At 44.5% G+C, this 68425-nt stretch overlaps 2 protein-coding genes across 2 annotated transcripts; one reads left to right on the plus strand and one right to left on the minus strand.

Annotated features, from left to right (window-relative positions):
* Positions 1-21255: 21255 nt before the first annotated feature.
* On the plus strand, positions 21256-30660 carry PLA2G2F (phospholipase A2 group IIF). The gene is made up of 5 exons (XM_036746975.1): positions 21256-21389; positions 22221-22273; positions 26636-26780; positions 29100-29212; positions 30449-30660. Exons 1-5 carry the CDS (start codon positions 21256-21258, stop codon positions 30658-30660), a joined length of 657 nt encoding a protein of 218 aa, XP_036602870.1.
* A 21826-nt stretch (positions 30661-52486) lies between these two features.
* PLA2G2C (phospholipase A2 group IIC) lies at positions 52487-59874 on the minus strand. Its single transcript, XM_036746976.1, has 4 exons — positions 59841-59874; positions 57504-57648; positions 56072-56181; positions 52487-52666 (listed from the first exon to the last, which is right to left on the minus strand). Exons 1-4 carry the CDS (start codon positions 59872-59874, stop codon positions 52512-52514), a joined length of 444 nt encoding a protein of 147 aa, XP_036602871.1. The 3' UTR covers positions 52487-52511.
* Between the last annotated feature and the right edge of the window lie 8551 nt (positions 59875-68425).

The following is a 68425-nucleotide window of genomic DNA, read 5'->3' on the forward strand; positions in this document are numbered from 1 at the left end:
AGTCTGAATGCAGTCTGAAGCAAACTATTTGCTCTCTCTTTCTTTTTTTTTTTTGTATTGTTTTGTTTCTTCTTTCTCATGGTTCATTCAATTCGTTATAATTCTTCTTTACAACTTGACTATTGTGAAAATAAAGTTTAATGTGAAGGTATATGTAGAACCTATATCAGATTACAAGTCATCTTGGTGGGGAGAGGGAAGGGGAGAAAATTTGGAACTCAAAAACTTGTGGAACTGAGTGTTGTAAACTAAAAATAAAAAATAAATTGAAAAAGAAAATATTTTTAACATGAATGTATATGTATAGCCTATATCAGATTGCATGCCATTTTGGGGAGGGAAGGGGAGAAAATTTAAAACTCAAAATCTTATAGAAGTGAATGTTAAAACCTAAAAATTAATTAATTAATTAGAAAAAAAATTGTAACCCAACAATGATCCAGAATGAGAATAGTTAGTGGTGGAAGCATTATGGAGAGCAGGCACACTAATACATTGTTGGTGGAGCTGTGAATTGGTACAAAAGTTCTGAAAAGCAATTTGAAATTATGCAAATAACCTGGCTAAGATGACCATACCCTTGGACCTCTAGAGTCCATTGCTAGGCATATATCCCAAGTAAATCAATGACAGAAAGAAATTCTTCATAAATACCCAAATACTTCTGACAGCTCTTTTTGTGGTAGGAAAGAAGTGGAAACAAAAACAAAGCTCATTCATCGGGGAATAACTCAACAAGTTATGATATAGGAATGTAACAGAATATTCTTGTGGTGTAAGAAGCCATGAATGTAATGAATAAAGAGAAGCAGGAGAAGACATATATGAAATGATGCAAAATCATGCAAGCAGCATCAGGAAAGCAACATACAGAATGACTATAATAATGTAGACGGGAAGATCAAGAACAAAATCAAAACCCAATGCTAAGAAGTTATAGTGAATAAGCATGACTCCCAAAAAAGTGATATCAGAAAAAGAAAACCTACTTTCACTTTTCGGTAGAGGTGGAGAAGGATGGATGTAGAATGCTGCATAAAATGTCAGACTTTTTCAGTGTAGGTGGGTTTTGCTAAACTTATCCTCCCTCCTCACACCCCAACTCCTGCTTTTTATTCTGCGTTATAAGGGATTCATCTGGGAGGGGACAATTGCAGAATGCAGGTGATGCAAAAATGAAAGATCAATGAATATTTTTTTAAAAAGAAATAGATTGCTGCTATGCTGGAGACCAGACTAGGAAGGGCTACACTGAACTAGCTGGAGAAATAGACAGGAAAGGATAGATACAAGGAATGGAACAAAGAGATCCTATGGGGAATAGGATACATAACTGATGATCATCAATGTTTTTGTAACTTTCAATAAGGGCCAGAGCCTTTTATTAATGATCAACTAGAAGAAGAGCTGAACCCCAGAAGGGGTCCATGGCCATTAAGGGTGAAAACCTGGACCCCAGACACTATCCGGAATAATGTGACTTTTTCTTAACTTCATATTTTATGGGCATATATTATGTGAAGGAATGTTAATGGTAAATTAAACACAGAGATCCTGGGTTGTAATTCCAATTGATACTTTGTCAACTATCTTGACTTATTGTATTTACAACTTATTCCATTAAGGAAAATACTTTTCTTGTATCATGGTTAAACATACACAGGGATCATAAAAGTGAAGTAATGCAGGCATGCTGCATCTGCTAAAAATAATGTATATAAGCTTTCTCATTCTTTTGTGCAGGCAGTCAGATTTTGTCTGGCTCCATACATGCATGTATGTCCGCTAACTTAAGGGAATAAATGAGTAAGTAATGTAAATTTTTCTATCACCTAGCTTGTTTGCCTTCATTAACCAAACTTTCAGGTTAACATAAGCTAGGTGGTACAGTGGATGGAACAAAAGACTTGGAGTTACGAAGACCTGAATTCAAATCTGGATTCAGATACTTACTAGCTGTGTCACTCTGGGCAAGTCACTTAACCCTGTTTGCCTCAATTTCCTTATCTGTAAATTGAACTAGAGAAGGCAATGGCAAGCCATTCCACTGTCTTTGCCAAAAAAAACCCCAAATGGAGCTAGGAAGAGTCAGACCCAACTCAAAGGACCGAACAGTCACAAGGGTTATGGACAATATCTCTCAGCCCGCTTACTCATCTGTAAAACAGGAATGATAATAGCACCTACCTCACTGGTGGTCACCAGGATCAAGTGAGATAGCTTAGGTAAACTGCACTGGCAAACCTTTAAAATGCTGAATAAAAGCTATCTCCTGTCATCCCTACTCCTCCCCTCCCTCACCTGGTTGTGCTCAGGATTAAAGGGGCCAATGTATATACAAGGAAGAACTCATAGAAATGAGAGAGGGAATGAGGATCAGGATCTAAGCTATGGCTTGTCTCTATCCCTAGGGGATTCAGAGCTTAGAGTTAGGGTCCGTTGAGCCAGAACTAGACATTTCCATGTACTGCAGGAAACACGTCTCCAAGTGCTTCTGGGGAAGCGGTCATATTGTGGGGAGGGGGTGGGTAGGAAAGAGTTCACTTGGGCTGAAACTACAGTTTGCCTCCTGGTAGGTTTCTTGGTTGAACTAATTGTTTTTGCTAACTAGGTGCTATCCTCAGGAGTATCTATACTCCTGGAAGACTATGAAAATTGGTCAGCACCTTCTAACTCAGAGAATCTTCACCTTGTTTGTGTCATGGACCACCTTGGGCAGTGTCTGGCAAAACTTAGGGAGCTCTTGGAATCACATATTTTACTCAAATTCATAATTGAAGGAAATGCTAAATTTCAGTTAGAGGTTAGTGAAAATAAAGATGCCATTCCCCTCCCCCTACCCTACTCCACATCTAAGTTCATAGATATCGTGAAAGCTACACAAAAATCCCTGGTTAAGATTCCTGGTCTAAATTTTGGTGCTCCAGTCACCCTGATCTCTTTTTTTAAAAAATAGCATTTTATTTTCCCCCACAATTAAATATCAAGAAAATTTTTAGCATCCACTTTTACAAGGTTTTGAGTTCCAATTTTTTCTCCCTTTCTCCCTGCCCTTCCCTCTTCTGAAAATCATAGGCAGTTTGATATAAGTTACAATATGCTATCATGTAAAACATATTTCCATATTCATCACAGTTGTAGAAGAAGAAACATATCAAAAGAAAAAAAAAACATGAGAAAGAATAAAGTAAGTGAAAAAATATGCTTTAATCTGCATTCAGAGTCCATCAGTTCTTTATCTGGATATGGATAGCATTTTCCTTCGTGAATACTTTGTACTTGTCTTGGATCATTGTGTTGCTGAGAAAAGCTGAGTCATTGATAGTTTACCAGCAGACAATGTTGCTGATATGTGTACAATGTTTTCCTGGTTCTGCTTATTTCACTTTGCATCAGTTTGTACAAGTCTTTCCAGGTTTTTATGAAATCTGCCTGTTCATCATTTATTATTGCACAATAGTATTCCATTACATTAATATGTCACATCTTGTTCAGCTGTTCCCCAATTGATGGGCATCCCCTTAATTTCCAGTATTTTGCCACCACAAATAGGGGGCTGCACATGTAGGTCCTTTCCCCTTTTTTATGATCTCTTTGGAATATAGACCTAGTAGTGGTATTGCTGGATCAAAGGGTATGCACAGTTTGGTCGTCCTTTAGGCATAGTTCCAAATTGCTTTACAGAACAGTTGGATCAGTTCACAACTCCACCAACAGTGCTTTAGTGTCCTAATTTTCCCAATCCTCTCCAACATTTATCATTTTCCTTTTTTATAATATTAGTTAATCTGATTGGTATGAGGTGATATTTCAGAGTTGTTTTAATTTGCATTTCTCTAATCAAAAGTGATTTAGAGTGTTTCTTCACATGCCTATAGATAGCTTTGATTTCTTCATCTGAAAACTGCCCGTTCATATCCTTTGACCATTTATCAATTGGAGAATGGCTTTTATTCTCAGAAATTTGACTCAGTTCTCTATATATTTGAGAAAGGAGGCCTTATCAGAGACATTTGCTATAAAGATCGTTTCCCAACTTTCTGCTTTCCTTGTAATTTTGGTTGCATTGGTTTTGTTTGTACAAAAGCTTTTCAATTTAATATGATCAGAACTGTCTGTTCTACATTTTGTAATGCTCTCTAGCTCTTGTTTGATATGAATTCTTCCCCTCCCCATAGATCTGACAGGTAGACTGTTCCTTGCTCTTCTAATTTGATTGCTTCATTGTCTATGGTACCTTTTAGTAAGATGTAGTTTCCTTCCTTATCCCTTTTAATTAGGTCACCCTACCCTCTTTATCCTTTGGATGGTCTGTATCCTTGTTCCTGGACCAGTTGCAGACTGAGAAACAGCTTGTGAACTAAAAAGTCAGATTCTTCTCGCTAACCTTCTGTAGGTGGACTAGTCAAAGGATTTCAATCACCCTGATTCATTTAGGCAGCTAAAAGGTGCATTGGATAGAGCACTGGCTTTTGAGTTAGGAACGACTGAGCTCAAATTGTGCCACAGATGCTTAATATCTGTGTGACTCTGGGCAAGTCACATAACCACTGTTTCCTCATCTGAAAAATGGAAATAAGAATAGCTCCCAAGGTTTTTGTGAGGCTAAAATGAGATAATATTTCTAAAGTGCTTTGTAAACCTTAAAGCACTATATAAATGTTCACTACTATTAATCTTCATGAGGCTAAACCATGCCTAACTGGTTTTTCCCCTTCTGAACTGACTTAATTAAATAAGCCAACATGGTACCTTGGCAAGGGCATGTGATTTGGTGTAAGAAGAACTGGACTCAAACCCCCATTCTGTGGCTTTCTTAGCTGTGTGACCTTATACAAGTCATTTTCCTTTTTTTGCAAAATGAGAGTAATAACACTTATATCACCTCCTTCATAGGGTTCTTGTAAGGAAAGCGGGGGTTACTTTTGCTTGAAATCATGAACAATATAAAAATGCCAGGCTAAAATATGCTTCATACTATGGTTTGCTGACAGATCTGGCTGAGGGAGGGTCAAAGACCAGAAGATCTTTTCCCCTTGAGGACTCTGAGAATCTGCTGGGGTTTTTTTTTTTTTTTCTGACATAGACTTAGTCACACTAACTTTAGTGGGGTTTCCAGCTTTGGGTCTTACATTTTTTCCATTATGGCACCATCCCAGGCTAAGGGCTGGAGGAAGCACATTTCAAATGTCAGCACCAGAAAATCCCCTATATTAATAGGGCTCTAATTTTGCTCTGGTCTCTGCCTGGGCAGTGCCTTTCCCAGGTCAAGACTTGACTACATCCATTCTGTGTGACTCAAAGATCCCTTTGGAGCTTCATTATAAAATAATACAGAACCGACCCAATGAGACTAATCATGCCAAGACTGTGAGGTCCACGAGAGCAAAGATCAAGGCTTTGAATCAATTTCGTGTCTTCACCAACACCAAGCACAGCTATCTGTGTACCAAAGTACTTAATATTTGAGACATTAAGTATGAAAGTCCTCCTGAACTGTATCAAGGAGAAAAGAATGATTAACAGTGTCAAAGGCAACAGAGAGGCCAAAAAGGATGAGGATTAAGAAAAGACCATTAGATTTAGCAATTAAGAGGTCAATGGTAACTTTGGAGAGGGAAGTTTTGGTTCAACGATGAGGTCAAAAGTCAGATTGTAGAGATTTAAGAAGAGAGTGAGAAGACAAAAGAAGGTAGTACTCATTACAGATGGCTTTCTCAAGGACTTTAGCCACAAAAAGCAGAAGAGATATGGGATAAAAGTTAGCAGGGATAAGAGAATCTAGTAAAGGCTTTTTTGAAGATGGGGGAGACATAGGCATGCTTGTAGGCAGTAGGGAAGCAGCTGGTAGATATGGAGAGACTTCAGGTAAGTAGGAAAGTAGGGATGAGACAGGGGGTGATTTGTTGGAGAAGATGGGATGGAATGAGGTCATGTATGCAGGTAGATGAATCAGCCTTGGCCAGGAAAAGGACCACCTCTTTATGTGAGATGGGAGAAGGAGGAGATAGTGGCAGAAGATGTTTGTGATATGAGTGAGAAGAGGTGAGAAGGGGAGAAAAGGTAGCTCACAGTGGAATGTCCTCAATTTTTTTTTTTCTGTAAGATATAAGGTAAGGTTCTTATCTAAGAGAATCAGGGTAGGGGAAGCCATGGAAGTTTGAGCAGGGATTAAAAGGTTTGGAAGAGCATCTATGGAGAGTGGAATACTGAGTTGATAAAGGAGGTACAGTAGGATTGCCTAGCAGCAGTGAGGGCCGAGCTGAGGTTGTATAACATAAAGTTGTAGTGGCTCCAGAACAGTTGAGTAATTTTCTTCATCTTTATTAAGCAGCACTGGATCAAAGGTGGAAAGTTGTGGGAGTGACCCAAGGTTGAAGGATGGCAGGGCCAGACCAGTGATAAGATAAGATGGCCAGATACTCTAGAGAAGAACTAGGTAATTGCCTGAGGCTCAGGAAGTTCAGAGACTTGTCCAGGGTCACATGGTCACATGATTAGTGAGAGTTTGGATCTGGATCCACATCTACCAAGCCTTGCATTCCAATCCCAAGTCCTTGGAAGTACATGCAGGATATTATCATACAAGACAAGATGAAAAAGGAAATGAGGGAAAAACAGCATGCTAGAGTAGAAAGAGTGCTGGATTTGGAACCTGGCACTGCTATTTGATGCTTCTGTGACCTTAAGCAAGTCCTTCACCTCTCTGGGCCTCAGTTTCCTCATATGAAAAATGAGGGGGTCAAGCTAACTGTCCTCTGTAGTCACTTCCAGCTCTGAATCCACGGTCCTACTATCCAATGAGATCAATCAGTTAAGGATTTATTGAGCAGCTACATAGGCCTAGTGTTGGGGATACAAAGACAAGAATGGCACCCTCTCTGTGCTTATATCCTATTGGAGGAAATAATATGTATATGCAAAGATGTATTTCCATGAGCCACATAAGAAAATCTTCTTCTTCATCATCTTCCTCACCATCTTTACCTTCTCTTTGTCTTTATCTCTTTTGCTGTCTCTTTCTCTCCTACCTCTCATCAGTGTAGTGGAAACTTCACTTGGTTCCTGCAGACCTGAGCTTAAAGCCTAGTCGTCTCTAAGAATTAGTCTCTTCACCTACAAAAAAAGGATGATAAGACTTCCCTGACCCACATCACAGGGTGCTGTAAAAATCAAATGAGATCACATGCATAAAGCATTTTGTAACTGTAGAGTACCACATAATCATTAGCTATTATTTGCATGTGGGAAGCAGGATAATCTCTGTGTGACCCATGAATGAGTCATGGGAACAGGACAGTACACACAGAGCCATCCTACTCCCTGGTAAGGGATGTGACGTCCTGCCCAATTCAATTCAGTCAGCATTTTAAAAGTGCCTGGTATGTGCCAAATACTATGATGGCAATACAAAGACAAAAACCACATAGTCTCTACCTTCAGGGAGCTTATATCCGCCAAGAAGGAAACATGTACGCTGACAAATAAATAAATTATATATACACACACATACATATGCATTTACACATACATGCATATATACACATACATACACATATGTGTGTATGTATGTATATATATGTATGCATAATATACACACATACAAAGTAGATGCAAATTTCAGGTCAGGGAGTTGTAACAACTGTGGTAATCAGGAAGGGCCAGGCAGGAGATGAGACTTGTGCTGAATCTTGAAGGAAGCTCTTGGAAAAGAGGTGAGGGTAAAGATGGAAAACATTCCAGACATGGGGGACCAGATGGCATGAATATCTAAGCAAGAGTTTGGCTGGACTATTTTAACCACCCACCATCCATCACAGATGGGCCCCACCCACCTGCTGACAAAGGTGCCTGGTTCAAATTGCATCCAGATTAATGTATTCAGTTCTGGGCCCACATTTTAGGAAGGACGCTGGCAAGCTGGCGGTCATCCAGAAGAGGATGATCATCTTTACCCACCTAGTTAATAAGACTACTAGAGATGATGCCACATCAATCAATAAATCGATAACTTGTTTCCTATGTGCCAGATGCTGTGCTAGGTTTATGAATACAAAAATAGAACAGTCTTTGTCTTCAAAGAGTTTGCATTCTATCAGGAGATAGTATATATTTTATAAAATATTATATGTAATGCATTTATATTATATATAATATTATACTTATTACATAAAATATTGGGAGGTAATTTTGAGGAAGAGTCTCTAGCAGGGGAACGATAAAAGAAAAATTTCATGTAGAAGGTGATGTTTGAGCTAAGCTTTGAAAGAGCTTGGGATTCTAAAAGGTGGAGGTGAGGAAGGAGTATGGTTGTGTCCTAGAGGACACATGTTCAAAGTTGTGGACATGGACAATGGAATATCATGTGTGAGGACTTACAAGAAGACCCATTTAGTTGGACCATGGAATGCATGAAAGGGAGAAAAGTAAAATTAGCTTAGAAAGACAGGTTGGAGTTAAGTTGTGGCAGGCCCTCAAAGCCAAACAGAAATTTGTATTTGATCATATAGGTAACAGGGAGCTACCTTATCTTCTCACTGATCTTGCCCTAACAAGCCTCAATGTTGGATCACTCACACCATTCTCCACCTTAGCTCCTACACAGTGCTGTTGATTGAAGGTAGAGAAAATTATGCAACTGTTTATTGATCAGAGGAGTGACCTAGACAAACTTTTACTATAGAAAAGTCACTTTGGTAGTTGTACAGAGGACAGACTGGAGAGAGGAGAGATTTGGGGCAGGAAAACCAACTAAGAGGATATTATGATAGTCCAGGCAACAAGGGAGAAGAGTTCTGACAAGAGTTGAGAGATGGAAACTTTAGAGAGATGTTATGTGTGTGTGTGGGGGGGGGGGGAGTGAAATTAACAAGACCCTGCAACTGATTAGATGTGGGAGTGGGTGAGTCAAATATGACTTCAAAAATGCAAACCTGGGTGACTGGGAGGGTAGCCAAACCCTCCTTGGAGGGAAGCTCAGAAGAGAACTGGCTTTGGGGTAATAAGACAGATTTCAGTTTGGGATGTGTTGAGTTTGATGTGTCTACGGGGATATCCTGTTCAAAACATCCAGCAGGCAGTTATTGATGCAAGACTGGAGAGACACTGTGTCTGGATACATAAATTTGGAAATCATCAAGATAGAGATGATCATGAAACTCATGGGAGCTGGTGTGGTTAGTGGGAGAGCATATAAATATCACTTGAAAGAAATGGGCCATTTAGGCTTGAGAAGAACAAGGTCTTCAATTTTTGCAAAGCAATATCTCTTTGTATAGAAGAGGTATTCGATTTATTCTGCTTGGACCCAGAGGGCAGAAGCAGGAACAATGTATAGAAGTGTAGTACAGGAAGTAGATGTAGGTCCCATATCAGAAAAACAACAGCCACCACCTTCTTAATAAGAAGGACTGTCCCAGAATGGAATGTGTGGCTTGTAGGTACGAACTTAGGCCTAAAGGCTACCGAGTTTGAAGGCTGGACGCCTACTTCTTGGGATTCTTGGTAAGGTTGGTGTGTATTAGATCTTCTCTGTGGTCTTTTACAACTCCTAAAATCTGTGATTCTGTAATATACTTATTGGTGGAATAGAGCTTTTGTCATGTAAGAGGTAAGAGGTTCTCCCGAGATGGAGAACATCTGTCCTAGGGGTACTGGCACCTCAGGGATAGTCAGACTCCAATGTGGGAGAACCTCACCAAGCAATGACAGGTCAAGATCCTGGACGCTTTCCTCTGATTCAGAGAAGTTCCAGGTGGGGTTCCAGGGAAAAGAAGAAACTACCTACAGCAAAGGGAGACCTTGCTCAAAATATCCAGCCTCAGGTTTACTTGGCCCCTTCAGTTCCTATAGTCGGTGTTCCTTGTTTGGAAGCTGGAGAATAGGAAAGTTAGGAGAGGAAACCAGCCAGGTATGCTTTCAAATTGCAACATCTTCTCTGTAACATGGTGTTGTAGAGAGAGTGTGGAACTTGGAAAGAATAGTATTTAGAGCTGGAAGGGACCCAGAGGCCCTCCAATTCCCTCATTTTACATGCATGGAAATTGATATCTAAAGGCATTAGATTTTATGAGGTCACAGAGACAGTAAGGACAAGATCTGGAATTTAAACCTAAGCCCTTGATCTTCAAATTCAGCACTCTTTCCTTTCAGTTTGAATGCCTCTTCAAAAGAGCTTGGTTCAAATCCTCCCTTTGCCACTTATTACCAGTAAAATATTGGGGAGTTTCTTCATCTCTGAGAGACTCTGTTCTCTTCTATTAAAGCAGCCAGGTGGTACAATGGATAGAGCATGGGACCTGGAGTCATGAAGACTTGAGGTCGAATCCAGTCTCAACCATTTACCAGTTCTGTGACCCTGGGAAAGTAATTTCATCTCTGCCTCATTTTCCTCAACTATAAAATGGAAATCGTAGCCTCTGCCTCATAGGGTTGTTTTGATGATCAAATGAGATAATATCTGTAAAATGCTTAGCACAGTGCCTTTCACATAGTAAATGCACATATGTACACACATACATGTATATATCTGTATATACACACATGTATGTATATATCTGTACATATATACATACACATGCATAGATATACATATGCATACACACATATATGTGTATATATGTATACTGTATAAACGCTTATTCCTTTCTACTCTCCCTCTCCCTAAGTAAATGGCCTGGATAAAATAATCTCCAAGATCCATTCCAGTTCTGATAGCCACTGAAGCTTTGACTCCCTTTGCTATCTAGTCTATGAATTCCTGATAGCCAAGGCCCAGACTTTGAAATTTGAGACAGGAATGAAGAATGAAGGTTCTTTTCCTCCTCCAACATTAGCCCTTTCTCTTCAGCCCAGGACTCTGATCACAAAAATGCCTCCGCTCCCTTCTCGTTCTGACCAGAGGACCTGGGTCAAAATCTTGCTTCTTATATTTACTACGTGTGACCTTGGGTAAGTCTCTTAATGTCCCTGGGCCTCCTTTTCATCAAGAGCTTGCTGGAATTTCTAGGGTTAATTACCTCCTAGATGGGGGAGAGACCTTAATTCAATTAGCATATACTGCATCAAGTTCCTCCAATGTGCCTGGCACAGTGTCAGGTGCTTTGTAAAATAATAGAGTTGAATTAGATGACTTCTACGGTCCCTCCAGTTCTGTCTTGTGATCCTGGGGTCCATTCTCAGCACTGTATCCTTAGGGAGCTTTCCAAGGTGATGAATGTGGTGATTCCTGGTGCCAGGGGTATTATTGGGGAGATTACTAGGTGGCTAGGTGGTGCAGTGGACCTAATTTCAAATCCTGTCTCAGATACTTATTAACTGTGTGAGATTGGGCAAGTCACTTAACCCCTGTCTGTTTTTGTTTTCTCAAGTGTAGAATGGTGATAATGACAGTACCTACCTTCCAGAGTTGTTGTGAGGATAAAATGAGACAATATTTGTAAAGTACTTTGTAAACCTTAAAATGCTTTATCGCCACCACCACCACTATCATTATTAACACCATCATTAATTAATATTCTAGTTCCAGCTCTGTTGTGTGACTTTGGGTGACCTCTCTGGGTCTCAGCTTCCTTATTTGTCAGATGAGGAGTTTGGACTGCATGATCACAATTCAGACTGAATATCCTAAGATTCTAAGATTGGGCCCCAGGGCCCCCCAACATAGAGGAACGTACCATGTTGCTCCTAGAACATTCTGGATTTAGGGCTGAGGGTCATTGTGATGAGGGGAATGGGAAGGGAAGAGATCCCTATGTTTTCTTTTTCTATGTGGGAAGATAGAGGCAGTATAGTGTGAAGGAGCATTTGGCTTGAAGTTAGACTTCATGTGGATTCAAATTCCAACTCCATTACTTATTACTGCCATGACTATGGGAACTTTCATGAATACATACTCTGCCTTGTGGTGAAGTAGAATTAAGCTTGGAATTGGATGATCTGACCTTAGATCTGAGCTCTGAAGCTTATTAGCTGAGCGTTGACCAACAAGTCCCTTAACTCTTTGGAGCCTTGATGGCCTTATCTATAGGTCTAGAAGCACTGGGAGATACAGAGAAATAAGACCCTGCGCTCATAAAGCTTACAGTCTTGCTAAATGTAACAATGATGTGGCTAGCAGCAGCTGTGTCTGTGTAAGGCCAACAACACCAGCACACAGAAGGGCTTCCAGCACAGGTTCTTTGATCTGCTTTTCTAAGGAAAACAACTTTAAGGGGCTAAAAATCTCACTTTAATGAAACATACATATATCATTCTCTTAGTGCGGGGGGAAAAGTCAGCATCCTGAACTTCAGAGCAAATACAAACAAATTACAAGCATACATTATATAAACAGAGCAAATAACACAAACGAATCTATCCATAGCAATACATAGTTACCAGAGAAGCGCCGACATCTGGGTTTTTTCAAAGGTGGAGGGTGGGGGCTCCTTAATGGCTGCTTAGAGTCTCCACACCAACACTTTTCCAGTGAATGAGCTCCAAACAAAGTGCTAGCCTCTGAGTTTACATACCCTTCTTAGGGCCCCAAGGCTTCACATCTCATCAGCAAAAGGGTGTGGGCCTGGGGCTTAGCACCTAGCAAGACTTAATCAAAGGCACTTGATTACTTTAGCATTCTAAAAGAGGAAAAAGTTTTTAAAAATTCCCACCTTAATTACCAATACACTAAAGCAACAAGAAACTTGCATAAAAAGGTGATTAAATAATATCAGACAGTATCTGTGCCTCAGTGGCTCTTCTGCTTTCTCCTACCCCCACCTCACTCCTAAACAGAGACACAGGTTGATGGTGGAGAAGAGGGTGAGGTGGTAGAGCTGTAGGAGGGAGTATTGGAATGTCTCTGAGGCTGAGCTGAGGTTTCTCTTACTTTTTGAGTCTGGCTACCCTCCTTCCCAGACTTATGTGACTTGGGGCAAATGGCTTCCCAGCCTCAGTTTCCACCTCCATGAAATAGCAATAATAATAGCTGATGCCTACTTCCCCTAGAATAACAACTTAATGATTGGGAAATGTTTGGGAAAACAGACCAGCCCTGGTGAAGGAGTCAGAAGACCTTGCTGGAATTTCTAGGGTTAAGTACTTCCTAGATATGGGAGAGACCTTACTTCAATTAGCATGTACTGCATCAAGTTCCTCCAATGTGGCAGGCACAGTGCTAGGTGCTTTGGGTACAAACATAAAAATGAAACAGTCCTTGCCCTCTAGGAGCTTACGTTTTATTGAGAGGAAAATGACATGGACAGAGATAAATAAATATAAAATGAATAGAAAGTGATTTCCAGCAGGATGGGGAGAGCATTGTGGGTTCAGGAAGGCATCATATAGGAGAAAACACTGGACCTGAGCCTTGGAGGAAGCTGGGAATTTGAAGAGACAGCAGCCAAGAGGAAGAGTATTCCAGGAATGAGTAACAGCATAAGGGGAGGTAGGATGTCAGGTCATGGAATGGGAGGGAAACCACAAATGGGCCACTTTAGCTAGGAGACAGAGGGCATGAGGAGGAGTATAGGAAATCTGCTTGGAAGGATCGGCTAGAACATGATTCCACAGAGTTTTAAATGCCAAATAGAGGCAAAGGGGAGCTGCTAGGACCCCTTGGTCAGACCCATTTGAGGATCATCACTTTGCTTTGGAGACTGGATACAAGAAGACTAACTTGGAGGCTGTAGTCATAGTTGAGGCTGAACTAGAATATGAGCCACCATGCTATTAGAGAGTCATGCAAGAGTCAGTCAGTCAGTCAACAAACATTTATTAAGCACCTACTGTGTGCTAGGCACCGTACTAAGCAGCAAATGCTGTGAAGGTAAAATTGATGAGACTTCACAAGTAATTGGATGTGGGGGTGAATGTGAATGAAAAGATGGAGATCACTCTGAAATTAGGAACTTTGGTTCCCCTAGTTCTGATGACTAGAAAGTCATCAGATCCTGAGAAAATCTAGGGAAGTTAGGATGAAGAGTGGGTTTAGGAAGGAAGAAGATTAGTTTTGCTTCTAGATTTATTGAGTTTGAAGTGCTTAGTGAACATCCTGGTGGAGTGGCTGGCCAGTGGGAGGTTAGAGATATCAGACCGGATCACAGGAGAGATGAGGGCTGGGATCACACACATCTGTGTAGAGAAGATGATCAAACCCATGGAACTGATGAGAGAGAGGAAGTGTATAGAGAGAAGAGGAGAGCACCCCGCTTAAAGGCTTTGGATGCACCTTACTCTTGTTAGATCAGCAGTGTGAGCACTTACACCAGGAACAGGCAAATGCTACAAGTCAGGGCTTGATTTATTGTTTTGTTGGTCATCTAGACATAGATAGGAAAAGAATCAGCAGTGTCATGAAAACTCAGAGAGGAGAGAGCATGCAAGAGAAAGGAGGGCAAAAGGAACAATTATCGTGAAAAGCCCATTGGATTCAGTGATAGCTGGTAACCCAGGAGAAGTTTTAGTAGTGCTAGAGTCTGAAATAAAATTGCAAACTGTTAAGGACTGCGGTGGGGTGGGGCAAAGTGCAGGCATAGAGGGTAGTTGGTTGGGATTTTTCCCTTCCCTTCCCTTCCCTCCCCTGGGAGGGTCCTTAGGACAGAGATTATCAGAACCGGGAGGGCCCTTAGAACACAGGGTGTCACAGCTGGGAGAGCCCTTAGAACACGAAATGTTAGAGCCAGGAGGGGCCTTAGAACAAAGAAAATCAAAGCTGGGAGGGACCTTAGATCATCAAATGTCTGAGCTATGGGGAACCTTGAAACACAGAATGTCAGAGCTGGGAGGGACCTTAGAACATGAGCTGCCAGAACTGGAAGGGCTTAGGTGGGGCAGGTAGGTGGCACAGTGGATAGAGTGCCAGTCCTGGAATCAGGAGGACCTGAATTCAACTCCATCCTCAGATACTTCCTAGCTGTGTGACCCTGGGCAAGTCGCTTAGCTCTGTTTGCCTCAGTTTCCTCATCTGTAAAATGAGCTGGGGAAGGAAATGCCAAACCACTCCAGTATCTCTGCCAAGAAAACCTCAAATAGGGTCACGAAGAATCAGACACAACTGACTCAACACCAACAATTCACTTCAGTTAAAGAAGGACCTGGGTTCAATTCTGTCTCCGAGACTCGCTGTCTGTGTGACCTTGGGCAAATCATTTGAACTTCCTGGGGCTCAGTTTCTTTCTTTATCTATTAAGTAAAAGGACTGAATTGGATGAACTCCAAGGTCTTTTCTAGATCTAAATTTGTTGTAAATGAGCCTCCTGTTGACACCCACCAGTCAGACAAGCATTCATTAGGCACATCCTATGTACCAGGTTCTGTGCTAAGTGCTGAGGTTTCAAAGAAAGGCAAAAACACAGTCCCTGCCCTCAGTGAACTCAAAGACTAAGGTGGAGACAGGATGCATATGGATGGATAACATGTGCAACCCAGGCAGAGTTGGTGGAAGCTGATCTCAGAGGCGGACTGAGAAAGGCCTCCTGCAGAAGACGCCATTAGAAATGATTCTTAGAGGAATGCAGGGGATCTCCAAGGCGCTGATGAGGGGGAGGGAGAGAATTCCAGACAAGGGGAACAGGGAGTGGAAAGGCCTCAGGTCTGGAGATGGACATTGTTATAAAGATTGATGGCATTGCATTGTAGGGTATTTAAAGGAGACTTTAAGAAGACGGGAAAGGAAGGAGGGGGCCAAGTTGCAATGGGCTTTAAAAGACAAACAGAATTTTATATTTGATCCTGGAGGCAATAGAGAGTCACTGGAGTGGATTGATTAAGAGGGTGGGGTGACATAGTCAGGCCCTTGCTTTAGGAAACCCACAACAGCTGAGTGGAGGATGAACTCCAGTGGGGAAAGACTTGAGGCAGGGAGATCCCCATTAGACTGTTTCAGTGGTCCAGAGGTGTGGCGATAGGGCGATTCGAGTGGAGAGCAGGGGACATAGATGAAAGAAGTTGACAAGACTTGGCAACAGATTGTGAGGTGTGTGCATGAGAAGTTGTGGGTGACAGCTACATTTTGAACCCAGGTGATGGGAGGATGGTGGTGATCTCAACAGTAACATGAAATTTAGGAAGAGTCAGATCATAGGGGGAAAGACAATGAATTCTGTTTTGGACATGTTTAGTTTAAGGTGCCTACAGGAATCCATTTTGAGACAGTGGATTGCTAAAATTTAGATAGTGCCTACTATGTGCCAAGTACTCTGCCAACTGCTATGTAAATATTATCTCATTTGATCTTCACAGCAATCCGGGAAGGTAGGTGCTATTTCTATCCCATTTTACAGATCAGGAAACTGAGGCACAAGTTAAGTTTCTCACTGAGGGTCACAAGCTAGTGTCAGAGACTGGATTTGAACTCAGTCCTGACTCCACGCCTGACACTCTATCCACTGCACCACAGAATCAAAAGGTGGTTGGTGATGTGAGACTGGCACTCAGGAGAGAGGTTAGGGTTGGTTAAATAGATCTGAAAATCTTCCTCATAGAGATAATGACTAAAGCCCGTGGGAGCTGGTGAGATCTAGGGGCATTTTGTTTGTTTATTTTTCCTCAAGTTTGTGACAGCTGGAGGAGAAGCAAGATGTTTGCCGAGGGATAACCTCACCAGCAAACTTCACACCCCACTGACAGACACCTGGCTTCTCTACTAGTGAATCTGGACTGGAAGGTACAATTGCCTCTCCGATCTCCTTGCATATGGCAGTATTTCTCCCCTACATCCAGGGAAGTGCTCAAAGGCATTCCTGTTCAGGTATAGGTTAGAGCAGATGGCCACTGAGGTCCCTTCCAGCTCTGAAACTGTGGGATGCTAGGATCCTGGGAGGAGCCTGATTTGGCTAGACTCCAGCCCTCTTAATCAGGCCCCTGAATAATAATGGCAGATTGGACTTCTCCCTTCCCCCATCCTCATCTCCTACCCTTAAGCAGTGAGGCTGGAGAAATGGGACAGGAACTCCTGGCTTCTTTATCCTTACTTGTTTGTTCTAGAACCCCAGTGGCTGATTGCTCATTTCCTGTTTGCTATTGAAAGGGCACTGGGATCCAGCCCTCCTCCTTATCCCTCCCCCATCAGACTAGCAGATCAGCCAGAGGGCTAAGGTAGGGCTGTTGGGACAAATAGTTTGAGGACCTTCAAATTCCTCCTCCTTTTCTGGCTTGGAGAGGTTTGCTTTAATCTCTTTTGATACTTCCATGTACCTGTGATCATATCAATGTGGACAGTTCCCTCCATCAGTGCAGATCAGGTCTGAGGTACACCATCTCATCCTGTGTGACTTATCCACATCCTTCCGGAAAATAATGATAGCTAGCATTGATGAAGTGTCTACTATGTGCCAAGCACTTTATAAATATTATCTCAGTTGAATCTCGCAACAACCCCAAGAGGTAGGTCCCCATCTTACAGTTGAGGAAACTGAGGCAAATAGAGGATAAGTGACTTGCCCAGAGGGACACAGCTAGTAAGTTTCTGAGGCTGGATTTGAGCTCAGTTCTTCTTGACTCCAAGCCCTGTGCTCTATCTACTGCACCTCCCAGGTGTCTTATGGGAAGGTAGATTTAGAACCAGAAGCAACCTCAGATCCCCAATCCCCCTCCCCTCATTTTACAGATGAGAAAGTAGAGTCCCAGGGAAGGGAAGCAAGTTGTCTAAAGTACCACGGGTAGTAAGAGACATAGAGACGCAATGTAATACAGTGGAAAGAATGCCGGCTCTGGGTCAGATGACCTAGGTTCAAATCTTACTGCTAATATAATCTCTGTATGACCTTATTCAAGTCATTCGACACCCCTGAGTCTCAGTTTCTTCATTCATAAAATGAGAAGGGGTGAATGAAATCATCTCTAAGTTTCCTTCCAGCTTTAAATCTATGATCCTAGGCTTAATGGGTGGCCTCTGAGGCCCCTTCATGTTCTAGATCTAGGCCAAATCTTCTATGGGGGCGGGGTTCACCCAACTGGTTGGAGCCCTTCCTCATGCCCTCACGACAGGTTGAACAGGCTTCCTGGATATTCAGGGATCATGTGACCTCTTCACTGGTCACTCTTCCCACGTGACTAGCCCCCTAGTTATATACATCTTCAGTTATATCAGCATATATCTTCAGAGCAGTGGGAAGAACGATGAATTTTAGCTCAGGAGACCTTGGTTCAGATCCTGACTCTGAGACTTAAGACTTTCACACAATCTTGGACAGGTGACTTAACCTCTCTGGGCCCTGTGTCCTCACCTGCAAATTGAGCGATTGGGCTAGATGGCCACTAAAGTTCCTTCTAGCTAGCTCTAGACCTCTGCTCCTGGATCAGTCTCTCCAATGACCCTGGAACACCTCTGATCCTTATTATATTTGTATGATGATAATCACAGAAACTCAGAATTCAGATGGGCTTCAGAGTGGCTTCAGAGGACATCCAGTCCAAGTCATTCCTGAGCAGCAACTCCCCCTACAAAATCCTTGACTAATTGAAGAACTCTGGTGTCTTCAAATTTGGGAGGACTCGCTCCTCCCAAAATAATCTATTTAGCTTTTAGACAACCCTGAGTGTAAGGCAGTTTTTCTCCCTTTTCAGACCCAAGCTTAAATGTCCCCTTTATAACTTTGGTCCACTGCTCCTCACTCTGCCCTCTGGGGCTAAGGAGACTGAGTCTCATCCCTCTTCCAATGAGACAGCCTTTTGAATACTTGAAGAAAGCTATCAGAACTGCCCCCCATTCCCTTCATCTTTCCTTCTCGGGGCTAAAGATTCCTAATTCCTTCAGCTCATCTTTGTAGGGCATAGTCTCCAGACTCCTCCCAATTCATAACCCCCAAGTAATTGCAGAGTGCTTAAATTCTAAGTTAGTAACCTTGTATTAGAGCTCCCTGGGTGAGTGTCTTATTCCTCCTACATTAGAATTTGAGCTATTTGAAGACAGTAACTAGATTTCATCCATTTTAAATCAAGTTGACATTGATAGGTTAGTTTCCAGTTAGCAAAGGACAATGTCTCATCTGATCCTGCAAGGAAGGTGCTAGAGGGTACTGTTACTGTGATTATTATTGGTGGTGGTGCTGGTGGTGCTGTTGGTGCTGGTGTTTCTATTTTGCAGATCTGAACCCTGGGGCTTAGAAAGGACATGTGACTTGCTCTGGGTCCCCCAGCTGGTAAGCGTCAAAGGTGGGATCCCACCTGTCTCCAGGGACACTGGCCACTTCACTTGGAGTTCTTTACTTTCTGTGTGTCAGTCATGGACCCTTGCTTTGCCAGTCAGTCTGACGAAGCCTAGGAACCCCTTCTCAGATAAGAAGAATGTTTTCAAATGCACAAAATAAAATACACAAGATTTACAAAGGAAACCAATGATACCAAAATAATTATCAAAGCATTTTTAAAAAGTTTGTGGACTCTAGGTTAAGAACCTCTGTGTTGAACCAATCAGTCAACCAATCAAAGCATATATTAAGCCCTTGCTATTTGCCAGGCACTGTGTTTCAGTGATACCATAAAGACAAAAACACCAGCCTGGTCCTAAGGGAATTTATATTCTAATGGGAAAGAGGCAATATAAAAATTATCAGGTATGTGCAAGCTCAGGGTAGAGTAGATGGGAGGTAATCTCAGAGAAGAAGGGACAAACAGCTGGTAGACCTGGAAAGGCCTCCTGTGAAAGGTGGGATCAGAGCTAAGGCCTGAAGGAAGCCAGGGACACTCAAAGGCTTGGGATGCATTCTCTCCTTCCTCACCTCTGACTCTGTTTCCTTGGCTTCCTTCAAGACCTTCTAAAGGAGGCCCTTCCCTGTTCCACCCTCTCCACCAACCTTCTACCCACTCTGTATGGATCATCTATGTACCTTTCTACATACATGTTCTCTCCGCCATTAGAATCTAAACTTCTTGGGGCAAGGACTAGTTTTTGCTTTTTTTTCTGTTTCTCCAGTCTTTAGCACAGTGCCTGGCACATAGTTAGAGCTTGTGCAAAACATTTTCAATTTTACATAATCAAAATGATCTATTTTCCCTCCTGGAAACTGTCTCTTTTTTGGTCATGAACCCCTCCCTTATCCGTAGATCTGATTGGTAATTTTTTCCGTGCTCCACCAATCTGCGTATCACCCTTTCTGTCTGCATCCCGCACCCATTTTGAGCTTATCTTGATGTACAGTGTGAGTTGTTGGTCTGCCTCTAGTTTCTGTCAGACTACTTTCCAGTCTTTCCAACAGTCTGTGGAACAGTTCTTGCTCCAGTCGTTGGGATCTTGGGGTTTATCCAAGTGTCAGAATACCAGGCTATTCTAGGTAGGGCTTAAGAAATGCTTCTTGCTTCATTCTAATGCAATTGACTACAATTAGCTAGGGGAGCCAGGAGGCAGAGGTGAGAAGAGAGAGCTTTCTAGGAATGAGGAGCAGCCCATGCAAAAAGCCCATGCTGGCCTATGGTAGCCAGCACAACTAGACATGAAGACTGGGAAGGTCATAAGGGAACAGGTTATGGAGAGCTTTAAATGCCAAATAGGTGGCTTTATATTTGATCCTGGAGATACCTAGCAATAAAGCCTTGCACATAGTAGGTGACCAATCAATGCTTAGACTAGAAACTAGGCTTGGTTGTCCTATTAGCTAGTTGTGGGTTACTTCTCCTCTCCAAGCCTCTGTTTCTGTCTCTGTAAAATAGACCAGATGGTTTCTAAGGTCCTTTCTAGCTCCAGAACCCTGTGCATACTCTATATTCCCAGACTTGTTGTCTCTCCCACTAGATGTACCCAGAGACACTGCCAGATGCCAGGGTAGAATGTTCAGGCCCAGATCTGTCCCTGAGAAGTGCGGTCACTGACCAGAGTGTTCAGGGGTTCAGAGCCACTGTCCAGAGGGACAAACAACATTTCTCCCTTCCCCTACCCCATCTCTTTGAACTTCCTGGGGAATATGGCAGACTCACTCAAAGGCTTCTTGAATCCTTTCTAGCCCTAGAACTATGATCCTATTACCCATTAACATTGAAGGGGTTCCGACCACTCCAGACACGGGGGAGTACATACCTGCTAGATGGGCACCATCACTTAGCCAGACGTGGGTGGGGATTCCCTAGCCAGGTGTGGGTGGTGCTTCTCCTTCCCTGAGAGGAGGAGGAGGAAGAACAGGGCGTGTGTCACCCTATTCCTTTGGGCACTGGGTCATTGCTCTAGGACTGTCTCTCATCAGTGTGAGAGAGAGAGTGAAGCTGGGGCCTGTTCCCTGGAGCCTTCCCTGTGCTTTGTGGTCAGAGCAAACCCTATGTTGTTGGCCCCCCAGACCCCAGAAGATGGAAGATGGGGCTCAGGCCAACCCCAAAGAGTTCAGGAAGAAGGGGCTGGGTAGACCCCTATCCTGGAAGACGTCAGTGGAGCAGACTGGGATACTCTTCCCCCGGGTCGCCTCTTTTTTGAATGCCACCAGGTAAGCACCAGCCCCTCCCAGGGGAGAGAAGGAGATCCAATCTTATGGGCATCCTTAGAGAAGCAGGGTGGGCTTTTTCTAGATATTAGTGTGTTTCAGAGAAGGGGGATTAGAGGGAATCCTAGTCTGAGAAATTCCCTAGACTCATAGAAATGTTAGAGACTGTCTTATCTAATACTGCTCCCACCAGTCTGATTTCATGGATGGGAAAACTAAGTCCCTGAAAGGTTGGGTTCAAGGTTAAAGTCAAGGCCATAGGAGAGCTGATCTCCTGACCCATGCCATATTAATTCCCACACTCAACATCCCCAGATTTGGAGTCAGAATCTTTGGGCTCTGCCCCTTTATAGTTGTATGACCTTGGCCAAGTACTTTCATTAATCTGGGCCTCAGTTTCCTCCATTGTAACATGAAGGGCTTGGACTGGAACATTCCTACATGTCCATTCCAACTCTGAATGCAATGATTTTCCTCCCCCTTTTTAGACTCCTCTCCAGTTCTCCATAGGCCTCCCTCCCCCAACTGTTATTCCTGAGTTCTTATTGGATCTTTGGCCAGAGCCTCCCTCCCCTCAACAGCAAGAATTCCTTCTGCCTCAAAAGCACGGGGGGTAGGGGGGGAACAGTGAAAGAGTTATGGCGTTTGCTACCTTCTACCTGCTGCCAGGGATTAACAGATATTGGTGGGGACTGAGGGGAGGGAACTGGGACAGCCACATCATCTAACAGGTGTTTATAAGAACCTGAAACTAGCACTCAACAGGTTGTAGCAGGCCTAGGCATGTGGCATGAAGGGAACCTGATGAGGGATGTTGGTTTTTCTGTCTGCCAGGTCCATCCCCGGCATCAGGAAGTTATTCACAATCACTATTCTAGCAGGCAGTGGTGAGTAAGGGCTCATTCCCCGGGGTCTCCTGGAACTCTCTGGTTTGTCCTCAAGTGACCTCTTATCATCCGTGGGTACTGTTCCCAGTTCAGCTTCCTGCTTTCTTCCAGGCTTGTTTAACCCCAGGCTGCCTGTGTACAACACCGGGAACCCGTCATCTGGTATTTATGAGGTCTGAGCCTGCCAAGGCCCCAGAGTTAAGCAAGCCTCATTAAAAGGCGTCTCCTGTCCCCGTGCACTCCCTGGCTACCCTCAAGTTGTTGGGGACCAAGTAATGGCCCCAGCAGAGCTTGGGGAGGGGCTGGAGGCAGAGCAGAGGGGAGCTTCTGAGATAGAAAAGGGGGAAAAGGAGGTTAAGTGACATACCCAAAGTCACCGCGGCAAAAGTACCTTGCGTCCTGTATGAGGAGCAGATGGTTGTGTGGGGAGGACATGCCCAAATGGAAGGGGTTGGCCATGAGCCTTGGGACTGGACTAGGAGGAGGAGGAGTATGGTGTATTGGGAAAGAGTATTGACATCAGAGTCAGAGGACCTGGGTTCAAATCCTGATTCTGCTACTTACTATCTTAACCTCTCTGGGCCTAAATTTCCACACCTGCAAAGTGAGTCGGAGGAGGAAGTGGCAAACCTCTCCAAGAAAACTCCAAACAGGGTCACGGAGAGTCAGACACAACTGAACAACCACAGTAGTAAATAATGGAGACCCTCTAACTACAGAGTAACTGCTTTCCACTAATACTATGCTGCTTCCTGCATTACCGAGATGCAGTGAGTATTTGTGTGGCCCTGTGTGTGTGCACACATGCATGTGCGAGCGTGTGTGTGCATAAATTGTCCCCTGCCCACAAGCATGTGTAATCTCTTTGGAATATTTAAGCTGATGTCCACCATATTAAATTTAGCAGAAAGGGAACTGAGATCAGGAGATGAGAAGCTATACAACAGACTAGAATGAACAGTAATTTTTTTTAACCAATAATGATGCTAGAGATTGATAACGAAGCAAACCTCTGTCCTCTCCATTGAGTGGTGGGGGCCTGCTTGGCAGAATGTTGCATACATCAGCAGAAGCAGTCATTGTATTCGTTGCTTTTCCTTAACTGTTTTTCTTTGTTGTAAGGGAGGTGTCAGTTCCTGGGAGGAGGATGGAATGGGCATGAGGCATATTGGATTTTTTTTCTTTTAAGAAAAAAAGAGAGTATTGGTAGTGGCTGAGAAGATCTGGGTTTGAATCCTGATTCTATTATTTGAAGGAGACTTAATTTCTTAGGGACTCAGTTTCCTCACATCTGTCACTAAGGAGAGGAAGTACAAGCTCTAATTACTATAGACCTTTAGCTTTGACTCCTGGTTGCTTTGTTTACCTCTCAAGGCCCCAGTTCCTTCTTTTGTAAAGTAAGAAAGCTGGACAAGGTGATGGTTCTAAGTTTTTTTCCAGCTCTGAGAGCACGTGGATCCAATTTAGTTTCTTGTTGTGGTTTAGTCCTTTTGCAGTCATATCTGACTCCCTGTGACCCCGTTTGGGGCTTTCTTGGCAAAGATACTGAAGAGGTTTGCTATTTCCTTCTGCAGCTCATTTTACAGGTGAGGCAACTGAGGCAAACAGGGTGAAATGACTCACCCAGGGTCATGAAGTTAAGTAAGTATCTGAGACTGGATTTGAATTCGGATCTTCTTGACTCTAGGCCCAAAACTCTATCCACTGAGCCACCTAGCCTGCCCCATGAGTGCTGGGCTATTCAAAGAAAGGCAAAAGGCATGATTCATGAAATCACAGATCAAGAGATAGAAGAGAGCTTCATCAAGTCCAGTGCCTCATTTTATAGATGAGGAAGCCCAGGCCAGAGAAGTAGTTTGCTTATAGTCGCACCGGCAGTGAGTGGCCAGGCTGGGATTTAAAGCCAGCTTTGGCTACAAGTCCTTTGCTTTCTCTATGGCGTCACCGGCCTTCCTCAAAGGTTTGTTCAGGTATAGGATGGGCAATCTGGCCTCTTAGGTTCTTTCCAACACTGAGAATTTGTGATTCTCTGAATATAGTCAAGAACTAAGAGATCCCCAGGAACAGATTTTAAGGAGATAAAGGATTAAGAACTCATAAGTCTGGAATCAAGAAGATTTTATTAATTGGGGCAAAATTTTGTGCCAGACAGCTTTGCTTCCTCTTAGGGAAGAAGTCAATCTCAGGGCCTGGGTAGCAGAATCCATAGGGAAGGTACATGGGTGCAGCTTGATGGATGGGTCCCTTCCAATGCAAACCCAAGACAACATTTTATGAGACCCTTTACCATAGCTTTTGGTGTTGAGCTTTGCACGTAATAGCTACTTAATAAAAATTTATTGAATTGGTTTTGGAAAGGGGAGGGAATGCAGAGAAAGCCAGATCCTGATAGGCTTCCCCTCCCCCTGTTTTTTTCCAAGAGCAATAAAGTACTTTTGAACTTAGAAAATAATATCACCATCAAGAACCTAGGAGTTGGGCCCTGGGGAGAGTGGAGAGAAGAGAGAGAAAGGGGAAAGGTTTCTATTCAGAAGAAAATTGGAACTGGTTAGAGTAGAAGCTTCCAAAGTAACTAGAGAGGGAAGCTCAGTCCTAAATGAGAGAATACTGACTTCTCAGGAAACAATCAGTCAGTCAATAAATCAGCAAGCATTAACCTGGGCTTCTCCATGGAAGCAGGCTAACTATGGGATTTCCTAATAACTTGTAGGCCTGACCAAGGTCATAATGCTTTTGTGCTGGAGAATGTGGTCTAGAGAGGTGAGCCTCTGAAGTTTTGGTAGTTAAAAAAATTTTGAATATGCAACTTTATTATGGTATATTTACTTATTTATGAATTATATACTCATACAATTATATTAATAATTATCAATAGTATAAATCCCAAAATAGAAATTTTAAAAGGTTAAGATCAAGATGAAATAACATAATAATGATGATACATGACATCTATATAGCACGATGTGCCAGGCACTTCACAATTATTATCACATTTGGTCCTCCTAACAACCCTGGGAGACAGGTACTACTATTATCCCCATTTTACAGATGAGGAATCAGGTTGGCAGAGGTTAAGTGACTTGTTAAAGGTCAAGTGTGTAAGGCAAGATTTGAATTCAGGTGCTCCAGACTCCAGGCACAATGTTCTATCCATTGTGCCAGTTTTGATCCTTTGGTCAACAGGAATCTCTACTAGAGTCAAAGAAAGTCAATAAATGTTAATTAACCACTGATTATGTACCGGGTGCTATGCTGATCAAAAAGAAAGACCATTCTTCTAACGGGGGAAGGGAATACAAAACAGGGAACTGAAAGTGGGAGGGGGAGAGGAGAATCACTCACACGTAGCAGAGAAAGAAGCTCAGAGTGTCAAGAGAGGGATCAAGAGAGAAACGAAGGGGTGAAGGTGACCGGACAGTGAACCCTTTCTTAAAATGGAAATTTTGGGAGGAGATGACCAATCAGAGGAAGGGGCTGAAGGGGTGGAGGGATCTTCCAGAGTGACAAGGCTCCTGCAGCATGATGGAGAAAAAAGTCCAGAGAGTTAGGTGTGGGTCCAGAGAGGAAGGAAGATTATTGAATAGGAGAGTATGATGGAAGGATTAGGGAGGAGAAAGACCAATTAGCAGTGATTGCAATAGCCCAGGTCAGAGTTATATTCTCTGGAGCTGGGGTAGCGGCTGTGTGAGATGTGAGTGATGTGAGATATGAGCAGTGAGATGCAACAAGATTTGGTAGCTGATTGGATCCATTGGTGTGAGGGGAGTCCTAAATCTGACTGGATAATCTCGAGTTGGAAAGGATCTTAGAGGCCATCCAAGCCAACCCCCTTATTCTGTAGAGGTAGAAATAGAAACTCAGAAGGTAACGCAGCTAGTAAGTGTCTGAGGTGGGATTTGAAGTCAGGACCTCTCACTTCAGATCCTGTGCTCTTTTCACTGTCTCTGGTTTCTTTTCTGCCTTCAGATCTCTAGTAAAACCATTTCTGCTGCCCTCAGGAAGCCTGATCTATGTGAGCAGCTGGGCAGGTGGCCTATTAGGTGGAAAAGAACAGAAAATCAGATAATTTGGCTCACATGCCCAGGACAGAACTCAGAGCTCTAGTGATGGCACCCAATGGGGGAGGGGAGGAAGACAACTAACTCACTGGCTGCCAGAACACTGTACCCAGTGATGCTGCAAGATGACATTTGGGGTACCCTGGTCTTCTTTGTCTGTCTGTCTCTCTCAGCTTTGTAAATACTGCTTTTTTAAAAAAATGTTTTATTGATTCTCTTTTCTTATTTTTATAATCTGTCATTTCCCGATGACTGCTTTTCACCCCCACACCCCAGTAGAGTTCTCCTTTGGCCTTTTTTTCAGTCTTGCCCATGGTCCATGGAGGTCTGCTGAACTTGAAGTCGATGGTAGAAACCATCACAGGGAGAAGTGCCATCCTCTCCTTCGTGGGCTATGGCTGCTACTGTGGGCTAGGTGGCCGGGGTCAGCCCATGGATGAAGTGGACTGGTAAGTTCCCCCTGCTGCCCAGGGTTCAAGATCCATTCTACTGGCACACACTGGGAATCCAGCCAAGCTCCTGATTTTTCTTGGGTATACTCAGGACCTCTTCCAGGGTTCTGCGCAGGATAAATGATGACTGTCTTGTCTAAATGCAACCCAGGCTCCTCCGTCATGCTGTTAATATTACAAATGGTCCTTGCTTGAACCCTGATCTCCCCTCTCTTGCCTTTATATCAGGATATAAACCATATCTTAAGGGAGAGGGATGGAGATCCAGGGTTGGGAAGAGGTGGGGAAAGAATGAAGAAGCTAAAGGAGTTTGAGAAAAGGTGGCTAGAAGATAATCCATTGAACTAGGAGAGAGATGTGGGTTCAGGACCTAGCTCTGAGATAGACTGATTAATTCAAATATTTATCAAAGGCCTGTTCTGTGTAGAGGGCAGCAAGGTGGCTCAGTGGATACAGTGAGAGATTCATCTTCCTGAGTTCAAATCCAGCCTCAGATACTTATTAGCTGTGTGATTCTGGGTAAGGCACTTAACCCTGTTTGCCTCAGTTTCCACATTTGCAAAATGAGCTGGAGAAGGAAATGATGAACCACTCCAATATCCTGGCCAATAAAACCTCAAAAGGGGTCATGAAGGGCCAGACATGACTGAAAAATGACTAAACAGAATTCTGTGTATAGTCCCATACTGGGTGCTAGAGACAGGGTTTGAACCCTAGACTTCCTCACTCCATGTCCAAGTGCGATGGAGAAGGAGACAGAGTGGAGCAGCAGATTTGAACCTGGGTTCAAATCTCAGCTCTGTCACTTATTCTTGTGACCAGGGACTAGGCCTCTACAGGCCTCAGGTTACCTTCCTTTGAAATGGGCAGAAGAACTTCTAGACCACCGAGGTCTCAGATGGAGAGCCAGAACAGGCCTCAGAAACCACTGAATCCTCCCTCCCTCCTTCTGTCATTTCAATTTTTTATTGTTGTTTCATAAGTGACAAATGCCACCAAGGACAAGAATTTCCATCTGCACAAAGGAACAGAAGAAGAGAATGAGACGGAAAGTCTGTTACATCCAGAGACATTTTTGAAAGAAGATTGTCCTTCTGTTCTGTCCTGGGCATTTTGTTTTAAAAGTGCTACAATAATGCTTGTTTCTTTTCTTTTCCTTTTTTTTGCACCCCCATTTCTAGTCTCTCCCTCCCAAATCCTCTCCCTTTGCCCCATTAAAACAAAGCAAAACAAAAACCTTTACCTTATAACCAAAAAAATTGCCAAACCAAACATATTCACACACTGGCCACCTCTGAACCCATACCTCCCATTCAGCTCCAGGAGGCCCCCACCTCTCTGTCAGATGACGTTGAACATCGTCCATCATTGGTCATCTCCAACTCTTCCGTTTCACACAGAGAAAATCGAGGCTAAATGACTTGCCCGAGGTCTCACAGGGAGTGTCAGAGGCAGGATTTGAATGCGGGTCTTCAGACTCCAGAGCCCCTACTCCTTCCACTCTACTTGTGTTGCTTCCTAATGGTGTTAATTGACTTTGAATGTCACAGCCCCTCTTTGGGCCTCAGTTTCCTCATTCATGAAATGGGAGACTTGAACTAGGTTATGAAGGCCTCTTCCTGCTCTATAGCTGCGATTCCATGAGGCTAAAACTGCTTTAGGGCAGCTAGGAGGTGCCATAGTGCACAGAGAGCAAGACCTGGAGTCAAGAAGAACCAAATTCAAGTCCAGCCTCACTTACTAGCTGTGTGACCCTGGGCAAGTCACCTAATCCTATTTGCCTCATCTGTAAAATAAGCTGGAGAAGGAAATGGCAAACCACTCCAGTATCTTTGCCAAGATGTGACCCTACTGGGATCACAAAGAGTCGGACAGAACTGGAAAAAGATTCAACAACAACCATCTTGATGTGGCCAGGGGAGAGGACTGGGGAGGGGGAGGATTCATGGAGAGCTCTACGGATGAGGGTGACCTTCCAGGCGGTCTCTGAGGAAAAGAATAGTCCCTTAGGATGATGCCATTCAAAGAATTGTCATCTATGCTCTCATTCCAGCTACTTATGCGGGGCCATGGAAAGGGCACTGATTCCGTAATCAGAGGACGCAGCTCTGTTGTTTATTATCTTGGTCAAGTCACTTAACCTTTGTGCCTCACTTTCCCCATCTGTAAAATGGGAGAACTAGGCTTAATGGTCTCTAATGCCTCAAAGGCTCCTTCCAGCTCTAAATCTATGAACTTCAGATTCAGGCAGGAACTGAAGAGGTCTTGTTCCAGTCACTCTGTTCTTTCGTCCACCTCCTTGCTCCCCAACCCCAGGTGCTGCCATGCCCATGACTGCTGCTACCAGAAGCTGTTTGACCAGGGGTGCCACCCCTTTCTTGATCGATACGAATTCTCCATCGACAACAAGACCCAGACCATCACGTGCAGTGAGTACAGCTTGGTCTGGAGGGTGGGCGTGGGGCAGCTACCTCCTGCTGGCCTGATCGTTGGATCTGGGGGCTCACCTGGCTCAGACAGGGCAGAATAGTAATGGCAGTGACAACGACGGCGATGGTAGCCACCATTTAGAGAGCCCTTCAAGGTCTGCAAAGCGCTTTACAAACGTTATGTCATTTATTCCTCACAACACCCTGAACAGGCACATACCATTATTACCCTCACTTTATAAATGGGGAAACATGTGGTTAAGAGACTCCTCCAGGATCACACAACTATCAGCTGTCTGAGGTAGGATTCGAACCTGGGTTCCTGACTCCAAGTCCAGCACTTTACCCACTCTATTCACCTGCTCCCTCCCCGTCCTATACCCAGACCCCAAACCCCCCAGAGGTCAGTCTACAACGAGTCAATTCAACGAAGACAAAGAGTTATTAAGGGCATATCGTGGTGAAGGTGAGACATCATGGCCAGTGCAGCCTGGGAGTCAGGAACACCCAGGTTCTCCTGGCTGTGTCACCCTGGGCAAGTCACTTAAGCTCTCAATGTCCTGGGTAACTCCCCGAGACTATAACTACAGCGAGTTGCTGATCTGTTCTGACGGAGAGACTCTCGACACAACCATCTGTCAAATGGCTTTTATGAGCCTGGAACTTTGTAAGGCACTGCAGATGCAAAGACTGAAAGGGCAGTTACTACCTTCAAGGAGGGGGAGATGGGGAGATGCAAATAAGTTCTGGCTTCAGGCACCTGCTCTGTCACTTCCTGGCTAAGGGGACTCTTTCCCTGGGCCTCAGTTTCCTCTCATGTAAGATGAAGGATCTATCTAGATGACCTTTACAATACCTCCCAGCTCTGACATTCTGTGTTCTAAGGGCCCTCCCAGCACTGACATTCTGTGTTTTAAGGTCCCTCCCCACTCTAGCATCCTGTGTTCTAAGGACCCTCAGAGCTCTGATGTTCTGGGTTCTAAGGGCCCTCCCTACTCTGACATTCTGTGTTCTAAGGGCCCTCCCAGCTCTGACATTCTGTGTTCTAAGGGCCCTCCCAGCTCTGACATCCTGGGTTTTAAGGGCCCTCCTAGCTCTGACATTCTGTGTTCTAAGGGCCCTCCCAGCTCTGATATTCTGGGTTCTAAGGCCCTCCCAGCTCTGGCCGTCTATGATTCTCAGGTTCCCACACACCCCCAGGTGTCAGCCCCAAGACTGTTGCTTTTGCCCCTACAGGTGAGAAGAACGAGACGGCGTGTGACAAGCAGACCTGTGAATGTGACAAGAATGTTGTCTTGTGCCTCAACAACCAAACCTACCATGAGGAGTACCGCAATTACCTCAACATTTACTGCAAGGGAAACACTCCATCCTGTAGCATCTATGATCCTCCGCCGGTGGAGATTGAGTGTAGACACATCCCTAAGATGCCACCTCCACCTACCTAAGCTATGCTCCCTCCCCTGAGCCCCAGGGAGAAAGCTAGGGCTGGGGAGGGCCCTGATCCTCATTCCTGGGGCCTTCCTGGCACACTGGGCCTGGGTGTGTGAGTTGAGACGGAGTGTGTCAGGGTAAAGTGGGCCCAGCAGGAGAGGTTGGAGAAGAAATAGAGGCGCGTCCTGAGGTGCCTTTGTGCCGGGCCCCTGGGAGGGCTCTCCATGACATAGACCCTTGGGGCTCAAAGGCCACAAGACAAGTTCAAGGACAAATGGAACAGGTTTGATTCCTTCCTGGACCAGTAAATCTTACATAGGTTCACTTGATTGGGGAGGACTTCAGCTGCCACTTTTCTGGCCACCTTTTGGCCCCTGCTCATGGTCCCTTGATATCCTATGTCTTTAGGGCCTTTGGGCTCTTGGCTGCTTCTAGGGGCTCTCAAGGACAGTACCTCCTGACACTGATCCTGCCCTAGCTGCTCAGGATCTCAGTCACCATCCCACTGACCTCTGGCCCTTGCTCACACAGTTTAGGCACATGCCCCATCAGACTTATTACATATGTTTTCTTATGGCCCTGTGCAAACACCTCCAGTTTTTCTCCTTTCCTCTGAACCCTGTCCCTCAGCACCCTTCCCCTAGCCCACATGTCAACACGCTCACTGACGTACTCATCAATCTACACAGTGACATGCTCACCCAAACATTGATTCTCTCCCTTCCCTCCTTCCCCTCCTAACACAATGACACATTGAAAAGAGCATTGGGTTTGGAGTGAAAGAACTTGGGTCTAAATCTCACCCCTCTGGCTTACTGCTATGTGATATTGGAGAAATCAGTGAACTTCTCCGGGCCACATCTGTAAAATGGGAAAGGTGGACTTGGTGACTTCCAAGGACCCTTTGACCTCTAAATCTATGATCCTATGACCCAGTTTCCCTATCTGTCAAAGGAAGGGGTTGGACAAGATGGGACCTAAGGTCTATGATTCCTCCATATGTCCAATACAGGCTCTTCATGGCACCCGCTCGGTGACACTCACCCACCTGTATGTGTCTGCCCCATATACAGACACACTCAATGCCTCCCACATATGCGGACACTTCTTACCAATCAATCTTTTAATCAGCAAATACCGAGTGCCTCTTCCATGCCCAGTCCAGAGGTAGGCACCCATTCTCACTGACACACACACCCAATTATACATTGGTTCCTGCCTACACACTATGCTGGCACCCACCCAACATAGGCATGGGCATTCACTTAGATACATATGTTACTATATAGACTCTCTCCCAGGTACATACAGGTTGCTGCTTCCTCTAATGCCCAGATCCATTCACTGGGACCCACTCTCAGTGCCATGAAACTCCAGACACACATCCCAACTCACTCATATTGACGTCCCTCCTGGGGCCCTTGACGCTTTGGCCCCAGGCTCAAACACACAGACACATGTGCCTCTGCACTCCTTGGGGCACATGTGGTGAACCAGCACTTGGTATCTATTCCTGACCCTATTGGCATAGACAGACCCTGGCCCTGATCCCAACAATGAGGCAGAGAATTTTAGCTACTGGAGCTGGAATGGATGGTAGTCCAGGGAATTGGAAAGAGAAATTGGCAAGGTAACCCTGAGGTCTATTCCCCTTCAACAACATCCCTCTTGGACCTCCCCTGCCCCACCAAGCAACCTGGGAGAAGCCATGGAAACTGAGACCTCTTGAGTATGAGACTGAGTGCCCTATGGGGGGCTCCCAGAGGCTTCATGTGGAAAGGAGGAGGGAGGAAGAAGGAGGAAAGAGGGGGAGTGGGGAAATGAGAGGCATAGGGAGACAGAAAGAAAGGAAAGGGGCAGTGAGGAGGGATTGGGCCAGAAACAAGAGGAGGGATGATGAGAAAAGGAGGAGAGGGGAACAGGAAGAATGGGAGGGACTGGGGCAAAAACGAGGGGAGGGATATTGAGGATGGGAGGAGGGAGGGGAACAGAAAGAGTGGGAAAGGGCAGCGGGGAGGGAACGAGGATAAAAAAGAAAAAATGGGTTAATGGGGAGGGGAAGAAAAGAAAACAGGGAAGGGGCAATGGGGAGAAGGAGATAGAAAGGAGAGAAGGAAACAGTGTGGAGGGGGAGAGGCAAAGACAAAGCAGGGAGCAGGTCTCCTGGAGCTTTGAATTGAGGTGAGTCAAGAATATGTAGGTGCAGAGTGGTGAGAAGAGAGCTTGAGGTTCAGACCAGATCTCTGATTTTTCTTGACCCTCATGCCAGCACTTACCATTCCTTCATATGACAGCCTCAGTCTTCCAAACATGTGAAGTCTAGCTCTTCTTCCCCTTCCATTAATCTTGTAAGGCCAGGCCTGCTCCTTCTCTTGTGTGTCCAGCACAGGGCCTGAAGAAGGATCTGAAGAGGTGAACAGGCCCAGCCTCCTGCCTTCAGCCAGAAGAAAATGTGAACCCTCCAGGACAGGTGGGGTCTGGGCCTCCCTGAGCAGTCAGAATGGCCCTAGGAGAAAGGCCAATGTCTGCTCTCCCATCCTCCTCTTGGAGAGGGTGAAACCTAGAAATGGGATCAGCCAGAACAATTGCTCAATGGCAGAAGCCTCTAAGAAGTAAGCCATATAACCAGGAGGACTGAGCCAGACCCTGAACAGAGAGATCCACCTTGAGCTCTTTGGGAGAAGACAGACACCTTCACTCAAGCTCCAGTGCATGGATTGGTGATGTGGAACCAGAATGGGAGGGGGCAGTAAGGGATTCTGGCCTCCGCAGTTCTGGGGACAGGGCCCAAAAAGACCAGAAATGCCAATGTCACACTCTGTCTGGTTAAGATGATGAAGGACAGTTTGTGGCTGTTTTTCCCTAACTCCACAGTTCTCTGGTAAGCTAGCCAAGAGGTTTCTGAGTTTAGATAGCATGAGAAATGGCCCCATCTCCTCTAGAATGACCACACAGTGGGGGCCTGGGCGGGGAGATTGGGCAGGGGTGGAGGGGTTTGAGGGGGTGGTCTACAGGAGTAGCACTGCCATCCTGATGGAACTAATATCATCCCTTTGCTCTCCAAGAACCACCCAAAGCAAGAGTGAAGAACTATCATGTGCTAGGCATCTTGAAGATAAAGAATCTGCCAAGCCCTACGAGGAGACTGACTCAGAGACCAGCAGTGCCTGCCACTACGAACTCACACAATGGCTTGTCTCTTCCTTGGCCAGATGCCTGATCCCTCCCTAGACATCCTGCTGAGGATGCTGCTGAGCAAATGCTGGGAGATGATGGGAGAGGAGATGCCAGCAGACAGGATCTCTGGCCATCTCTGAATCCCACCCTCTCCCCTTTTTCACCCCAATCTCTTCAGAATCAGCCAGCATTTCTGACCACACTCTCCCACATCATCCTCCCCCCATCCCAATAAAACCATCCTGTCCTTCAGCCTCACTGAGGCCTGACTGGCCTCTGTGTCACCTTTCTACCCAGAACACAGTATTTCAAATGTCCATCTCCCTACCCATCAGCCTCTCTGTTAAACCCAAGTTAGGCTGGGATAGGGGATAGTTCATTGGGAACAGGTGGTCTCAAGAGAAAGGGAAGGAGGAAATAGAGGGATGGGAAGGAGCAACAAAGGAGGGGGAGGGGAGAGACAAAAGAAAGGGAAGAGACAGTGGGGAGGGAGAGACAGAAGGAAGGAGTACTAATAGGCATTATTTATATAGTGTTTTAAGGATAGCTAATGTTTTATAACTATTATCTTATTTAGATGGTAGTGGAGAAAGAAGGGAGAATGTAAAGAAGGGACAGGGAGAGTGAAAAAGAAAGACAGAAAAGGCAAAGGGAACAGGTATGGAAATCAATCCAATTCAACACTTATTACATGTCTATTATGTATGATGCACTGTGCTAGACTCTAGGGGTAAAGTGTGTTTGTGCCCATGTAAGATCATGTTGAGGTTTAGGGGTGCTGGGACCCCGAAATAGCGACACAAGGGTTCTTCCCAAATGAATTTGACTCAAGCCTTCTTTCAGCCAAAGAAAAACAGTTTATTAAAGATCCACCATATTGGCTAGATTCTTAAGGCATCTGAGCCTTTGTAATGCTAATGTGAACAGGCCAAATTGAATCTGAGCACCTTCATAGAAACAAGATGGATCTTAATCTAGGGTTGGCCAAGTAGTCTGGGGTGGTAGGAGTGGCCAGTAGGCTGGGTTAACTAGAGGTCAGAGGCCAGGAACCAAGAGAATGGGATTAAGGGTGGCAAGTAGCTGAAGGCTATCTGGAGATGCCAGACAGGGCTAGGCTAGTTTAAGGGTAACCAAGATTTGGGCATAATGAAAGGCTTATAGCCTCAGGCAAAGGCCAGATCAAGTGGGAAGATTCAAGGAGAGTTCAAGGGGGTTCCCAGAGACTATACCTGTCAAGATAGACACATATGTCTACACGGGAAGTCTAAATGTGGCTCATGGGAGGCGCTGATAGACTCAATCTGAAGTCTTGGACCACCCCTGAGGAAATGAGGAAAGTCACCATGACAGCTGAGGAAGAAGAAGGCAAGCCCCGGAGCACCACCAGGCTGGACAGGCTTTACTACAGTCTCTGAGGGCATACCAGACTAGAATTGTATCTATCTGTCCCCCTAAATTTTGCTGATCTAAGGTTACAACAGCTTCAAAACAAAACCCACTTTCTTTATTGTTGTTAAAGTGGAACACTAACCCCAAGCTTACACCCAGAGGCTTAACTCTTTCTCATAAAATGGTAGTTATACAAAAGACCATCACAAATAGTCCACTTCGATAAATATTCATTAAGCGCCTACTATGTGCCAGGCATTGTGCAAAGAGCTGGGGATACAAAAAGAGGCTAAAGAAAGTCCCTGTATTCATGGAGTTTACACTCTAACATGAGAGACAACATGTAAACAAATATATACACAGCAAGTTATATGCAGGATAAATAGGAAATGATTAATGGAGGAAAGGAACTGGAATTAGGAGGAGTTGGCTTCCTGTAGGAGGTGGGATTTTAGCTGGGACTTAAAAGAAGCCAGAGGTCAGTAGTTGGAATGGGGGAGGAAGAACATTCCAGGTATGGGGGCAGCCAGAGAGAATGTCTGGAGCCGAGAGATGGAGGGTCTTGGTGGAATAGCCCAGAGGCCTGTGCCTATGGAAGAGTATATATATCTAGAATAAGGTGTAAGAAGACTGAGACAGTAGGAGGGGACTGGATTAGGAAGGACTTTGAATGCCAAACAGAACATTTGCTCCTGGAGGCCACAGGAAGCTACTGGAATTTATTGAGTAGGAGGGTGGCACGATCAGACTTGAGCTTTAGGAAAATCCCTTAAATAAACTCATTTATTCCAATAAGCAGAAATTGGAGAAGTTATATAGATCAGTGCTTCTTAAACTGTGGGTTTCAACCCCATATGGGGTCATGTAACTAAACATGGGTTTCAACCGCATATAGGGTCATGTAACTAAATGTGGGGGTCGTGAACAATCTGGCAACAGTAAAAGGTTTCTGAACGTGCAATGACCAAAAATTACTTCAAAATTAAGAGTAATGAATCTGAGGTGTTTCCGGCAGTTGCTCGCCTGTGTTGTATCACACAACTTCAGCACAGCCTTGGTTCTGAACACAACATTAACGATGACAAAATCAAAATATTGATCAACTCTGAAAAACATTAAGATGCTCTACATCCTGCAGTATCAAATATTCCTTCAAGATTTAATTCTTCATGTAAAAATAAACAAGCACACCTATCTCATTAGTATGCAAATTTGCTTTTGTCTCTAATAAAGGGGAAAATCATATGTATACCAAAGAATTGTTTGAAAATAAATTTTTTTTGATTTATTATCAGTAAATATTTGATTTGTATACGTATTTTACATACCTATATACCCAGGTATAAACTTCTCCAGTGAAAAGTGGTCATGAGTGGAAAAAGTTTAAGAAGTCCTGATAATAGATTTTACTAGAAAATATACAAGAGTGAATGTGCTTGTAGGTGAGGACAAGGATGAGATCTCATTCCAGGGGCAATTTCCCTTAGTTTTTAGGGGGCAAGATGTAAATCAGGTACACAATCAGGAAATGGCTTCCCTTACACGTGGTGTTGTTGTTGAGTCATTTCAATCATGTCTGACTCTTTGTGACCCCATTTGGGGTTTTCTTGGCAGAGATGCTGGAGTGGTTTGCTGTTTTCTTCTCTGGCCCATTTTACAGATAAGGAAACTGAGGCAATCAGGGTGAAGTGACTAACCTAGTGTCACACAACTAGGAAGTATCTAAGGTTGGATTCGAACTCAGAAAGAGGAGCCGTTTTGACTTCAGACCCAGCACTCTATCCACTGCACCCCCTAGCTGCCCACACTTTTACATGTGTGCAAGCTTCCACAGCCTGCCTGTCTGTCTGTTTATCCATACGTATAGAGCTGATCTAAAGACAATTCAGGGAACCTTGCATGTCTTCTCTCAAAGAATGAAGAATAATGTCTCCGTCTACTACCTATCCCACACTTCAAGAAGAAATGTAGCCTTGTGTCAGCGTTTTCTCTGAAGTTTAGGAGAGTCTCCTCTAAATTGCTCCCAGGCTTGGCTGGAAACCCAGGTTACAAAGAGAAAAAACAAAATAATCTCTGCCCCACCTTGCATTCCACAGGGAAATACCACAGATAAGGAGACCAGAAAATGGAGCAACTGGAAACTCACCCTAATTTTCAGTCAGTTCTCCTTGAGGAAACTTCAGATTCAAGCTACTATGTGAATGGTTCACCCAACCAAAACTCATGAGCCCCCATGGATATATTGGACCTTTTCTATTCAGCCAGAGAGGATAAATCACTCAAAAGAAAAGCATTTAATGAAGAATCATGGTTTAAAAAAAGAGCAGAGATGAAACATTTCCTCCATCAATTTGGGGTGCACAAGCACACACTCCATCAGGGGACACACAGTGCCCAGAGCATGCTCATGAATGACTAGCTCATGCTGCTGATGTCTTCTGGTGATGTCACCAGATCTGCTTTTCAATGATATGAATGGTGGGCAGTCTCCACCGGGGGATGGTGCCAGCTAGAGAATACTCCCTGCTGGTCTTGCATGAATGCTAGGTGCTGCTTTTCCTGTCTTGTCACCTTCCAGGTCTGGGAGACTTTTCTAGGCTATGGAGTAACTTCTAGCTTCTCTGCTTCTAGCTTCAGCCAGAGTCTTTCTGTACCTGGAATGCTAACTCTCCCTCAAAGGAGCAGAAGACTCTGTCTGGGTTCTTTCAATATAAAGCTCTAAGCCTTTCTTTCTTTCTTTCTTTCTTTCTTTCTTTCTTTCTTTCTTTCTTTCTTTCTTTCTTTCTTTCTTTCTCTCTTTCTCTCTTTCCCTCCCTCCCCCTTCTCAGTCTCTCTCTCTCTCTCTCTCTGTCTCTCTCTCTCTCTCTTTCTCTCTCTCTCTCTCTCCCTTCCTCCCCTCCTTCCCTCCTTTTCCTTGTCTTCCTCCTCCTCCTCCTCCTCCTGTCCCTTCTTCTTCTTCTTCTTCTTCTTCTTCTTCTTCTTCTTCTTCTTCTTCTTCTTCTTCTTCTTCTCTCTCTCTCTCTCTCTCTCTCTCTCTCTTCCTCTCTCCCCCCCTCATAAATGGGGAGAATTTCATATCTGTGACACTAAGGAGAAATTTCAGATAATTTTGGAAGCGGGAAGGACTTTGCAGGCCTTCATAGCACCAGGGTGAAAAGACATCCTGATATAGGAAGGCTACTCCAAAGCAAGGCTGTCCAAGCTTTCCAGCACATGGCTACCACCTAGTGGCCAGCCTGGGTCACAGCCTGGTCTCTTTCCCATCCAGGTGACGTCATTCTCCCTCACTTCAGGCTGTCTCCAGTCAGAGGCCCAGTAGGGGCTGTGTGGAGGAAGTTTAAAGGGTCACTGTGTCCAAGAGCCCATAGGAGCTTTAAACAGGTCTCTTCATAGCCCTGCCCTAGGCAGTATGGTGCTGCAGGTGGGGAAGAGAGGCCACGGGAGCTTTGCTGTGAGTTAGGGGCCTGAGGAGGCTGGTTCTGTAAACAAGAGGAGCTTGGGCTAAGTTAGGGATCCTTAACCTTTTTGGTGTCGGGCGCCTTTCAGCAGTCTAATGAAGCCCAGGGACCCTTCCTCAGAATAATGTTTTTAAATGTGTAAAATAAAGTACAAAGGATTATAATTATATTGAGATAGAGTTCTATTATTAATTACAATATTAATCACAATATTGAAAACAAAACAAGCAGGTGGCCACCCCAGGTGTCTGCTCTTCCCACGGTTCTCAGAAGGCCAGAGGCTTTCTTGGTGTGGCTCATCAGAACCAGTCCCTTAGGCCTTCAGCTTTGAAGAATCAGTCTCCTGATAAAATGTCAGATCCTTAAAAGCAGGGACTATTGCACTTTTTTTTGGTCTGAACACTAGGGCCAAGCACTGGGCCTGCCTATTGACCGATTGATCGATTGAAGCTCATAGGGCAAGTACTGTGAGGAAGGTCTTGAATGAAGGGAAGGGCAAAGACCTGGTAGCTAGAAGACAGGAGATCTTCTCAGCCAACCCAGATGATAGAGCCTGGGGTCAGGGAACAGGTCATCCTGAGGCCCACTGGGGCAGACAGAGGGCAGGCTCACTCAGCCTCTTCAGTAACAAGGTTTGCAAAGCATTTTACAAATATCTCGTTTGATCCTCCTCACAATAACCCTGGGAGGTAGGTTAGTGCCTTAGAAATGATAAATAATAAGAAATTACCATTACTCCCAATTTTTGCAGATGAAGAAACCGAAGCAGAGACGGTAAAGTGACTTGCCTAGGGTCACACACCTAGTGAAGTGTCTGAGGCCAGATTGAAGCACAGGTCTTCCTGATTCCATTTCCAGCAATGTCTCCACTAGATCCTCTTTAGGTTTTCCTGTCTCTTCTGCTTTATGGCTTAGTCTTTCAGATGGCTCAGGGCAAGAGTGGGGCACCTGCAGTCTCGAGGCCACCTGTGGCCCTGTAGGTCCTCAAGTGTGGCCCTTTGACTGAATCTAGGCCCAGTGGTTGGGAAACTGGACTTGATCTCAGGAAAGCCTGAGTTCAAATCCTGCCTCAAACATTGACCATGGCCATCTGATCCTGGCCAAGACTCAGTTTCCTCATCTGTAAGAAGAGGAGATTGGACGCAATGACCTTTAGGGCCCCTTCTTGCTCTTCATCTATGATCCTTGGCTCTTCCCTCCTCAGTGGGCCTTTTTTCAGTAACTTGGTTGTTTCCCAAAGAAGGTGAGTAAGTCTAGAGGAAAAAGCAAAAGGAGTCAGAAAATCTGGGTTCAAAAATGACCTCTGTGATTTTAGTCAAATCACTTCTTTCCAGGCATCAGTTTCTCCCTTTTGAAGATAAAGGTGTTGGACTAGAACCAGGGGTGGGGAATCTGCAGCCTTGAGGACACCTGTGGCCCTGTACGTCCTCAAGTATGGCCCTTTGACTGAATCCAGCTTCAACTTCAGATTCTGTCAAAGGGCTGCACTTGAGGACCTAGAGGGCCACCTGTGTCCTCGAGGCCTCAGGTTCCCCAGCCCTGAGTTAGATTGTGTCAAAGGGACCTTCCAGCTTTAAATTCTGGGATCCTAAGAACATTTGACCCAGAATGGGAATCACCTGGTGACTTTTTTTTCAGCCCAGGGAGGAGGAGGAGGAGGCATGACACCTGTTACCTTGGGCCTCCCTATACCTGTTACTCAAACCCGGGCAGGTGGCCAGCTCTAACAGATGGCTCTCCGCTCCCCTCTGCTCCCTCGAAGTCAGGATGGCCTCTGTGCAGCTACTTCCAGAGGCTTATGGTTAGACTCTAAATGCAGAAGACGGCTGTGCTTTTTAGCAGCAGCAAAATTGGCACCAAAAAACTGTCACTTTCCCCAGTTGTGGGTGTCTAACAAGCAGCTGACTTCCCCAACTGTGACAACAAGCAGCATGCTCAAGGGAAACATGGAACAGGTTTCCAGAACTCAGATACAGGGATATGACAAGAAGCAACTTGGTGTCTTAAAAAGAGTCACTGATTTGGGGTCAGGAGACCTGGGTTCAAATCTCAACCGTACTCCTTGTCCATGTAACCCTGAACAATCCTACCTACCCTCTCTGGGACTCAGTTTCCTTACCTGTAAAATAAGAAGATTGGACTAGATGATTTTGAGGATCTCTCCAGCCCTAAATTTCTCTTCTTCTGATCCTTGGGACATAGGGTATCAGAGCAAGCCTGTCCCCCACCCCCAACCCCCATATGACTACCAGTCTGGAATAGGTCTGAGGGAGAATCATTCTTAGGGGAGAAAGTTCCCCTTGGAAAATGTGGCAACAAACTTGCACATGTATACACTGTCAGGGAGAAGAGGGAGAGCACCCCTAGGATTGGAGCCCTGAAAGAATTCCAGGGTAGAGGGAGAAAAAACTGCTGGGTCTGAATGAGGGCCCCCCAGCAAGGAGGCAGATGAAGACTGAATTCAACTGGGGAAGACAAGGAGTTAGCAGAGGTTTTGTTTTCCCATTAAAATGCTGCCTCCATGCCTCCGCCTTCAGTTAAGACATCTCTTTGAAAGACAAGGCCCTGCTCTAGGCAAGAGGACCCCATGTGATCCCACAATATTATCTCAGCTTTGAATTTCCACTAGCCAGCTCAGTGTCTAACTCTGCACACAAATAAGTACCTGCTGAACTGAATTGGATGAAACATTCATAGCTTATGGACTTAGACGATAAGCATTTATTAAGCACCTACTATGTGCCAGGCACTGCACTAAGCCCTGGGGACACAAAGAAAGACCTGCCCTCATGGAGCTTATAGTCTAATATAGGAAACAACACACAAACAATTATGTACAAACCAGATACATGGGGAAATAAAAGAGGGAAGGCACTGGTATGAAGAGGGATTATTCCAACTCTCTCATTTTATAGATGCGGAAATGGAAGCCCAGAGAAATTAAGTGACTTAATTTACCAAGGTCACCCAGGTAGTAAATAGCAGGGCTGGGATTTGAACCCAGAAACTTCTGATTCTAAATCAGGCCTTCATTCTGTTGTACCATTTTTAGTGCAGGTAGCCATCCTTCCAGGCACAGTGAATAGAGCACAGGGCCTGAATCAGGAAGACCTGAGTTCAAATCTGACTTCAAACACTTACAAGCTCTGTGACCCTGGGCAAGTCACTTAACTTTGTTTGCCTGAGTTACCTCATCTGTAAAATGAATTGGAGAAGGAAATGGCAAACCACTCCAATATTTTTTTAACCAAGAAAACCCCAAAAGAGGATACAAAGAGTCAGATATGCCTGAAAAAAACCCATCCATCCATAAGCTTAGCACATGATCTATACCTCCATCCCCCAAGCATCCCAAGTGGTGTTCACTTGGGTCAGCCTCTCTGTTTCTCCAGCCTAGAATTCTGACTCTGCAGGAGTGACATTAGTCTCAAAGTATGCTAGGGGGTGGGGGACCGCATAGGGAGCATCCTCTAAATATGAGCTTCTCTAAACAGTTTTATCTGGGTCTGAACTGGACAGCACTCTCCTTGAATACAGAATCACGGTGTGTTGGTTTTGTGTTTGGCTTTCCTCAATTCAATCAATTTATTGCATTTGTATATAGAATAAGGACCCTGTCCCTGGTGCTAGGTGATACAAGGATGAAAAGAAACCCAGTCCTAACCTCGAGGAGCTTACACTCTAATAGGCAGGGATAAGAAAGGGCTAAAAATAATCAGAATGTCATGTAATGTGTGGTTCTTTACAGAAGCTCTGAGCTCAATTAGACATTTATTAGCAGTTTCACTTTAAGGTTTCCAGGGTGCTTTTCATATGTGCTCATTTGAATATAGAATAGGATTCCTATTTAAGTGGCAAAAGGACTTGCATCCGAGCCCATTAACAGTCAAAACACTTCTCTCCCTTGTGGGCCTCCAGATTTCTAGCACTATCTCCCCTAAAAGGACAACACTCAAGGCTGCTAGAAAATCAAGCAATACCCCCTTGTCCAAGGGGGTCTCCACCATCCCCACGTGCCAATGCAGGCTTCCCAACTTACAGTGCTACCCCGGATTCCACTCCCAGTAAGACCCTTATCCTTCAAGGGCTTAAACACCTGTCTTGGACTTAGGCTGCCATAATGAGACATCCCCCTTCTCCAATCAGGGAAAGAACCTCGGGTCACTAGACAGTTAGCTCTCTTCTTCCCCCTCTAGACCTATGTATTTCATATTTTTTTGTTGTTGTTGTTCAGTTGTGTCCAACTCTCGGTGACCCCATTCGGGGTTTTCTTGGGAAAGTTAATAGAGTGGTTTGCCACTTCCTTCTTCAGCTCATTTTACAGATGAGGAAACTGAGGCAAATAGGGTGAAGTGATTTGCCCAGGGTCACACAGCTAGTAAGTGTCTGAGGCCACATTTGAACTCAGGTCTTCCTGACTTTGGCTGATATTTTACCCATGAGGCCATATAATGCCGAATAATTCAATTCAAATCAGCAAACATTTATTAAGTACCTACTATGTTCCAGGCATTGTGCTAAACACTGAGGATACAAAAAGAGGTAAAAGACCATCTATGCAAACAAATTTATACAAAGCAAGCTATATATAAGACCATGATGAAAACAAGCAAACCTGCATCTTGCCCTCCATTACTATAATAGCCTGCTAGTGGGTTTCTTGTTTTGAACCAGGTCTTTGCCTTGGCCCAAGAACTCCTCCATCACTGCCCCCATTATGGGCCTTTTTTCCCCCAGGAAACTGAGTCTATGTTTGTACATGGCCTTTCCCTCCTTTCTGTCTGACCCCTCCAGTTCTCCTACCTCCTGGAATCCACATTGTCTTCTTCTAAAGGCTAAGTCTGTGGCTATAGCTCAGGTGAATTAGCTAGTCATGGGTTGCATCATCGATGTGACATCAACAAGATACAAGTGGCTTTGGCAAGACGAGTTCACGCCTTGTGAAAGAACCAACCTTGTCTCATGAGTTTCGTGCCTTGTTAAGGAGCTGGGAGAGGGAGGAGCGACTTTTACTGGGGCGTAACTGGGCACGCTGGCTCCAACGAGTTGGCATGTTGTAAATGCATGGAGGAAGCTAAAGAAAAGGAGAGATTCATGATGTAGGGATCACCTCCAGTGGGATAAGGGAAAATGTCAGAGGTGAGATGGCACCTGGACTGAGCCCTGAAGGAAGATAAGGGTCTCCTGGCAGAGAGGAGGAGGCATTAGGGATAGCCTCAGTGAAGGTGAAAATTCAGGAGGAGGCAGGACAAAATTAGGGAAAAGCTAACAGCAACATTTGGCTAGAAGGTAGAATACACAGAGTTAGACTGAAATGTCTAGAAAAGTAGGCAGAAGTCCAATTGTGTAGGGCATTGAATGCCGAGCTAAAGAGTTAGTACTCTTTTATCCTATAGGGAGTAAGGATCTGCTGAAAGTCTTTGAACAGGACAGCCATTTGGTCAGAACTGTACCTCAGGAAGAGCCTCTTGGTAGCTTTGAGGAGGATGAACTGGAGAAGGGGGATAATGGAAGCAGGGGGACCAGTCAGGAAATGTATTGGGGTAGTTCATGGAAGAGGTTATAAGAGACTAGACAGCTAGAGGGCACCATAGTGGATAGAACACTGAACCTGGAGTCAGAAAGACTCATCTTCCAAAGTTCAAGTCCAGTCTCAGACACTTACCAGCTATGTGGCCCTGGGAAACTCACTTAACCCTGTTTGCCTCAGTTTCCTCATCTGTAAAATGAGCTACAGAGGAGAATGGTAAGCCATTCCAGTATGCTTGCCAAGAAAACACCCAAAATGGGGTCACAAAGAATCAGACATGACTGAACGATAAGAGACGTAATAAAATAGCAGCTGTAGGAAGAGTGTAGGAAGGGTGAGGAAGGCACAGATACAAGATAGAACTAACCCGAATTCAATTCAGCAAACATGTATTAAATGCCTGCTGTATGCCAGACAGCCAGGGAAAGAAAACAAAAACCAGCCCCTGTCCTCAAAGAACTTGATTCTACTGGAGGAATAGAACATGGATCTAGCTAGCAGATGATTGGGTATGGAGTGTGAGGAAGGGGGAAGAGCCAAAGAGAAATCTGTTCATCTACAAATCTCTAAGTCTGCTGCTTGTGACGTGAAGAAGGGCAGCCCTTTAATTTATTCCACATTTAGGTCTTCCAAGCTTTGATAAGGGTCCTCTTTCTTGTGTCCCCTTCTCCACAATTCTATAGATTTGATTAAGTCCCCTCTGATGCCTCCCTTTCTTTGTCCTCCTAACAGTCTCTTGGCTGTTCCAAACTGTGACCAATTACACATACCACTCTGAGATCGAGCCAGGGAAAGGAAGGGTACCCAGGGAGGCTAGACAGCCTATACCTGTGGGGATTTGAACTCATGACCCCAGCCTCACTGTTGCTGGACCCCAAACTCCTGAGCCACTCAAGCCAGACACCCTGCTTGGACACTACAAGCCCAATCATTCTGCCTCACACACAGCTGAGTGGTGCCAACACCCCCCCTTTCCCTTTGCAATACACCCACACCAATACACACGTACCATAGCACCATCACATTCACATACATCTGTTACTCCTCCACTTGGTAGCTTTCACACATTCTAAGACAACTTGGTATATGAAAATGGAGGAAAAGTGTTCCTTCCCTCTTTCTACCTCCGTTCCTTCAGCCCCAAACACATATATACTCTGGGCTTGGATATCAGTACCAACTCTTCCTGAAAGAAGCCCTAGGGATGAATAAGCTCCACTCATCCATCCATCCATCCATTCATCCAGCACTTATGAAGCACCTACTGTATGCGGAGTAGTATGCTAGACACTGTTGTTGTTATCTCATTTCAGTCTGATGTCATTTGGGGTTTTCTTGGCAAAGACACTGGAGTAGTTTGCCACTTCCTTCTTCAGCTCATTTTACAGATGTAGAAATTGAGGCAAATACAGTGAAACGACTTGCCCAGGGTCACACAGCTAGTATGTATCTGTGAATGGATTTAAATTCAGATCTTACTGACTCATGGCCTGGCACTCTATTCACTGTGCCACCTAGCTGCCCCGTCTAGGCACTGAGGGAGACACAAAGTTTAAGTAAGATTCAGTTGGGGCTTTCTAGAGCTTTTAGAAGAAGAAGACACTAATATAGATAGCTTAAATGCACAGCATGTGGGTCATTAAAATGACCAAGCTTGGCACCAGAGAAGAGTTCAGAAAATGTATATCCCTCCCTTCTCTATAGAAGTGGGGCACTATGGGCATGGATTATTGCATGTATTATCAGACACTGTTGATATGTTGGCTTATGTGTTGAACTCATTTTTTCTTTCTTTTTTGATCTTTGTTACAGCGGATGACATACTTGGTATGGAAGTAAGGTGAGGGATAAAGTCTGAAATTAAGGTGATATAAAAACAAAATAGGGATGTCACTGATACAGAGAAGTCCCGGGTGAGGAGACTTCCTCTACCAAAGGAAGTTGGCAGCTTCTCTGCAGTTTATAATCTCTGAGAGTTATCTAGAGCACTAAGAGGTTAATTAGTGCTGTTTTCTTCTAAAGTCATCCCCCTCGGAAGGCTGCCCACACCTAGAAACTCAACTATCGTTCAGAAGAGTTTAAGACTCTCTCTTGGAGATTGCCTTTAGAGCCCATAGACAATTCCCTGAAGAAATGGAGGCTAATTCCTTTTAAAATTCGACAGACACTTATTAAGCCTTCACTGCATGCAAGGCCCTGTTTGCTCTGGGTTTAGCTGAAGAAGGCACACTTATTCCCCTCTAGGAGTTTATAATCTAGTTGGGGAGGTTTTACACACAGGAAACTAGAATAAATGGATTATCATAAGGGCCAAAGAGAGAGATGATCCTATGAGGAAAATCCTTGCAAGAATTTGGGGAAGGGAAGATTATTTGCAGCTAGGAAAGGGCAGTAACTGATTTGAGCTTTAAAGCATGGGAAGATTCCAACAGGTTGATATTGCGGGGGTATAAAATGGAGTTCATTCCAGGCATAGGGGAGATCATGAACAAAGGCAGGTGTGCACTGAAAAGAGAAATTGAAGGTAACAAAAGTTCATGGCTTCAAAAGCTCTCTTCTCCCTGTTCTTTATACATTAGAGTTTTTTTGACAGTGGCTAAACTCATAATCAGGATAGGGACTGGAGCTTTGATTTAATTGGTATAGGGTGCTCCTAATATATCAACTTTTTCCATGGATGCAAGTTAGTATCTTTTCCATTTATGGTCTTATGGAGTCGCCGGAAGGCTGCTAAGTGGCGCCATAGTGCAAAGAATGTCAGTCCTGCAGTCAGGAAGATGTGGATTGAAATTTGACCTCAGATATTTAATAGTTGTGTGACCCTAGGTAAATCACTGAACCTCTTTCTCAGGCCAAGTTTCTCCATCTATGAAATGGAGATAATAATAGCACGTACCTCACAGGGTTGTTCTGAAGATCAAATGAGATAATTTGTGTGGAGCATATTGTAAACCTTAGGCACTATATAAATGTTAGCTATAATAATAATAATTACATATTTTAAAGGTCTGAATAGAAGAGAGGGCGGGACAAGAATGACAGAATGGCAAATATCCAGTTTGGTTAGAACACAGACTACACAGCAGGGAGTAGGGTGAGAGACAGCATAATAGAGTAGAAAGCGTGTCTGACTGGGAGTCAGAAGAAGTGGGTTCAAATCCCAGCTCTGCTATTTCCTACCTTGGGTGGGACACTTAACCTCTACCAGCCTGAGTTTCCTCATCTGTAAAATCAGGGGTTGAAATAAATGATCTTTAGGTGGCTTCTCCCTCTAAATCTAGGATCCCATGGGATCAGATCAGAAAGGTTAGAGTCAAATTGTGTAAAGCAATAGGGAGCCACTGAGGTTTTTGAGCAAGGGAGTGATGTTGATAGCTATGTGCAAGTTAGTTTGAAAATGGTAGAGACTAGAAATTGGGAAACGAGTTAAGAAGTTAATGGTATCTGTTTTTAAGACCTGAATGATAGCAGTGGCAGGAGGAGGTTGTTCTATCACCTCAGTGGCATTAAACTGACCCAAAGGACAGTCTGCACCTCCATTTGACAAGAATGACGTAACAGGGATAACCAGGGAATCTACACCATCCTCCACCCCACACCTACTCTCCTAATCTGCTGGGCTGGAGCATTTCCCATGGAGCTGGGCACATAATCTGGTCCCTCTCTGTAGGACATGTAAATTGGCCCCTTTCTTAAAGACACAAGTTAACCAACAACTAATTCCTTATTGATTCCTGTGACTTGGATGGTGTTGTAGATGACAGGCATTTGAGGCAGGAGGAATCTCCACACTCAGGTGGCTATAAGAGCTGGGTCCTATTTCCCCTTCTTTTCAGAGGGTTGCTTTGGGATTCTGCCACTTCTCCCTTGGTCTAGGGATGGGGATGGAGGGGCTTAGGGGATTTCTCTCCCTTCCTCATGCATATTCCCCCAGAGACAATGTTGGCTACAAGCACATGTGAGAATATGGTAGCCTAAGACTGGGCCTCCCATCCCTGGCTGCCTTGTCTGCTTTGTGTTTCTTTCCCAGAGCACACCTCAAAATTGCCATCCTGAGAAATGGGTGTTTCTAACCTTGGTGGCTACTTCTCAAAGTCGTGTTCCTGTGTGCCTAAGTTGGTTCCAGCTGCCAAGCAGGAGGAGGTTCCTGCAACTATACCACTTTTTGCTGGAGGAGAAAAGAACCAAAAAGATGATTCCGAACTCAAAAGGAGCCAGCAGATCTGTGCCTTTTCAGTCATTTAGACAGCACAGACTTGAGACGAAAGTGAAATGGCTATTCAGTAATCCTTCAAAATGCCTTTACCTTTTGGGAAAGTATTATAGGTGTGATGGTTTATTGTTTTATGCTTTAAGTGTTTGCTTAATGTGCTCTTATGAAACCTTGGGATTTTAAGTATTTATTTCATGGTGGAGGAAATATATAGCTATCCTATACCAGTTAGGTATAGAACATACACATTTAGCCCATAAAACTATATTCTATATACCTATATATGTATGAAATAAGTATAGGATATCCCTATCTCCTCTCTGTGTCTTTGTTTCTCTGTCTCTGTATTTGTCTATTTCTCTCTATGAATATAGATAGATGTATACATACATACACATATGCATACATGTCAGTCTGTCTGTCTATCTGTCTATCTACCTACCTATTGTAGACTCCTTCTCAAAGGATTTTGAACCCCCAAGACCTGAGAAAGGCCTAAAACATGGATTGGCCAATCAAGGGAGACATTTGGCTCCACTTTGGGCTTAACATACCATAAAGCTTTGCATGTTCTGGCATAAGAGACATGCTTTGCTCTCTGAATAAACCCAAAATGCCCCTTCCTGTGTCAGCAGCTATGAGGCCCAGATGAAGCTGACTGGGAGCATTCTTCTATTTATGACTACCAAGAACAAAGCGCCTTGAACCAGACACTATCTTGAACAATGGGACTTTTCTTATTTTTTTTATGTTATGTCATGTTAATGGCAAAAGAAACACAGACATCCTGGGTGTATAATTTTAATTGACATCTTGACATTCTCCTATCTTACTGTATTTATAACCTATCCAATGAAGAAATTCCTTTCTCATATCATGGTTAACACATCTGGAGACTATAATTTTGGCTGACATAGGCATCCTGAGCCAGGAAGGGAGGAAGGGGTGAGAGGGAATTGCTCTGAAGATAGAAGGTCTCTTTTGTCTGTCCATCCTTGGGTTCATTGTCTATGATGAGCTCCCATGCATATCTCCATATGCATGTTCTGCAAAGTTTGAGAAAAATACTCATATGTAGCCTAATTTTCTTTGTCTTTCTAAGAATGAACTTAGTAATAGTTGACACTATCTATCTATTTCATTCATTTGAGTACCTTTTCTAGAAGGGACCCTGATAGCCCAGTCATGGGGAAATCCCAGACATGAGCCATACACCTAAGCTTCATTTTAGAGATTTTCCCCAGAGGTTTACTCCAAAGTGGGGGCATAATGATCCAAGGAGTTAGAGAAAAACCTGATCTCTACTCTTTGGGGTCTGGTTACCACCAGGATTGATCTGGGTCCACTGCTGTGCAGCATCAGAACTCTCTCTAGGAGGTGGTGGGGGTCCCCTGGACCACAGGTTACAATGACATGGAACAAATGCATCTTTGGCCTCTGATTTAAGGACCAGGAACCACAGAGGGGAGATGATAGCTGGCCTCTATCCTTACCTAAAATCCTTACTACTTCCCTTAAGGGAGAGATAACTTTTTTGAGTTGGGTCAGGGGAGACCAGGAGGTACTAATTTACCATCTGGAATATCAGAGACTAGAAGAGGGCCCAGAAGCCTAGGTTCCAAGTTCCATCACTATCCTTCCTAGGATGCTCTCTGGGCACTGGACAATTCAGGCAAATTCCTCATTCCGTGGCTATCCTTCTTTGTGGTGGATCTTTTCCTGGCTCCCTCTTTCCATCTCTCCCTGTATTTCTACCTCTCATTCTATGTTTCCCTTTGCCTCCAGCTAAACTTGGCTTCTCTCCACCAACAGTCAATAGCAGTTACTTCCCCTCCCAGGACACCTCTTCTTCCTGCCACCTTTTCTCTTCTTAGTTATTGACATTGTCACGGTGTTTTTCCTGTCACCCTGGAGGTAAGAGAGAAGCTCACTTGTTTTTCTCTTTGTTCCCTCCCCCACCCTCCTTGTTGTGGGTTTCTGTGGAAAACAAAACTCAAGCAGATGAAAAGGAAATTCTATGTTTGTGCTTCTCAGGGGCTTAAGACACATAGCAACAACCTCTAAATCCTGATTTTGTGTTCTGCACCCAACCCTTCCAGGGCATTGCCTGCCCCCATGGGCATGGTCCTGGTGTCTTCCATCAATCCTGTTTTGGGAGAGGCGATTACATCGTGCATTGGAAAAAAAACCACTAGATTTGGAATCAAAATCCTTGCTCATATCATTTATATGGGCAAGCCATTTCTATTTTCTGAGTTTTATCTGCAAGTTTTTTTATCTACAGTTTTATCTGCAAAATGACAAAGTTGGAACAGATGACATTGAAGGTCTCTTTTGGCTTTGTATCTTATATCGAGTGACCAGTGGACCTGTTTTTCCTCCTTTCGACCTCTAAGTGAAGTCTGAGTAACCTGTTTTAACCCCTAGAAGCCCTACATTTAGGTTTAAGTTTTAGGGTGGAGGGGACTCCACCCTATTGGTGGACATAAAGCTGAAGGGGTAGGATGGGAAAGTCTGGCAGATGATAGTAAAAGATTTTTCTGCTTTTTATCATCCATGAATGCTTCAATGAATCATGAAAACTCTTAGGTGATAAGGTCCTCTTCAGGAGACATTTTTACATCTTCCTACAGCGGGAAGCTAGTAGTCAGGAGACCTGGATATAAGTCTTAGCTTTACCCCTGATTTTACTATTGTAGCTTTGACAAGTCGTTTCATTATCCTGGATGTCAGCTTCGTGAGCTACATTATAACACAAAATACAATAGCACTTTTGTAACCAGGAGACATTGTAACAAAGGCAGCAGCGTGAAGCATGGCGGACACTATGGACCTGCTCCTGTCAAATAAACGTTCTTGTCTATAGCTTCCTTTGCATGTGAATCAAAGAGTAAAAGGCCCTCATTACTCATGCTCTCCATACAACTCCAGTGGATTTTTTGGCAGCCGCAGAGCAGAATTTCCAAAATGAGTTAGGGGGATATAGACTACAATCAAGGATTTAACAGACATGAAAAGAAAATTTCTCACTCTAAATCAGTTAGTTTCTGGGATCAAGTAACCTGAGTTTATACTAGGAGAAAAAAAAACATGAGAATAAATTTAATCTGGGGCATGCTGCTGACTTTTGTTGGCTGCCTACATGGATCTGATGGTTCATAACTTTGAAATTATACATTCAAGAGCTGTAGCTTTTCCTGACAGTAAGAGGTTTTTTAGTCATAGCACCTCAGTAAACGTCAACAGATGTTCCTGAAGAGATACAATATCTAAGGCCCAGCAGACAGTATCAGAGAGTGGCTCAGCAACCAAGAGACCAGGGGAGATACCCAGTGGAGGTAATCCAACAAAACGTAGCAATCATTACAATGCCCAGCAGAAACATGGTGATTGAGAGAAGGGATTTGATACCCAGCCTGATCACATCACCAGTGGAGGTTAGCAATTCTGCACATTGCAGGTGTGAATTATCCCTGCCACATGTCCTTATGAGTGTGCCTTCCACATATATTCCCTGGTCTCATGTGCTCTCTGCATGCATGCCCACCCCATTAGTACTGTCGGTCATTTGTAGGTGAGAGGAGTGTACCTGTTCGTGTTTTGAGGATGTTTTCTTTTCACTTTATTTGCAATATTCTTTGTTGCAGCGTTTTTTGCTTTGTATCAATCTATCCTCTGTTTGTCTGGCAGAAGTAAACACACCAATGGGGACGTATGACCTATGGTTACAATGGGGTGCTGACCCACAATGCCTCAAACATAAATCTTCCTGTAACATCGGGTAATCAATAAGGTCCTTTTTAGCTCCAACATTCTATGTTCTAAAGGCCCTTTCTATTTTCATCTTCTGTGCTCTAAGGTCCCTCCCAGCTCTGAACTTCTATTTTCTGAGGTCCTTCTCAGCTCCAACATTCTAGGTTCTATGGGCCCTTCTAGCTCTAACACTCTATGGCCACATTCAAAGCTCTAATAATCTGTGGGTCTGTGGATCTGAGTGTGCTGGTAGGTTTTCCTGGAGGTGAGTTTTGTGCAGAGTTTTAAGAGAAGGAAGAGTCTCCGGTCTGTTGTGTGGGGAAGGACTGTGTCCTGGCCTCCTCCTTAGCACATAACCTTATTCACACCACACCGGGATTGACTATAGAACTGATAATTCTTCTTATAGGTGGGAAGGCTCTCTTTGAAGCAGTGAACAGATCTCTTGTCACACTCACAGGTTAGTGACCCACAGAGGCTCCCGCTGCTCCCGCCACCACCTATGAGGGGAGAGAAAATACCGCAAAGGTGAGGTTGGGGTGACGTGATGTCTGGATCCCAGCCAGGCTCTACATAAGGATAATCATGATGGCTCCCATTTCAGTAATATTTTAAAGCTAACAGAGTACTTCCCTCCCCATCCCTCCCACAACAACCCTGTGAAGTAGATGCTGAAATTGCCCAATTTACGGAGGAGAAAGGGAAACACTGAAGGTGGAGGACTGTAGTTTTTTTTCCTCCCCCAAGCTTCTACCCTGACCTTTGGCAAGTATACTGGAGAGGGGATTTTTAATCATGTGTGGGTGGGACTAAATGGCCCTTGAAAGTCATTCTCATCTCTGAGATTCTGTGATCCTAAGACAACAGCTATCTCCTAAGTCCAAGACTTCCCTTCTTCTGGGGTAGGTAAGTCTTCCATCTCAAAGGGGATCATATTTGTAAAAGCACATAGTATATGCTATGTACAAACTCTTATTACCCTCCCTTCCTCCCCCACCTTGGAGCTTGTGTTTTGGACACCTTCTACCACTAGTGTGATATTTCATCAGAGAGGAGGAGTCTGAGGTAAGGCTTTTTGGGGGGCTAAGTGCTTTGTTTTTATGGGTAATTATGTATCATTGTATTGGGGGTGTCATGGGATAGATAGTAGACATATATGTAATATATACATAAATAAACACACATTATAGGTATACATATATAAGTATGTGTACATACACCTATTCATACCAACATCATGGAAGATAATGAAATAGAATTGCAAGAACACTAGACCTAGAGTTAGGAGAGATCCACATTCAAAGTGACAGCCTCTCTGTGTCTCAACTTTCTCATCTATAGAATGGGGATAATAATAGCTACAGAACTGGCCTCTCTGGACAGTTGTGAAGGTCAGATAAGGTAACTAACTGTCTTACAGACCTTTGCAAACCATAAAGTGCTCTAGACAAGTCAGCTGTTTTTAAAAGGAATCTTTCTGCCTCACCCTCCCACGTACTGAGCATCTCGGACAAACTGGGCACTCAGTTGCTAAGTTATTATCATTAAAAGCCTGGCTGGGGACAGGGCCAGGACCTTAGAGGATCTGAAAAATTATCTAAGCTTGGTCCCCCATGCTGCCCCACCCCCAGCACAGTGTCAAGTGAGGAGACTCGGGCTCAAAAACCAGTTCTGCCATCTATTTGCTACGTGAAGTTGGATGAATCCCTGAGGCTCAGTTTCCTCGTTCATAAAATGGGTACATTGCACTACCTGCCACATAAGATTGGGGTGAGAAAAATTTTATAAACCCTATGGAATGGTGCAAATGGGAGCTGTCAACAATAGGCAGCTTTATCTAAACTTTGTACTACTCCCAGTACCTGTCACAGTGTACTGCAAGCAGCAGGTGCTTAATTAAGTGTTTATTTCATGGAATTTGTTGAATTTTAGGAAATGGCTCTTAAAAAAAGAGTCATTGTGACATCGTCGCCCACCCGCACTCCCATTCCCTGACTACTGAGTGAGATGAAGTGCAGTATTGGAGCATCATTATTCCAGGGACCTGGGATTGGAGGAGGCTGCCTCTGCTGCCCATATAACTTCTAGCATTTCACTTCTCTCTGGGACTCAGTTGTTTAAGGTCAGGGTTGGCTTCATTGCCAAATCTGGTGGCCTTTCCTCACTTCTCATTTTGATCTACCACTTTGTAGTATTTGATTCCAGAACTCTGTTTCCTCACCTGTTTAAAGAATGTGTTGACCCCTTCTAGAGTTAACATTCTATTTTCTAACATTCTGCATCTGAAGTTTCCCTCCAGCACTAATGATCTATGAGCCATAAGCAGTTATATAAATGGCCCCCACACTGAGAGACAATAGCTTTCTACTCCATCCCATGATGCAGCCCTCATCATGGAGACTGGCTTTGGAGGGCAGGTTATGGTCCTTTATTTACATAGATTACCCAATGACATTTAGAAATGTGGACAGATGAGGAACTGTTCTTCTCTTTTGCGCTCCACTGCATCCCTGGGCTCTGCTGGTTGCTAAGCAACCAGGGGCAGGATAAAACTGGACCAAGGGGATGTTGGCAGCTGGGTACTGGGTGCAGGATCTCAAGGATCAGCAGGGTTGCTTTTTGAGGAAAACACTTCACCCCCAATGGAGACTAGAGTTATAAGGGGATCAGTGTTTTGGAAAGCCTGTGGAGTCAGTGAACCAGATCCCAAGAGGGTGAATCTGGGTAGCCATAAGGGTATAGGGCAAATGGCTCTGGACTGGGAGTCCTGGGTGCAAGTCCTGACTGCCACTAATTCATATGACCACAGGCAGGTCAGTTCCCTCTCTGACCCTTAGTTTCTTTTGTATAAAATGAGAGGAGTAAATTAGACGATCTTTAAAGTGTCTTCTCATCCCTTCCAGTTCTACATTCCGAAGGCCCTTCTTTCATAGACATTCTGTACCCTGAATTCTCTTCTAGTTCTGACTTTGGATGCTCTAAGCTCCCTTCTCACTTTGACTGTCTATGTTCTTTTAGTTTTTATTGGTGTATTTTGTTTTTCTTTTTATATCACCATAGTCCCCTCCAGTGTTCCTTCTCTCCTGCTCCCAATGAACATATAAAAAGTAATTGTTTTAATGACAAAAACACAAAGAGGGAAAAAATCAGCATAACTGAACAGTGCATTGAAAAAGTCTGAAAATATATACAATGTAGATCTTGCACCTCTGCAAAGGCATGGGGTGGGAATGACTTCTCATGTTCTTACTTGTTCTTTATAATTTTGTAACATTTGTTTTGATTCAGTGTGTGTGTGTGTATATGTGTATGTGTATGCATGTGTGTGTGTGTGTATGTGTGTGTGTGTGTGTGTTTGGACATTCTGTATTCTAAGGGCCTTTCTAACTCTGTTATCCTATATTCTAAGGTTCCTCCTACCTCAAGCATTCTATTTTCTAAGGGTTCTTCCAATCTTGATATTCTGTGCTCTAAGGGCCCCCTAGCACTGCCATTCTATATTCTAAGAACCCTTCCAGCTATGACATCTAGGGTTCTAAGGGCCCTCCCAACTGTGACATTTTGTGTTCTAAGGGCCCTCCCAACACTGCCATTCTCTGTTCTAAGGGCCCTCCCAGCTCTGACATTCTGTGTTCTAAGGGCCCCCCCCTAGCTCTGACATTCTCTGTTCTAAGGGCTCTCCCATATCGGACATTCTGTGTCCCTAGGGCCTCCAAGCTCTGACGTCCTGTGTTGCAGAGGCCTCCCAGCAGGTCTAACATTTCTCTTTTCCAGATCCTAAATCTTCTTTCCTAGAGACTTTCTGGGTGACCAAGGAAACAAAAGCAAACCAGGTTGAAGCAGAAGAGAACCCTTATGGGAGAGAGCCAAGTGATTCCTCCCTAACCCTCATGGTGTCTACTCACGGCAGATCACACTTCCATTGACGATGTGGAATTGGTAGGTGCTAAACATTGGCTGACAGCCACAGCAGGTCTTCAGCTCAGCGTAGCAGCAATCATGGTTCTGACAGCACCTGGAGTTGGAGATGGGACAGGCAAAGGAAGGAGCATGCTCTTGGCCTAAACAGCCATGAAGAAGAAGCTGAAAGACTTGAAATGGGACGAGCAAAGCTTTCAGGGAAAGGCTAGCCACTGAAAGGGCTTTGGGGTTTTTTTTTTTTGTTTGTTTGTTTTTTGGAGGGGGGAAGGCAGGGCAGTTGGGGTTAAGTGATTTGCCCAAGGTCACACAACTAGTTAGTGTGTCAAGTGTCTGAGGTCAGATTTGAACTTGGGTCGTCCTGACTCCAGGGCCGGTGCTCTACTCACTGTGCCACCTAGCTGCCCCATTGAAAGGACTTTGAATCTAGATTTGGAGTCAGAAAACTTCTCTGGGCTTTGTACATCCTCATCGAGGATAATCAAACCTGGGCTACTCACTTCCTGGGACTGTTAGGAGGATGAAATGAGATCATGTAAAGCACTTTGCAACCACAAAGCACCATGGGAATGTTGCTGATTATCACTATGCTCTTTTTGCAAGGGATCAACCTGTTACATGCCTCCTGAAACTCTCCCCAGAAGAAGCCAGGGCCAGGTGAGTAAATTTAGGAGTTTGATGCAAGAGAGATAAAAATCTTGGGTTTTATGCTAAGACCCAAGATGTGGGGGAAAATGCTGCTCACTGATCACCCTAATTCAACCTACTGGTCTTTTCACAGACATTGCAGAATGGAAACCAATAGAGTTTAGCCTTTTATGACCCCCAAAACATCACAGCTAAGAGGGCTCTTAGGGTGTGGATGTGCAAGATGTAGAAGAACTCTAAGTTTGGCAAGTGATGTAAGTGCACTAAGCATACTGCTTGGCACACAGTAGGTGCTCAGTAAGTGTTTATTAATTAACTGTGAGTTGTTATGGCTGTGGTAGTTATTTAGGAAGCCCTCTCAGTTCTTGGTAGATGGGTCTGAAAACATTCTGCTCCTTCAAAGTTGCTCCCCCAACCCCTCCCCCACCCCTGGCAAGGAATGTGCTGGCAACAAGCCAGCCTCAACACTGAGCACTCTGAAAAGACTGTTTTTTTTTTATTTTTGAAAGATAGATCCTAGTTTTATTTATCAATTAAATGGTGGATTTTTAAATTCAATTTTGTTAATCTTTTTTTATTTTCAGAATTTCTACTTTGGATATTTAATTGGGGGGTTTTAAATTTGTTGGTTTTCTAATTTTTTTAAGCTTCATGCCCAATTCATTGATCTTTTCTGAAAAGACATTTAGGTATCATCTGATTTCCTTTCTCCCTTTGTGCTTAAGCAAAATGCCCAGAGAAGGCTACAGACAGTGGTTGGTCTATAGTTACCTGTCGGTCTCGTCCACTGCGTTTCCTCTGCCCCCCAGGCCACAGTAACAGCCGTAGCCATAGTAAGAGAATAAGGCACTCCTCCCAGTCATGAGTTTGATCATCCTTCCAAACTGCCAGAAGTTGCTGTGGGTCAGCATGGGTACTGCCAAGAGAAAATGGGGAACCCGGGACCTCATGGGGAGAAGCTAAGCAGGATGAAGTTTCCATGGCAATGTACAACTGAGAAATCGCAAGGCAAGAAACATGGCCCCTAGCAAGGCATTCACAATCACAGAATTCTAGAACCAGGAAAGGAGCTTAGAACACAGACGCTTAGATCAGAAGGAGCTTTACTTAGAACAGAAAATACTAGAACTGGAAGGAACCTTGGAACACAGAATGCTAGAGCTAGGAGGTACCTTAAAATAAAGAATGTCAGAGCTGGAAAGGGACCTTAGAATAGGGAATGTGAGAGCTGGAAAGTACCTTAAAATAGAGAATATGAGAGCTGAAAAGGGACCTTAGAACAGAGAATATTGGAACTAGAAAGGACCTTACAATAGAGAATGTGAGAGTTAGGAAGGGCCTTGGAAAAGAATGTCAGAGCTGAAAAGACCTTAGATTATTAAAAAGCCAGGGCTGGAGCAGAACCTTAGAACACAGAATGTTAGAGGGGAAAGAGGTCTTAGAAAAGAGAATGTTAGATGGTGAAGGAAAGGGACTTGACTAAGGTCACCCAGCTAGTTAGTGGCCAGAACCAAGAAGTGGTATTGGGACTAAAGTCTCCAGACTCCTAAATATGAGCAGCAAAGTTAATGAGAAGACACACACACACAAACATACACATACATGAACATATATGGATATATATATATATATCTATAACTTTTTAAGAGAGAGAAAGACAAATTCTTTGATAATCACTTTCCTGAGAATTGTGTATCGCTTCCCAAATTTAGAAGGGAGTACCAACACGCATTGGAAAGTGCTATTCCCTAGCTATGGAACCTTGGGTAAGTTCCTTCTCCTTCCTGGGTCTCAGCTTCCTCCTGCACAAAATAGAGCCAGTAATCTCTGCCCTGCCTCAGAAGGCTCCAATGAGCTCATGGAGGCAAAAGTTCTCTGTAAATCTCTAGTGTTGCTGTCCAAATGTTATCTGTTCAGACTGTGAGCTGAGGAAAGAATGGTGTGTTCTTTCTCTAATGAGCAAACCAGATGTTTCTCTTTTAGTTGCATGTGACTAAGAGTCTGCAGGAGTCTAAATAAAGAGGAATATTTTCCAAGGGAAAATAAAATCCAGGAAGAGAAAAGCCACCTCTTTCTTAGTTACTGCACTGATAACAATGACACCGGTTTTAATAGCAATGTCCCCAGTATGTTAAGTCTGGCAGCCTCAGCCCATCCCAAACATGGAGAAACAAGCTCGACACAGTCATTGGATGTAGCCATGCCCCTGGGCTGCTGGCAAACCAACTGGCCTTGGAACACTTTGGGGGCAAGAAAGATATTAGGGGAGTTTGTCAGTGCTAGCTGGAGATGAGTGGGAGAGATGGGGATGGTCCATCCTCTAGGTCAGGGTCATGGGCTTTAGAGCTGGGAGGGATCTTCCAGATCTGGTCCAAATCTCTCCTGTTACCAGAAGCCAAGTGAGGCCCAGAGAGGAAGGGAAAGTCTTACTCGTAGTCACACAGGTCCCAAGCCCAATTGAGGATTCAAATTCCTGTTCTTCTCAACCCAAATCTAGTTCCCTTTTTACTATATCATGATAAAAGAGGGGTTGGGAAAATTTTGGAATGAAAGAGAGGAAAATAAGCCAAGCTTGATATAGATTTGTGCTGTTGTACATGAGTATATCTGGCACACATCATCACGGTTTCAGAGTTGGGAAGGGCCATGAAATCAAACCCCTCCATTTCACAAAGGAGGGAACTAAGTCACAAAGAAACTTTCCCAGTGACACACATTGAGTAAGAGTCTAAGGCAAGAGCTGAACTCAGGTCTTTCTGATTCCAAACCCAGCCCATTATCTACTAGGCCATCTAGTTGCCTCTATTTTTAGAACTGAAATATTGGTAGCCCCAAAATATTTTCATGAAACCCTAGCCCTCATCATGTGTAACTCTAACCATCCAAGGAACCAACCAGTCTAGGAAGTATGGTCCCTAGAGGACTCAGGCAGGAGTGTTCCATCCATTCCCACCCCCCCCAACTCTCCACCTAGTGACTGTGGTTCTTCCTCTCTTCCTTCCCACTCCCCATCTTCCTACCTCCCAGAAGAGCCTATGCTTATAAGCACAGATGCAGACACAGACAGGACAAGGCACTGAAGTTATTTCAGAGCATTTAGTGACTTACAGAGGAGGACCGCAAAGATCGAGACAACCTTCATTACCCAGAAGCAAAGATGGGCTCAAGGGAAGAATGCCACACTTCTTCTTCGAGGATGGTAGGTCTAGTCAGATAGAACAGTCAGGGATGAAGTTTGAGCCAGGTGGGAAATGGATCTGTTAATTCATGTCACAGTGAAGAAAGGTCCTGTCAACAGAACAAGCAGAAATATGTGAGGAAGACAAGTGAATGGAACTTAGAAATGAAGAAGTCTTTCAAAACTCTTCATAGAATTACATAATGTCTGCTCAGGAAGGGACCTTAGGAGAAGGGCCTCTAGAACATAGAATGTCAGGGCTGGGAGGGCCTTAGAATACATAATGTCAGAGCTGGGAGGGCCCTTACAACCCAGAATATCAGGACTGAGAGGTTCCTTAGAACACAGAATGTCAGAGCTGGGAGAGCCCTTAGAACAGAGAATGTCAGAGCTAGGAGGGCCCTTAGAACACAGGATATCAGAGCTGGGAGGAGACTTAGAACAGAGAATGTCAGAGTTGGGAGGGACTTTAGAACATCAAATGTTAAAACAGAATGTTAGAACCGAATAGCCCCTTAAATGTCACCTAGTTCAATGCTTTCATTTTACAAGTGAGGGAATTGAGTTCCATGAAAGGAGAAATGGTTTGCCTAGAAATAATTTCTCTGAACATGTATGATATGCTCTCTGGGGCTGGGATTCTAACTTTCAGGTTTAATGACTCAGGTTTTAGATAACTGCAAGTTATAACAAGGTTTTAACACTCTATGTTATTTCTAAGTTAGTTCGTCCTTGAACCCCCAATCCAGAAGATCCCATGCTGTATTCAGCACTTTGGACAAGAGTCAGCAGCAAGGCAGTTAGTTTGGGAATTGCCAGGGTCTCTGGTTCATGGGTAGCTGTGTGCAGAGATCTGGAAGGGGGCAGGGGAGAATAGAGAACCTGGCTGTCCACAACTCTTTCTGAGCAGATGCTGCCTTTCAGGTGGGTCAGGAATGGAGCCTGTTAAATGGATGCAGGCTGTTTGGGGAGCAGGATGTAGTCAGAGGACCCAGCAGAGGAATTCACTAGGCTTATCATTCTGGGGCAGCATTTCCAAGATAATGTGGTCATAGGATTTAGAGCTGGAAGGGCTTTTAAAGATCCTCTAGTGTCCAACCCTCTCATTTCACAGAGAAGTGAACTGAGACCTGGCCCTTAATAAATGTTTGTTGGATTGGGTTGGATTGAATTGGATCAGGTACACTGAGTTTCCTCAGGATCGGAGGACACGAGATACTTCTTAAGAGAAAATGTTTTAGGATGAGAGGACCAGGCTGGGACTGGGAGATGGCATTGAAGGCACATTTTCTTCAAAAGGGAGGCTATCACCCAGAGCCCATTTGCTGTTTCTTTTACACAGTGTTGCAACAAGCCTGTTTTCCTGATGTTCGCAGCTCCCAGCAGATGACAATAGAGGGGAATTCACCCTCACATGGCATTTTATAAAGCACCTCGTTAGCAAGTCAAGACATGTGCACACACACAAACTGGCCTTTTTTGCCAATTCCTAGAAATCCTCATTTTTACTGATTCAGGAATTGAGACTTTTGGAAGGGAAAATGACTTGCTCCAAGTCACACATCAAGTAAATGGCAGAGCTGGGATTTGAACCCATGATCATCTGAGCTTTACTTTCCAAGTACATGCATAGGGTTGTTGTGAAGAAAGTGCTTTGTAAACTTTAAGCTACTAGAGAAATGCAAGGCAATGTTGCTAATGTTATTATTATAATCTGACCTCATACATTCACAAGGTGTATGACCCTGGGCAAGTCACATGACTGTGTGTCTCAGTTTCCTTATCTATAAAATGAACTGGAGAAGGAAATGACAAATCATTTCAGCATCCCTGCCAAGAAAACCCCAAATAGGCTCATAAAGAATTGGAAATGAATGAAACTTTGACAGCACAATATTGCTTAATATAATTATTACCATCTCACCCTTATATTATAAAGTGCATCACGAACCTTAAAGCACTATGTAAATGCTAGCTATGATGATGATGGTGATGTGTGCATGTGCATGTGCATGTGTGTGTGTGTGTGTGTGTGTGTGTTGTCTTTTCCATTGGATCTAATCCCCTTGAGGGCAGGGACTGTTTTGTTTGGATCTTTGTATCCCCCTTCCTCACCCTAATAGCTGCCACTGAGTAAGCCCTTAAGAATTACTGGTTGACTGATATTGGTATTCTTATTATAAACACAACCCGGAGTTTATGAATGATTGTATTTCAAAAGTCAGTAGCTTAGAACTTGCCAGGAATTTCTCTGTAGAACCAATCTTCAGTTTCTACCTGGGAGTGGCCACTCACATCTATGGCTAGGCCAGGACTGTTCGTGCTCTGCATAAGGAGGCAGGCAAATAAATAATATTGTAAGAAAAGCTTTCAACGGAAGTAGTGAAAGTAAAAAAATGTTGGGTGGTTTAAAGATGGGAACCCTAGATACCTGGAAAATTGTCTCCTATGAACCAGACCATGACCCCAGAGAAGGCGGATAAATGAGGCCTTCCTGCCTTTGACCTTCCTTCTCAGCCCACTACCCCAAATGGTCTGATCGGTTCATCTAATGGTGAAAAGGTAATTACTTTTTTCAGACATTTCTATAATGAGAATGAGGACAGATGGCTCAGGAAATTGGGTGCCAATTCCTGGATGCGGAAGTAGCTTGTCAAATCAAGAACAAATGTTCCCACTAATCGGCAGCTGCCAACATGGAAGTGGTGCTGTGGGTTCCAACCTAGGGCTGAGTGAAGTCGCTTTGGCTACACTCCACATCTCCTAGTAGAACTTTCAACTATCCTTACACCTATCCTTGCCTTCATCACCATTATCATGACTTGGACCACCATCTTCTTCAACATCACGATGACTGTCATCATCACCACCATCATTGCCACCAACAATGTCATGAGAGTCATTAATATCACCTTTACCATCTTTCCCTTCACTACCACCACCTTCACCATCATCAGTAATATCAATATCCATATATCAGGACTATGGCCATCAATGTCATCACCATCTCCACTCCATCACCATGCTCACCATCATCCTAAACAACGTCATTGTCACCACCATCCTCATCAATACCATCGTCCTAAACAACGTCAGTGTCACCACCATCCTCATCAATACCATCCCCATCACCAGCACTGCCCCTGTCACCACTGTCCTCATCAATACCATCGTCCTAAACAGCCTCAGTGTCACTACTATCCTCATCAATACCATCGTCCTAAACAGCATCATTGTCACCACCATCCTCATCAATACCATCGTCCTAAACAGCATCATTGTCACCACTGTCCTCATCAATACCATCCCCATCACCAGCACTACCCCTGTCACCACTGTCCTCATCAATACCATCCCCATCACCAGCACTGCCCCTGTCACCACCGTCCTCATCAATACCATCGCCCTAAACAGCGTCAGTGTCACCACTATCCTCATCAATACCATCATCCTAAACAGCGTCATTGTCACCACCATCCTCATCAATACCATCATCCTAAACAGCGTCATTGTCACCACCATCCTCATCAATACCATCGTCCTAAACAGCCTCAGTGTCACTACTATCCTCATCAATACCATCGTCCTAAACAGCGTCATTGTCACCACCATCCTCATCAATACCATCCCCATCACCAGCACTGCCCCTGTCACCACTGTCCTCATCAATACCATCCCCATCACCAGCACTGCCCCTGTCACCACCGTCCTCATCAATACCATCGCCCTAAACAGCGTCAGTGTCACCACTATCCTCATCAATACCATCATCCTAAACAGCGTCATTGTCACCACCATCCTCATCAATACCATCGTCTTAAACAGCCTCAGTGTCACCACCATCCTCATCAATACCATCGTCCTAAACAGCCTCAGTGTCACCACCATTCTCATCAATACCATCGCCCTAAACAGCCTCAGTGTCACTACCATCCTCATCAATACCATCATCCTCAACAACGTCAGTGTCACCACCATCCTCATCAATACCATCCCCATCACCAGCACTGCCCCTGTCACCACTGTCACCACCAATAAAAACAATCAACATTCCAGTCAGTATTACCACCATCACTGCCATCAATAGTATACTGGTTTTCCCCATCATTATCAACCCAACCCCATTGTTATTAATGTCCTTCATCACCACCACTACAACCGTGATTGTCACTACAGTCAACATCACTGTTACCACCGTCCATCTCAGGTAAAAGATCACAGGGGATTTCAGAATTGCAAAGAACCCAAGTCCAACCATTTTGCTTTGCTGGTGAGGACTCTAAGGCTCAGAAAAGTTGTCTATAGTCACACAGGTGAGCACATGGTGGAGGTGGATCCAAACCCATATCACCTGGCTCCAAATCCATTACTCTATTTTATCTGATTGCTGCCATCCTCATCCTCATCCTCATTATCATAGCGTACATCTAGACCTTGAAGGGGCCTCAGAGACTAAGGTTCAGAGAGGGGGCCCCAGGGATGAATTGCCCAAGATCACATAGGCAGTAAGCATCAGAAGTGGGATTTGGACCTGTGTCCTCTGACAATGGCATAGAATGCTGTGCCTGGAGTCAGGAACACTCATCTTCCTGAGTTCAAATCCAGCCTCAGTCCCTTACTAGATGTGTGACTCTGGGCAAGTCATTTTACCCATTTTGCCTCAGTTTTCTCATCTGTCAAATGAATTGGAGAAGGAAATGCCAAAGCACTCCAGTATCTCTGCCAAGAAAACCCCGAATAGCATCACCAAGAGTTGGTCATGACTGAAATGACTGAACAACAACCACCTCTGACACTGGAATTAGTGTTCATTCCAACATACCAGTATTTACTGAGAGTCAACTAGGGCTTCGATTATAAGAATCCTCGAATACACACACTACAGGGGAGTCAAGATAAAGAGGGAAACTGATTCTCCCTGATAAGTCAGGCTGGCTGCATAGGGGGAGGAGATGCACTCTCCTCTCTCTTCTTGTTTCTCCACTCTCTGAGTGTATACACATCTTGAAGATGGAGGTTGGAATGGAAAGATCCTCCTCAATACCAAACAAGCAGGAGTCTGTATCTCAAGTATCCCAGACCAAGAAACTACACAGAGCTCAGAGAGTCAATTTAGTTGGGAAAATTACTCCATAATTCTCATGCTGGTAGAACGTGCGTGAAGAAGCCATTTCTGTCTGAGAGGCAGTCTATGAGGACTTCTAAAGCATCACCCCAATATTTTTGAATAATTTCCTGTGTGACCTTGGTTAAGTCACTTATATTCCCCAGAGACCAGTTTCCTCATCTGCAATATGAAAGGACTGCATCACAGGGAGGGCCTCATAGGCCAGCAAGTCCAGCCTCTTTTTACAGGTAAGGAAACAGAGGCACAAAGTACTCAACTGATTTGTCCAAGGTCACACACATACTAAGTGTCTGGGGTGGGATTCGAACCTAGGTCTTCTTGAATCCAAATCCAGCCCACTATGCTACTTCTCATCTCCAAAGCCACTATACCTCTGATATTATATATTCTAAGATTTCTTCCAGCTTTGTTCTAATGTCAATCAATCAGTCAACCAATCAACAAGCATTTATTAAATACCTACAAGATGCCAGGCACTGGACTAGCAGATTCAGCTACAAAGATAAAAACAAAAGAGCTCCTGCCTTCAAGGAGCTTCCATTCCATGCTCTAATGTCCCCTTCTATCTCTGACACTCGTGTTCTAAGAGCCCTCCCAGCTCTGCCATTCTGTGTTGTAAGGGCCCTCCCAGCTCTGCCATTCTGTGTTGTAAGGCCCCTCCCAGATCTGATATCCTATGTTCTAAGGCCCCTCCCAGCTCTGACACCCTGTGTTCTAAGGGCCCTCCCAGCTCTGACATTCTGTGTTCTAAGGGCCCTCCCAGCTCTGATGTTCCCTGTTCTAAGGGCCCTCCCAGCTCTGCCATTCTGTGTTCTAAGGGCCCTCCCAGATCTGATATCCTATGTTCTAAGGCCCCTCCCAGCTCTGACATCCTGTGTTCTAAGGCCCCTCCCAGCTCTGCCATTCCCTGTTCTAAGGGCCCTCCCAGCTCTGCCATTCTGTGTTCTAAGGGCCCTCCCAGCTCTGACATCCTGTGTTCTAAGGGCCCTCCCAGCTCTGACATTCTGTGTTCTAAGGGCCCTCTCAGCTCTGACGTTCCCTGTTCTAAGGGCCCTCCCAGCTCTGCCATTCTGTGTTCTAAGGGCCCTCCCAGCTCTGACGTCTTATGTTCTAAGGCCCCTCCCAGCTCTGACATCCTGTGTTCTAAGGCCCCTCCCAGCTCTGACATTCCCTGTTCTAAGGGCCCTCCCAGCTCTGCCATTCTGTGTTCTAAGGGCCCTCCCAGATCTGATATCCTATGTTCTAAGGCCCCTCCCAGCTCTGACATTCTGGGTTCTAAGGGCCCTCCCAGCTCTGCCATTCTGTGTTCTAAGGGCCCTCCCAGATCTGATATCCTATGTTCTAAGGCCCCTCCCAGCTCTGACATTCTGGGTTCTAAGGGCCCTCCCAGCTCTGACATTCTGGGTTCTAAGGACCCTCCCAGCTCTGACATCTTGTGTTCTAAGGCCCTTCCCAGCTCTGATATTCTGTGTTCTAAGGCTCCTCCTGGTTCTGACTTTCTATGTTCTAACAGTAGTGTCAGGGTCAAATTGCACCCTTGCTTGGCATTTACGCGAATAACCTACTGACATTCTTGCTATTGAAGTCTTGGTTTCCCTTCACAGAGGTTTGTTCATCTGACGGTGTCCCTCTGAACAAAGAGACAAGGAGTAACATAATGTGATCGTTGAGGGTGGGGGCACAACCGTCCTGCAAATGCCCGGCCAGGGTCTGAGGGTTTGAAATCTTTGTTTTAATATTCCATACTTGAGGTTCCAACATCCTATGTCTGTGATCAATTAATTTTCAAGCAGTGGACCTCCTGTACTGGTTAATATACCTCAGAAGGCTTTTGGAGCCACCATCCCTTATGTCTCCCTATGAAGTTCCCTGTGAAGGGAAGAGGATGGAGGCAGGGAGACCAATTAGGAATCCACTGCGATGGTGTGGGGGAGAATCGAGGAACACCTGAACCATGGGGATGGCTGTGACTGCAGAAAAGGGAGGGCACCAGATGTATCGTCGATATAGAACTGATAAAACCTGGAGAACTGGCTAGAGATGAGGAGTGAAGGAGAGGAAAGAATTGATGACTGAAGTTAGGGGAAGGTTTGGGAAGAAAAAATAAGGGAAAGAACCCTGGAGATGGAGTCAGAGGACCTGGGTTCAAATCTTGTCTGATTCTAATTACCTTTGAGATGCTGGACAAGTTATTTAAACTAGGTCTCAGTTTCCTTTTCTGAAAAAAGGAGTCAGACCAGATGGTAGCTCTGTTCCCTTCCAGTTGTCAGTCTACAATCCCAGGGATGCAAGGGTGATGGTCTCTGAGGGAGGTGGGCTGAATCTCTGGGTTCTCCTCTAGCTGCCACTCAGCTTTGTTATGCTGGTTAATGGCTTCAGACATCTCTAGCCAAAGGACGTCGTGGACATAGAAGGAGCCTGAGTTGGGAGCAGGTGACTTGGACCTGCCTATCACTCTTCATTTCTGTTCTCCTGGACCATCTTCCCCCTCCTCCTTGGTCCACTTTTGGCAGTTATTCCCATGTCCTTTATAACTTCTCACATGATGCTCCTTCTACTGCCTTCTTGCGCCGTTGTTGAACTCTTTTGCTGTTCCTTAGCTTTTCATGCATTGCCTTCACAAATACACCATCATAGTCTCTACTGCACCCCAAGAAGTATCCCCGAATCCTGGGCCTCACAGACTATTCCTACAGAATTCTGGTGCTAGAAGACAGCTTAAGAGATCCTTCTAACCCAACCTCCTAAGTGGGGAATAGGAAAAAGAGGAAGCACTTTCAGGTTTGCCCTTACACACTTAGAACTGTGGATTGAGCACTAGAAGGGACCACCAATAGCATCTAGTCAAACCCCTTAATTATTCAGATGAAGAAACTGAGACTTGGGAGAGGTTAAGTCACTTGTTCTGGGTCACAAAGGTAATTAGAGTTAGATAGGATTTGAAACTGGGTCCTTTGATTCCACCTCTGAGGGCCCTGAAGCTCTCATTTGATCCTCACAACCACCCTGGGAGACAGGTGACTCCCATTTTACATATAGGGAAACTGAGGCAGACAGAAGTTAAAAGTGACTTGCCCAGAGTCACACAGCTAATGGGAGGCTGGATTTGAACTCAGGTCTTCCTGACTCTATGTCCAGAGCTCTATGCAGGACTGCCTAGCTGGCTACGGGCCACTAGAGGCCAGAGAAAAGAACTTAGGCGAGAGCACACAGCTGATTACCACCATGCCTTGTCTGTAAGATCACAGATTTAGAGCCAGAAGGCACCTCAGAGGTCATTGAATCCATTCCCCTGTTTCGAATGAGAAAACTAAGGGGGAGGGAGGTCAAGGGAGTTGTCTGAAGTCACTTGGATTATAAGTGGAAGAGCCAGGATTCAAACTTAAG

Source organism: Trichosurus vulpecula, chromosome 2, assembly GCF_011100635.1.
Source record: "Trichosurus vulpecula isolate mTriVul1 chromosome 2, mTriVul1.pri, whole genome shotgun sequence".
Taxonomy (NCBI): Eukaryota; Metazoa; Chordata; class Mammalia; order Diprotodontia; family Phalangeridae; genus Trichosurus; species Trichosurus vulpecula.

Bases quoted from the DNA above. Each gene is read 5' to 3' on its own strand.
- PLA2G2F (XM_036746975.1), top strand. From the start codon at position 21,256: ATGGAAGATGGGGCTCAGGCCAACCCCAAAGAGTTCAGGAAGAAGGGG. The intron at 21,390-22,220 runs GTAAGCACCAGC...TCTGTCTGCCAG, and splicing joins TCTTTTTTGAATGCCACCAG to GTCCATCCCCGGCATCAGGA. The intron at 26,781-29,099 runs GTAAGTTCCCCC...CCCCAACCCCAG, and splicing joins CCCATGGATGAAGTGGACTG to GTGCTGCCATGCCCATGACT.
- PLA2G2C (XM_036746976.1), bottom strand. From the start codon at position 59,874: ATGAAGGTTGTCTCGATCTTTGCGGTCCTCCTCT. The intron at 57,649-59,840 runs GTAAGTCACTAA...TTCTCTTGGCAG, and splicing joins GATCTTTGCGGTCCTCCTCT to TACCCATGCTGACCCACAGC. The intron at 52,667-56,071 runs GTGAGTAGACAC...CTCCCCTCATAG, and splicing joins CAATGGAAGTGTGATCTGCC to GTGGTGGCGGGAGCAGCGGG.